The 72,089-nt window shown below is 42.5% G+C and overlaps 2 protein-coding genes across 5 annotated transcripts in view; one reads left to right on the plus strand and one right to left on the minus strand.

Moving 5' to 3' along the window:
* Positions 1-1,658, plus strand: part of pck1 (phosphoenolpyruvate carboxykinase 1 (soluble)) — a 4,291-nt gene extending 2,633 nt beyond the window's left edge. Inside the window, exons 8-10 of the mRNA XM_030421548.1 lie at positions 67-198; positions 306-401; positions 601-1,658. Coding sequence (XP_030277408.1) covers positions 67-198; positions 306-401; positions 601-1,058 — 686 coding nt within the window. The 3' untranslated portion in view covers positions 1,059-1,658. The remainder of the gene's footprint in view (positions 1-66; positions 199-305; positions 402-600) is intronic.
* A 9,547-nt stretch (positions 1,659-11,205) lies between these two features.
* Positions 11,206-54,828, minus strand: pmepa1 (prostate transmembrane protein, androgen induced 1). Of its 4 annotated transcripts, XR_003984364.1 has the most exons (6): positions 54,245-54,828; positions 22,647-22,801; positions 20,318-20,365; positions 19,846-20,213; positions 17,254-19,682; positions 11,206-17,214 (listed from the first exon to the last, which is right to left on the minus strand). XR_003984364.1 is itself a non-coding variant. In XM_030420263.1 (5 exons), the coding sequence occupies exons 1-5, from the start codon at positions 54,339-54,341 to the stop codon at positions 19,370-19,372; spliced, it is 981 nt and encodes a 326-aa protein (XP_030276123.1). In that variant the 5' UTR covers positions 54,342-54,828; the 3' UTR covers positions 11,206-19,369. The 4 variants fall into 4 exon arrangements, 3 of the variants coding, with proteins under 3 accessions (XP_030276123.1, XP_030276125.1, XP_030276124.1); XM_030420263.1 differs by having other exon boundaries at positions 11,206-19,682; XM_030420265.1 differs by lacking the exon at positions 54,245-54,828 and adding an exon at positions 33,573-33,617 and having other exon boundaries at positions 11,206-19,682.
* Positions 54,829-72,089: the final 17,261 nt, after the last annotated feature.

Below are 72,089 nucleotides of genomic sequence, written 5' to 3' on the forward strand. Positions count from 1 at the left end.
CTTTTTAGAAGTTCGGTCTGGATCTTGTGACGTGAAGCTTACTTTCCCGTCTTTCTCGCTCCCAAGGTGAACCCTGCGCTCATCCCAACTCTCGTTTCTGCACCCCGGCTGGACAGTGTCCCATCATCGACCCGCTGTGGGAATCCCCCGAGGGAGTCCCCATCGAGGCCATCATCTTCGGAGGCCGTAGACCAGAAGGTGCGCAGAGACTACAGGAAAAATAACCTGGAGACAACACCGGTAGAATACCAGACGAGGACAGAGACAGTATCAGATAAAACTAATCTAACTTGTGCTTCTTTCAGGCGTCCCTCTGGTGTACGAGGCTTTCAGCTGGCAGCACGGAGTGTTTGTCGGAGCGGCCATGAGGTCAGAGGCCACCGCTGCAGCGGAACACAAAGGTCCGTATCCAATCTTTCCTCACGATAAGATACTTAGAATTACTAGAATTTCCTCAGCCTCGTCAGGAGCATTGATTTCCTTTAACGACTCAGACAGTAGCACATTATCTTTAAAGTAAAGCTGCTTGTTTGGACATTGAGTAGACTTAAGAATAAAAATATATTTACCAGTTTTCTCTCCTCCTCTTCGTTTCTGCAGGCAAGATGATCATGCACGACCCCTTCGCCATGCGTCCCTTCTTCGGCTACAACTTTGGACAGTACCTCTCTCACTGGCTGAGCATGGCCGACCGCCCCGGCGCCAAACTCCCCAAGATCTTCCACGTCAACTGGTTCCGCAAGAGCCCCACCGCCGGATTCCTCTGGCCCGGTTTCGGCGACAACATCCGCGTGCTGGACTGGATGTTCAGGCGGGTGAACGGCGCGGCCGGCGCCATGCCCTCTGTCGTCGGCTACCTGCCCTGCGAAGACTCCCTGAACCTCCAGGGCCTGAAGGAGGAGGTGCACCTCGATGAGCTGTTCTCCCTGGATCAGGAGTTCTGGCAGAAGGAGGTGGAGGACGTGAGGAAGTACTTCGACACGCAGGTGAACGACGACCTGCCCAACGAGGTGGCCCGGCAACTGGATCTCCTGCAGCAGCGAGTGAAGCAGATGTAAACGATGATTAGCATGTTAGCATGTTAGCATGTTCTGAAGGAAAATGATGATTCTAGAAAATCTTGTTGGCAATTCCACAACTGAATCTTAGTAATTCTGTAACCAGATGTTGGAAATTCAAAGAACAGATTGAGAGTAATTCCAGAATATGTCGTTGTAGTTGTGCTGAGGAACAACTCTCCTCTGATGATTAGTTTTACGACTACATTTCTGCCTCTACTCGTTCTTTTCATCAGGTTATTATTCTGAAAATGCGTCGGGGGATGTCGAGAATAATTACATGAACATTTCTCATTGTTCATCGACTAGGGATCTTTGTTTTAAACTGATTTCGGCCTGTTTGTCCGAATTCTACTATTTAATAGTAACTTATTATGAACGCACATTATATTGTCACTGCCGTGTGGATCTATATGGCACAGAAGGAGTAAGTGAGTCCAGGTTAGCTCGGCTCCAGTGTTGTTTTGGGGTAAATGTATGTTTTCTGTTATTGTTAATTTATTTTTGTACACTGTCTCTTTGTAACTCTTGCTCCGTTTTGTTATAATCCCGAGTCCCCAAAAGAGGGGAAGACAACAATAAAGCTATTTAAAACGATAACAGTGACTGCATCTCATTGTTTATGCTTTCATCTGGGTTTTCTATCGTTCTTGTGTTTCTGATATTGAAAAAGGCAGCAAAACAAAGACTGTCTAAACCTTAAAGCGTCTTAAAGAGTTGATGCAACTTATCCTCCTCACATATCAGCAGCTGTCAAAACAAACAGTACAGATCAAAAGCACCGATGATAAAAGTAAGGAACAAACTACCATCTGTCCAAACAAACACACCGACAGCATCAAGACTAGAAAACAAACTTATAAAGTGTTTTTTGTTCTCGTAATGACCACATGAGTCGGAGAGATGTCGGGTAAAGAAAGCAGCCGAGCAGCTTCTCTTTGTGATTCAACACCCTGGAAGTATGAAGTAATATGCGTTTACTTTGCTAGCATATGAAAAAATAGGAAAGAATAGAGTCAGCTGCAGTTGGAAAGTTGTTTTCAGGTGAGTTAGCGACACAGCTTCACAGAACAACAAGCTGAAGAGACGTTCAGACTTTTTAAAATACGTTTTATCCCTCCTTTTTGGGAAATGGAGCTATTTAAACTTAAACAAGTGTCATGTTGTGTTTTTAACCAAAAGCACAAACAAACTAGCTAGTTTTCTGACCAACTACTGAACATAGTCAAGTGTTTATCTGCTGAACAGACACGAGCGCTAACGCAGAGCTTAAAGTGAAACTCTCGCCAAAAAGCAACCAAGGCTTTATTTGTGATTGAATATGAGTCCAACCTTCGTGTAAAAGCATAATTATGACGATAGAGGCACTTTTAAGATTTACTGAAGTTTTGATTTCGGGCAAGCTAATTTTCAATGGGAGTGCTACGGGCACTTTTACGATAGCATCAAAATCTCTATTTTTAAAACACTAAGAAGTCTCGACACAACATGAAACTTTGCTTGTAGTATCACCAGGGTTTCTACACATGAACACGAGCATTGAGAACATTGTTTGTGTACGCAGAGTTTACTAAAAAGAAGGTTTTTGAACCACTCGCCATAGGAGCTGGATCTCCTGCGCGTCGCCGTCATGGCAGACAAAAAGTGTCGATCCCCGAGTGCGACCCAACAGGTTGGAGGTCCACCGTTACTCTCCTGCCTGTTAGGTCGCACTCGGGGATCGACACTTTTTGTCTCCCTTGACGGCAGACACTGGTGACACTACGAGCAAAGTACGGTAAATGTTAAACGTGCCTCTTTCGTCGTAATTATTCATTTACACGAAGGTTTGACTTATGTACATTCACAGATAAAGCCTCGGTTGCTTTTTGGCGAGAGTTTCACTTTAAATGAGCCGGAAAACTAGCTGGAAACATGCTAACTCTGCTCCGTACCGCTGGAGGTGTACGAGCTACTGTTTGCTAACACGTTTGCTCAGCTTAATATTAGCATGAGCACCAGGACAAATAATGTAAAGGTACATTATGTAAGAGGACCTAATTACTGTTTAATGTGGCTTTTGAACAAAAAAGATAAATTAATAGCGCTTCAATCACCGGTGAACATTTTGGAACAGCTGTAACATTGTTACCTCGCTACGCTATCGATAAATGTAATTATAATTATTTTGTCAATTCACCTGGAATATTATTTTCAGGGATATTTAAAGATAATTTCACTAATATGTGTCAAAAGTTTAGTAAAGCCTACGAAATCGACCTTAAGTTGGATTAATTCTCAAATCATGACAATGTTTGTTTGTTGTCAAAGAATAATTAAAACCACCTGTGTGGGTTTAACACGCTTCAACAGAACAAGTCAATACTTCCACGAGTTATATAATATATCCTGTACCGTTTATCCAAACTCTTCTGTGAAAGCATTTTGCTTGCTGCAATATTTTAGGTTAAGCTTATTTTTTAGCACATACTGTAATTTCACACACACAGAAAACACCACATGTGTCAAAAAAACAAACAATCAGTCACTAAATGTACATTTCATGTCCATCAGCCGGTCTGCGTCCGTCTGAGACCGCATGTTTCTTGTTCCATGGTTCACGGCAGCGGTTGTGTAAGATGTGAAGATAATGACAGCGACAGAAGTTAATCATCACTGACTTGTTTTTGACACTATCTGTGATGTGTGTCCGTACGTCCCATGTTGCCTCTCAGAACAAGTGCAGACAAAAACACAAAACAACACGGTGAAACATTCACAGGCTGATCCTGATCGTGCAGGACGTCCAACACATGAACATATATGAAGAACTGGCATCACAGAAAGTCATTGGAAAGTCTTTGCTTGCTCATTTTACACAGTAGATGTGTCAGATTGTGGAGAGAAACACTAAACAGTGGAATTAAACATGCACAAACAAGTCAAGCTGCAACTTTGCAAAAAAGAAACCTGACAGCGCAAAAATCGACTCATCCACTGCAAAAACATCGGCATCCTATCAAGATATTTAACTGTTTTATTATATATAAAGAGTCTTATTCTCATCATGGAAACAAACTGTGGTTTCATCTGTTTCTAGATGTTACAATCTTCATCTTAAAATGAAGAGGAATAGAAATAAAATAAGAGTTTTCCTGTTTTCAGTAAACCGCATCGCTGTCTTTAAAAGTTGAGGAATATCAATAATTTATGAATGACGTTGATTTTAAGGGGTTTTCAGATGAAGAACGTTGTAAAAGTTTGATTTTAAGTGTAAATATGGGGAAAGAATGAAGGATGCGAAACATAATGTGAACTGGGAGCTAAACTGCACTGCTGCCTTTAAAAATGCAATTAATGTTTAATATTTTAAGGGTTGTTGAAAAGCAGATCCTTAACTTAATTGCAAGCTTTAATCTGGAGAAGCAGCTAAATGAGTGTTAGCAAAGTTAGTATGATTTGGATTTACGTACGAAGGATGTGGAACATAATGTGAGCTGGGAGCTAAACTGCATCGCTGACTTTAACTGTGTATGAGAAAAGACGCTGCAGCAGTAAAACAAAGCTGGAAATCGTACAAACCGGATTTAAAAGTTAACTAGAACTCATCGTGGAACATTTTAAAGTTTCTCGCTGAAAGTATGAATGAGTAGACGAGACTTGAATGATTAAGAAGTGAAAATCTGGAAGTCAAACTGCACTGATTACTAAATCTACAGCAGATGTGTCGTCTCAGCTGTAAACAAAGGTTGCGAAATATTAAAAATAAATAATCTTGTGCAGTAAAAAAGCAGATTTCTGTCGATCTGTGATGCAGTTTTAACACATATGGACTCGAACTCTTTCTACCATGAGACAGAAAGGTTCTGCGCTCATGAGAAAAGAAGTCCTCAGAGTTCAAACTCGTACATTACGTGTCGACGTGCAACTTCAAAAACCTCCGTCTATCACTCGCGACAGGATTTGTTTGTCTGATTGAGTGGCTGGAAATTCTTCTTTGAGACAATGATTGACTCTTCGTTGTCCGACCACGCGGCGTCTGAGTGTTCCTGTTTTTCTCTCTCAGCCGTCTTATCCGAGGGAATAATTACCTGACAGGCATGAAGAGCCACACCTGCACCGCGTGTGTCGCAGACTCAAACTGTGTTTGTGCACATTTTATAATCTAATCGCTCAAAAACTAAACTGTGCTGGTTGTTTGTTCATCCATACAGACATTGTGACCTTTACAATCCAGGTTTTTTAGGATTAAGTTGTATTAAAATGTGTATTTAAGAGCACAAAGTGATGTTTGATATATAAAGGTTGAGTTACAGCAGCGGGGAAAACGTGTTTACAAAAAATATTTAGCGTAAAAACTTTATTTTTGTGCACGTTTCTAATCCAACCCTTTAAACTGTGCCGACGTTCCGGTGTTGTATCTTATCCGTCATGTTCTTCAGGTTTATATGATCTTGTTTTATTGCGCGTATAAAGAATAATTAGGAACACGAGGTGAAGTGTAATAAAAAAATGTCACAGCAGGAAAACGTGATTTCAAAAATTCCTATTCGGACATTTTTCCACGCGTCCCGTAAAAACTTTACGTGCTGATTTTAAGTTTAGACTTCAATTCAAAGTGTTATTTTAATTCTTAATTCTGTTTGTGACTTATTAAGGCTGCAAACTTAAATTCAACGACTGTCTTCGTTCCCTGTTAGGAGTCCGCACTCAAAAAATGGGCGCCATCTTTAAACAAAATCTCCATCTTGTTCGTCAACAATCCAGCTGGAACTGAACTCCCTCATCGTTAATTAAATGAACTCAATCAGCGTCTCAGCTCTGTGGAGGCTGTTTGTCACCGTGAACATGAAGAACTTTATCTGAGGAGGTAACTGGAGTGCAACAGCGCTGAGTCTGTAGTATTTATCAGCTGCACTGATTAAACACCACAGCTGTTATCTCTGTGGAGGTGTCACTGGCTGTACTTTTCCAGTGGCTGCTAATTAAACAATAAAGAAATATAATCAATCACTAATAAATGAGTGAGGAGCGACAGTTCTGTACTGACTTTTTTGACTATTCCTTAGTTTTTCCCCTCTTTCTCTCACACTTCCTTCCTTTCCTGCCTCCTTGATCGCTCCCGCCTCGCTTCCTTCATTTCTAATCCTCCTCACGACCTTCGGATTCAGCTCGACGTTCGCGTGATCGACCTACTTTCTTTTTATTGCCTTGTGCGAACTTCAGATTTGAATTTTATCATCCAGTAAATCTTCTTAAATCTTTTGTGGGTCGTAAAACATCCAAGACTGACGGCGGTCCAGCAGGCGGACGGCCAACCGGAGACCGACTGAGCTGCTGATCTTCATGCCGCCATCTTGATTCATCCGAGACGTTGCTGCCTTTTCTGTATGAAGAAGAGATGGATGACGTTGTGTAATGAAGGTTTGACTGGCAGCAGCAGCAGCAGCAGCACTAACGTTGAGGCCTTATCAGCTGTGTGTGTTTGTTCTTGTGTGATCGGCGCTGCAGCTCCAGGTGACACAGTGACATCACTGAGGGTTCGTCGGGGACACTCACCCGCTGTTGGACGTCAGCGGTGACGCTGACCGGGGTCGGGCTGTGACCGGGCCGCTGACGACGGGGAGAATATCCTCACCGAGACATCATCTGTGTCTGAAATCACTCCCAGAATAAAAGATGGCTGCTTCCTCCCTCATCCTGACCTTCTCTCCTGTCTTTGTTTCCTCAAGTTTTTCACCTATTTGTCTTTCTTACAACCAAATCGCCAGAAGAAAACATTTTCATTGTACGTCCCTGCAAACCAGATACGTTGCGACTTTACGTGTCATTTTGAAATATATGTCGTGACAGCGCTTTGCTCATGGTCTGGTTTTTGTTTAAGCGCAAAAGCATTTTGTTACGATCAGTAACACATCATGTTTCGGCTTAAAATACCTGGTTTTGTCGCCATAAACACGGCTGGAAACGTTCTGATGCCATCTATAAATGTTTAAACACAGTCTTGAACAGTGGTCTCAGGCTTGGCGTCTCCTCCACCTCCCCCAACCTGAAAGTCAGCTCAGATACGTGTAATATGAATATCACATGAAATGTTATGGAGGATATAAATCTGATCGTATCCACGGTTTGCAGAAACATAACATTTATTCCACAAATCACACTCAGCTAAGTGCTAACATCCTCACAACAAGAAATGCTAACGTCACGCTGAAACAGAAGAAGGTGGAGGAAACATCAGGCCGACCAATCAGCTGTCAACTTGTTGTCAACTTCCACGCTGGAAATATTCTCCTCCAGCTCCGCACTTGTAATTGTAGTATGTTTTAACCTTTTCGTTTGTATCTCAGTTAAAGCGAAACTCTGCAAAATGCAACCTTCGTGTAAAAGCATAATTGCGACGAAAGAGACATGACGCGATGCAACATGGAGGACAGTTAAGGTGGAACGCTCCTAAAGCTTAGTTCCATATAAATGCAGGATAATTTGTTGTTTTGTCGTTAGTGAAAAACAATATTGACCTTGACGTTGAAAAAGGAGCCTCATATAAGAAACAATACTAAAATAAAAAGCCAGAAAAGTCACGTGAGATCTCGCGTGGATAGTTGTTGCTGGAAGACAGTAGTTCCACCTTAACTGTCCTCCAGGTTACGTCACATTCTGAGATCGACACTTCTCCACTGGCAGGACGGCGGCGAGCGGAACAAGCTACTGCTAACGTGAGTTGTTCAAAAAGCTTCTTTTTAGTAAACTCTGTGTACACAAACAATGTTCTCAATGCTCGTGTTCATGTGTAGAGACCCTGGTGATACTACCAGCAAAGTTTCATGTTGTGTCGAGACTTCTTACTGTTTTAAAAATAGAGATTTTGATGCTGTTGTAAAAGTGCCCGTAGCACTCCCATTGAAAATGAGATTGACCCAAAAACGGAAATACGGTAAATCTTAAAAGTGCCTCTTTCGTCATAATTATGCTTTGCATTTTGGCAAGATTTTCACTTAAAGCATCTTGCCAGCACAGTTTGAGTTCCGCTCATAACTAATCATGGACAACATACATGCAACTCGCATAAACGTGACATAACAGGTTGAAATTTTATTGTATTGTTTCAGATTTAGTGGGATTCCTACCACAGTTTGAGAGAAGTGGATGTGGGACAAAGGTCGAGCACGAAGCGAAGGGATGGAGGATGGCACCGGGATGACACAATCACGTAAATGATTCCTGAACGATCTTTGGAGCCTGTTTCTGTAATAGACCTACATTTTTTTCATCACCTCCATTCATCATCCCATCTTTAATTCATGACTCATCGGTAACTCTTTAAACCTTCTCTGCCAAGTGAGTCATTAAAACCGCCTGCACGGTGTTTGTCGGACAGGACGACTGCCAGCTGTGTGGCAAGACAGAGAGACAGCCAGATAGTAGAGAGACAGACAGTTCTGCAGCGGCGGTGACTCTGAGGTGAGAGCTGACGCAGAAACTTGGCAGGAGGAGAAAAGAGAGCAACGCAGTTTGAAAGTTGTGGAATCGGATCGATAACTGGATCAGATCCAGCTGGCTGGGAATCATCCAGCGATCAGGCAGCTGGCGGCTGACACACGCCGGTCAGACCCGGTGAGAACAGAGCCCAGTTCAAGTGTTTAAAGGAAGAACAGCAGACTGCATTTCAAGTTGACAATCTCAGATCAAGTCTTGAGTCTTTGAAGGCTCGTTCACGAAAAAAGTCGAGTCAAATCCAAGTCAAGTTGTTTCAGAGAAGCACAACACACGTCTGAAGTTATTGTCAGTGGAAGTAAAGTCTATAGTATATAGTCTGAGTCCGGTCTGAAAGTGAAACTCTCACCAAAATGCAACCTAGGGTTTTTTTGTGAATGTCTTGAGTCAAACCTTCGTGTAAAAGCATAATTACGATGAAAGAGGCACTTTTAAGATTTACCGTATTTTCGTTTTTGGCTTTTTTGACTCATTTTCAATGGGAGTGCTACGGGCAATTTTACGACAGCATCAAAATCTCTATTTTTAAAACAGTAAGAAGTCTCGACACAACATGAAACTTTGCTCGTAGTATCACCAGGGTCTCTACACATGAACACGAGCATTGAGAACATTGTTTGTGTACACAGAGTTTACTAAAAAGAAGGTTTTTGAACAACTCACGTTAGCAGTAGCTTGTTCCGCTCGCCGCCGTCCTGCCAGTGGAGAAGTGTCGATGTCAGAATGTGACGTAACCTGGAGGACAGTTAAGGTCAAATGAGTTTGAGTGGCTCTTTCGTCGTAATTTTGCTTTTACACGAAGGTTTGACTCGGGTACATTCACAAAAAAAGCCTTGGTTGCATTTTGGCGAGAGTTTCACTTTAAGTCATTTACAAGACAAATATCAATTCCTTTGGGGAAAGTTAAAGTTCAGGATCTGCTTCTTAAGTCTCAAGTCATTTCAGAGAAGTACAAGAAGTGTCTGAAGTTAGTGGAAGATTTGTTTTGTTTTGTTTTAAATCAAGTGTGCAGTCCAAGTCCAGGACAAGACAAATATCAAGCTATTGCAATTGTGAAACCAAGTCAAGTCTCAAGTCATTTCAGATACGTGCAGGTTTCCATCGAGGAAAAGTCCAAGACAAAGAACAAGTTATTTTAAGTCCAAGTTGGGTCTTTTTTCTAATCACATCTATGTTAAAAATTCCAAGGACGGTCTCAAATAATCTACGACAAGTCCTGCTATTCTGTCAAATACAAGTCAGGTCTCAGGTCGTTTCAGAGAAGCACAACACACGTCTGAAGTTATCGTAAGTGGAAGTAAAGTCTTTATTATCAAGTCTATAGTCAAAAGTCCAAGTCAGGCCTCGAGTCGTTTCAGAGACGAGCAGGTGAAAGAATCTTCTGTTAACTCATGAATCAACGAACACCTGAGATCTGACCTACACAGACGGTTTCTAACAGTGGAGATAAAGACTCCTGATCAGAGTAAAAACGTACTGAAAGTCCTCACAGTGTCTGTATCTACGCCGCTGCTGATATGTGCTGTATGTATGTGTTCAGTGTGGGAGGTTAGATGAGGTAACACAAAGGATCTCAGCTGATATCAGCTCTTATCCTTCCTGTTCCGCTCATTATCTAACTCCCTTTTCTTTCTCTTTCCCAATCGTAAATCTCTGTCTTCTCACTGAGCAGCAGTAAATGTGATCAAACCTGAGCAGAACGAGTCAAAGTCTGGAGTGAGACTTCACTTTGTTTCATCAGCATCAGTCTGTTCGCTGCAGACTATAAATGCAGTGCGCCATCTGCTGGATGCTGGCTGACATTACATATAATCACAAGTATAGTTTTTAAGACACGTGTTACCAACCCTCTCGTTCTTTGCACATCTGGACTTGGGGATTTTCTGACGTTCTTGTCTGCAGATCCTCTCAAACTCTGTCAGGCTGGATGGGGAACCGTCAGTAGACAGCTTTGAGTTTTCCATCAACCCTGAAGCAGTCGCACAGTCTTCACTGCTGGGATGATACTGTGCAGGTGATGGAAGTTTCTCTCATCTCCACACTGGATCTCTGGAGCGACCGTCAGGTTCTTGGTCACCTCTCTTACCAAGGACCCTCTCCTCTGATTGCTCAGTTCGCTTTAGGAAGAGTCGTGGTTGCTCCGAACTTCTTCCAGTTAAGAATCATGGAAGCCGCTTTGCTCTCGGTGACCTTCAATGCAGCAGAACTTTTTTTTTTTGTAGCCTTCCTCAGGATCCTGTCGCTGAGATGTGCAGGCAGTTCCTTCGACCTCATGGCCGGTAGATAGACAGATGTGTGTCTTTCCAAATCATGTCCAATCAACCGAATTAACCACAGGTGGACTCAAGTCAAGGTGGAGAAACATCTTAAGGATCATCGAGAGAAACAGGAGGCAGCTGAGCTACATATCGAGTGTAGATTGATGAGGGGAAAATTAATTTAAATCATTTTAGAGTCAGGCTGCAACACAACCAAATGTGCAAAAGTGAAAGTGTCTGAATACTTTTCTGAATGTTGATTCTGTTTTCTTGTAAACTGAACAAAACTAAATCTATAAATCAAAGATCCAACAGGAGAACATTTTGGATAAACAAGAAAAAGACAGATAAGTCACATCAGCCTTTTCTGTGGTAACAAACAGATGAATAAAGAACGAGAGCAGACGCAGACGTATTTATAAAACGTTTTTATTCATTTTTTAAATCGAAGGCTAACTGAAATGTGTCCGATTCATACCATGTTCTGTGACAACAACGATAAACCATTGTCTTCTGTTTGTCAGCAAACAGAGAGGAAAAAATAACAACGCAACAAACCTTTGCAACACGTAGACCATCCAATATAAATTAAAATAAACTGTTTTTAATACACAAATAAGCAATTATTATCATCGAGAATAAGTAGGCCTCTATATAAGTATGTGAGCCATGCTGTGACGGATAAAAAAAGAGTGGGTTTAAACCCTCAACACTTCGGCAGCGGGTTCGTCCGCCTCCCACTTCGACTGGAAGAATTCCGAGCCCGGTGCCGAAGTTGATTTCAGGGAAAACCCGAAGTTTTTTTTCTACAAACGGATCAGGATTCCCACACGTTTCGTCTGATGTCTGGAGAGATTTCACAGATCTCTCCAGAGCTGATGATTATTCATGTTCAGTGACACAATCACAGCCTGATTCTTTTAAAAAAAAACATCTGGACCAGCTGTGTGCAGGAATCCCGACCAGAACGAACGGCTCTATTGTACAAGTCCCACATTTTTTTTTTTAACATGCTTGCAGGATAAAACTGGAAAAACAGGTGGAAGACTTCTACAATAGTCGCTGCGGCGGACCAGCATCAGAGCACTGCTGCGTCCCTGTAAGATATCGAGGCTTGTTTGAATATGCACACATACAAACTGCAACCGAAAGAGAGTGTTTTTCTTCAACATTGTCGGAGGAAAAAGGCGCCATGCAGCGCTGATTCGAAGAGCAGAGAGAGCAGAACAGAACACAACGGTGCAGAATGAGCAAAAAACACAAAGAGGGGGAAACAGTTTCTCTCACAGGTCGACCTCCTCCAGTCTGAAGAAGTTCTTCAAGAGTTCTTCTTTTAAACCAGAACAAGTTTGTGTTGTCATGGATTTAAAACACTTGTCGTCATCAACAGAGTCACAAGAACCAGACGAAGGTGTTTGTAAAGAAAAACTGTTTGCCCAAAGAAAATAATAAAAAAAACAGAAAAGTTCAAGTCAGGTGTAACTCTTGTCTTTTTCAGAGACAAGAGTCTCATTTAGGATGATTCCTTCTTTGGAAATGTCTTTAACGATGCCGTGGACAGAAAAACTGGTTTGTACTGTGTGTTTACTTTGTTTTCACGGCCGCCATGTTGGCGCCATTTCTCACGTTGCGTTCAGTAAAATGTCAGAAAGTAAAACAAATATCCTGTTTTCTGGATCAGAGTGTATTGACGCCTTAAAGTCAACATGAAGAAGCAGAAGAAACGCGGCTCAAACACTAACTGTTCGCTATCCGACAGCTAACATTCACACTGGAAGTTAGCATCTGAACCGTTCAACTGTTAGCACTCTGCTAGTACGATGTGTTTAACGGTGCAATATGTGAGAATTTAAGTAAAAAAAAATGTGAAGAAATAGTAGTTTTGACATTATAATGTTTGTGATTTATGTTGTTAGCATGCTAACCGGCTAGCCCCGTCCCGACCCGATCAAAGCTCGTTGTAAACCCCAGCAATTCGGTAACGGTAGCTACAGTTAGCAGCAGTTAGCTATCTGGTGTATAATATTTTACATATTGCACCTTTAAGGCCACGCTTAAATCTAGATGTTGTCACAATGTCCGACTTTCTGACATCTCCGGAACGCAACATAAATAACCTGTGAGCTAAATCTTAAAACATTCAGCATCTTTTTGTATCAGTATGGAAGTCCACATTCGCCAGGAAAAAACAAAACAAAACATCCTTAAAAATGATCAGATAGTCAGTCAGGAATACGACTTTGTAAATCAGTATCATGACAGATAAAATAAATGCATTATTCTGTCTTACAAAGTCATAATTTTGTATATTTCAGCAGCTTTTATGGAGTTTTCAGCTGCATCCAAAACAGTTTTCCCAGATGTTATGTTCATTATAAGAACCTGTCGTCATCTTTTCTGGCATCAGTGGGCTTCCATACATGATGGCTATGGGTTTATTCAAATGTGTTGGTGTTGTCTGATGTCTCAGTGTCACAAGGCAACAGTTTTGGAGTATTTGTGGGGGTTCATTGCACTAAAATGCTTTAAACAGACGGATGAAGTCTCCGTTTGGGCCCGGAACACCAGAAGGCACACGTGTAGACGCTGGGCCGGGGCGAGGAGAGGTGATGATTAGAGAAGCAGGTGAACAAACTGGGTTTTTTTTTTTTTTTTCCAGGACACAAAAGAAGAATACTTGAACTTGTAAGTGCGCGAGCAAAAGGGCGCTTGTTACCGAAAATCGACCTCGGCGCTGAATGAAGTCGACGCGAGCCGTTCTCGGATGAAAAATCTCTCGCCGTTTGCTCTTTAAAACAGGAGAAGGGCACTTAAAAGCAGAAGTATCTGGTATTTACACGTCCTCCCAGTGATCTGCAGTGTTTGTGTGCGTGTGTTAGGTAGTTTTAAACTCTCGACGTCGGTTTCACAAATGGAAAAAACAAACAAAAAGGGTTTGTGTGATCGATGGATTGAAGTAAAATGACCTTTTTTTTGTTCTCAAGTGAATCAACAACAATAACAATAACAACAATAACAATAAAAAAACTTAACATTTAGCACGCTACGTTAAAATATGACTAATATTATCAAAAAGGCAAATAGTAGGTGTATTGCAACGCTCTCTGCGGCATCACTATCAAAAAACATCTTATCTTCATCATCCTCAATCTCATCATCATCATCATCATCACCCAATCATCATCATCATCATCTGAGACAGTAAGGAGGCGTGGCCCAGGATGATTGACAGCCCGAACTGGCCACTCACATTTCGCCCCGTCTCAGCGCAGGCAGGCACACTCGTACGACATAGCAAACGACAATAAACGGCGAACGTTTTCCTCGGGAGACCCAAAAAAAAAAAAAAAAAAGACAGCCAGCCAATGGCAGCGAGCGGCTGGTCTGAGAGGAGCTCTGTCATTGGACAGCAGGCATCTGTCAGGGGGCGGGAAGAGCTCGAGAAGAAGGAGGAGGAGGAGGAGGAGGGGGGAGGGCGACTCTCGAGGCAGGTGAGATAAATGTTTTTGCTCTCCTGTGTGGTCCACAGTAAGAATAAAGACGTGTAATGAAAGTGCACCTGTGTGTGTGTGTGTGTGTGTGTGTGTGGAAGGTCTGGTGTGTTTAGTCTGCTGTGTGTGTGTATGTGTGTGTGTGTTTAGTTTTTGTCTAGACAGCTGGAGGTCTTTCCCAGGGCAAGTCAGTGTACATTAACACGACACACACACACACACACACACACACACACACACACACACACACAACACACACTCTGCCCTGGGAAAGACACTGTCCGCTGACTTTACAATAACACTCTGCTGTAGCACTTCCTTCACGCTGGCTTAAAGCGAGGAGAATTGTGCGACCAGTTCAGACAGATCCTGATTATTTCTGGCGCGGCGCTGATTGGTTTCGTATGTGAGCCTCAGTTTAAGTCGATTCCGCTGAACTGACTCAACTTGAGCTGAACTTACGAGGAAATGTTACTGGTCGCTGTAATCGCACTGACTGTGAAGAATTAATGTGATTCGAGCCTCTCAGAGAGTTTTTGTCCCTCCTCTCCTCCCGTCTTATTTTTTTTTTTGTATCGTCAGCCAGCGCAGAGTTTCCCTGAAGCGAGAGATTGGTTCTACACTATTAAGCTTCTAGGTACATTACATTAAATCATTATTACCATCATTCGTTTCTACTATGACGCCCTGATCAGAGCCTGTCCAGCCTTCTCATACCCGCTGCGAACCCTCCAGAGCAGGGAACCAAACTCTTTTAGAAAGGAAACAGCCCAGTCCAAACACAAAGGAAAGGAAAGGAAAGGAAAGGAAAGGAAAGTATAATAAGTTATCTAAACTCACGCTGGGACTGGGTCAAAGATGATTTATACTTTGATTGATCGAGTCGACACTCCTTCAGCTGCTTTGGGTCATATCATGATTTTTCTTCTCTTCGAGTGCTTTTCAAGTAAATAAAAACAAATGGCGGGGCAGCACAGGAAACGAAGGAAAAGGAGAGGCAGTAAATGAATATGATGATTAACTTCTTTGTTTAAAGTTTAAGGCAGAATTCATTCAACAGCAGAGAAGTTACTCCTGCTGCGGATCTGAGGAGGAGTCTGATTTTATAAATACAGGTAATATTCTGATGTCCCTTTTAACACGGACACAAAGAAATCTAATTTCATGTTGGTTCACTTGGTGTTTAGAAAGACTTTCAATCAGTCTAATCATCTGTTTACTTGAGAGGTAACAACCTGTGTTTCCAAAATCCTCAAACTAATTTGTTCTAGATACAAATTACTCCACCTGCTGCACAATAAAAAAGATATTTAACTGTCATATCCGGTTTGTTTGGATTACGAAACAGAGTCGCAACTAGAGAAACAAATTAATAATCATTTTCTGTTGTACAGCGGATTGAATACATCTCCAGATCGTAAGAAGACTCCTGGAGGATTTTGGAAACAACCTCAAAAGTTTCAAGTGTTGTTAGAAAGATTTATCTCTCAGAAAAACAGATGTTTGACTTTGTAACTCTGACAGAACAAACTGGCCTGTGATTAATCTGAGAAATTGAGAAAAAATGAATAGTTTCAGAATATAAAATCTAATTTTTTTGGCCTTCTGACTCTCTCCTCTACATAGTTCGGCTGACTTAGCTTCAGGAGTTTTGGCTGCGGTTTGGTTCGGCCCCTGTGGAGGGCGCTGTTGCATAAAGACTGGACACGAAAAAGGGCGCTGGCGTCATTTGGACCTCTGTTCAGACCGACGGGGTCAGACAGAGGAAGTAACACTAAATGCTACGTACAAGCATAAAAAACAAAAAAGTATAAAAGCATCAATTTCTACTCGATTTGACTTTTACTTCCACACTTTCGAGGAGACGACAAAAGACGAGCTGCTAATAACACTCGTGTCACTTTTCAACACTTCAGCGTGTCTGGTTTTTAACAATCCATCTCGTGCTGCGTTCAGGGCACAAAGAGTTCTGCCACAAAACTATAACATCCACCAAGAGGGTAAAAAAATTAAATAAAAGATGACAAATAATCTACTAAAACTGGACACAAGATCACTTGTTCTTGGGTTCTGGCTGGGTATCGAACCTCTGTAGTTTGTTGGTGCTGACCCAGAGGTGGTTAACGTTTGGTCGCAATCAACGCTAACTTATATTTACTAAGATGGTTGCAAACTTTACATCCTTTTCATATCTATACTGCTTGTTAAATGAACATTAAACATTTAAGACATTTAAAAAAGTGTTTTGAGGAAAAACACAACTAAATTTCTTGAAGTGAAGTATTGAAAATGTCGATATTGAACATTTGACGTGACACCCAGCCATAACACTAGCACGGACTTCTGAATAATAAATCAATAATTCCCAGCAGTGAGGTTCTGATTTGTTTTCCACTTGGAGAATGTTTAAAGTTTTGAAACACAACTCTTTGCATCTCTTAAAAGTGTGGCTGTGAAGGTCAGTGGATCTAATTAAACTAATTCTACTGTAGGTTTTTTTATATAGGTTCATCGTCTGACGCTGGCTGACAGAAGATTGTTGTCTCGTTTCCTGCTGCAGTAAAGTGCTCAGAGCTGCCTGCGAGAGAGAGAGGCTCACCAGAGGGACGTGTGTGTGTGTGTGTGTGTGTGTGTGTGTGTGTGTGTGTTGAGAAGGCAGGAGATAAACCAACAGTAGCCATGTTTCCATAAAGCATTTTGAAGAATGTCGCAAAAATTTCGCAGAAAGTTTGTTTGCTCGCTTCAGGTGGTTTTTGTCATTAATCAGAGTTAATGTGCAAAATGTTTGATGGAAAACAGAGTTGCAGAATAAACTCTGACGTAGCGAACATTCAGCTCGTAATATAATCACTTCATTTCTTCGTCGTCTCCAGACGGCGTGCGCGGCTGACGTACAAGAACAATTACAACTCGCCCGATCGTAAGTAACTCCTGCAGACCTCTCTCCATTTTGCCTCCTGGTTTGTTTACCTCCAGCCCTCTTGTTTACTCCCACGCGACGTGACGTAGCCACGTAGGCTACGCCGCGCCGTCCTCTGATGGAACGACGCTCTACGTGGCCCAGGCCATTCGCTCAAAACAGTTTACGGAAATTGCTTGACATTTTATGGAAACATGGCTAGTGTTGGTCTGATGTGTGCACGTGTGTGTGTGTGTGTGGCCACAGCAGTGCACAGTCTCAGTATCACTCATTCGGGGCCTGTAGGGCGACCTGGCTTCCTCCCTCAGTAGTTCCCTACAGAGGGGACAGTCGGTGTCACTGGATCTGCAGCGTTTCTCTCTCTTTTCACCCAACGAACAAAAAAAAAATTCGGACATTCAAAATAAAATAAACACGCGGGAGGATTAAAGACTAACTACATCCTCTACTCTACTTCATCTCTGCTCTACTGTTACATTTCACACTGTCTTGATTAGTTCAGACGTCCGTCGGTGTGACACAGTCTGATTAACAAACTCGTATGTGCTTGACTTGTTTGGGCGAGGTAGTGACAGCCAGCTTTGGGATTGGCTAATGATTTCGGCCAATGGGGTGAAAGAGAGAGAGAGAGAGCTACGAGCAGAGTTTCTGATTGGGCCCCACAGGGTCGACTGCTGACTTGTGATTGGCTCACAGGACTCGGACATTTGCATAAATGTAGGATTTCTTTTCTTTTTTTTCAATCAATGGTACAGAAATGGATGATCCGAGTCTGTTGAACCAAAGTCAGAGTCTCTCTATGATATGTTACCGTGATACTGGACGCTGTGCACTGAGCTGGTTCCGACCCTCTGATTGGTCCCTCTCCCGGTTCTGTTAAACGCCTCAATGGACAGAGCTCCTTCACAATAAAAGTCTCTCTCACACGTTCAATCTGCGCATCCTAGAAAATAGTGCAATTCTTTTCAGCATTTATATAAATAACTCTAAATTCGTGCTTTTTAAGTTCGCTCTCGGTTTGCATACATGTGTGTATATATACTCAGTCTGTAACGTATATACATGCCAACATGTATGTAGCAAAATGTTCGATGTGAAAGTTGGCACCCCAACAGGTTTCTCGTGTTTGTTTCTTTTTCTAAAACTAGACAACATATAAAACAGAAAAAAAAACAACATCTTTTTTACTTTTAAGAATCTATCAAGTTTAGAAAAATACCCCTACTTTCTCTGTTTTCTCTCTTAGCGATCATATTGCGGATTTCTTTCTTTTTCTGCGGTGAACAGTCTTGAACTTTGTGCAAACCTTCTTTAGAAAACATAAAATAAACAACTAAAAAAGGATTTTTAGCGACAACTCCTGCATCAAGTTGGTCGACATAAGGCAGAACATTTTTTTTTAGCTCAAAGGACTTTCAGCACTGTGCTACAACTTGTAAGCTAGTTTAAGATCACGCTAACTAAATCTAAACTCTTTTTCTGGAAACATTTCTAATGTGCTCACGTGTCCCAGTGATGTAGCTAAAGCCCGGTGCAGGAGTCACTGCGAAACAGAACTAAATGGAGCCAAAGCAGCGAGAGCGATTATCACTAGAAAACAGAAAAAACAAGACCTGGAAGAACCAAGAGGATTGCAACATTTCGCCATTTGCCTGGATAGGAATTTTTCTGTAAGCGCAAAAAAAACAAAAAAAACAAAAAAAAAAAGACAAACAAAAAAGTTCTATAGAAACAAACAGGACAAGTAAATATTTATAATGAATGAAGACAAGATAGATCAGTCTATAGAGGAGGGACGAGGTGGAGCTGCACCTTCGGCCCTCTTCTCTGACATCATCATCGGTTCATGTGAAGAGCTCCTCAGACAGGAAGTAAGAAGCCGCGGAACAGGAAGTACCAGATTTTCTCCTGCGGTTGTGCTCGGCAGGAGCGATGTGGTTTCCGTTTGTTTTTACCTAAACGAGAAGCCAGCGAGTGCTGCTTCCCGGTCCTAGCCCGAACCATGAAGAGGGGGATCTGACCGCATGTCAGTTACAACTACGACTAACGTGAACCAATCAGAGTGGATGTTATCATCGACCAGGTTGTTCCTCATTTGCTGCTCCCAAGTGGCGAGCAGACACAGTCCTGGTTCTCCCGCAGGCTAGAGATAAGGAAGCAGTAATGTCAGACCTGCTGGGGCTTCTGGGATTTCTCCTTGGTATTCCGTGCGTTCCTGTTGTCCACGCTTCCTTGCTGCTGAGGTGGAGGTCGGAGCAGACCTTGTATGAACGAGGACGGCGGCGCCTGTGAGGACGATACAGTCCGATGGCTGTGGCTGGGCGTCAGGGACGTCGGGTGGTAGTAGTGTCCGATCACCTCGCTGTAGGTCGGGGGAGCTCCTTCCACTCGCGAGCCCTGCTTCTGCTGCCGGGACAAGGCCTCCTGGGCTTCTAGCACACTGATGCCCGGGTGGACGCTCGGAGGAGGCGCCTGCAGACTGGAAGCAAAATAACAAGGGACACAAATAAGACTGATGGAAGTGGGAACCCTTTAAAGAACTTGCGTTTTGACAATACATGGTATGTAATTTCTGCCACTTGTGTCTCTCAATCAATTCAAAACAGAAGATATAAGTAGTGTGGGATCATGGGAGTTGTTACCTGGCCTGCAGACAGGAGCCGGATGGGTCGAGGGGGTGGTGGGAGTCGAACACCGTTCGGTTGGGCGGCGCTCTGACCGACTCCCGGTTCAGCTCCATCTGTTGCTCCGGGTCTCGAAGCTGCAGCGTGCAGGGACCCTGGTACGGCGGGGGCTCCTCCCCGTCCGACAGGCAGATGGTGGGGGGCAGATCGATGAGGCTCTGGGGCAGGTAGGGGTACGTCGGCTGGAAGCGACTCGGGGCGTACGTGTGCTGGAAGCGCTGCGACTGGAGCGGAGGCTGCGACTGGGAATGGGAGTGCTGAGGCTCCCGCTGCAGGTAGGATGAGGGGACCGCTCTGTCTGGAGGCCGTGGGTTATACACCTGGTGCTGTGGAGGGAAACAACGTCAAATTACTACCGTGTCATAACACATTAAACCGAGTGTTATAAACTCCGTTTTTTTCTGACAAAATGAACAAAATGTTACATCACCTCACTGCTGTTTGTCCCCGTGCCCTCAGAGGACCACAGACTTCCCTCCTGACAGAAAGAGAGAGATGATCTATTAAAATAAAGTCACTTCAATTTATACACATTTACAAACATGTGTTTTTGTGTGTATGTTATCACTTTTAAAGTCCCGGTCTTCTTATATCTCCAGGCTGCTTTACCTTTATCAAAAATTGCAGCTCCTTTTGTGATCTGAGGGATATATTCATTGCCTCATCTTATTTTTGTTCTGTTTAATTATGATAGAAAGCATGTACAAAATTGTGCAGTTGGGCTTTTGTTGGTGTTTGATGACAGTCTTGTCCACTAGAGGGCTCTGCTGGCGCACATAAAAACCTCACTGCTGCAGGGCTTTTTTAAAATGTCCATATATTTGCATTAAGTGTCGACTTTACATCAGTAACTTCCGTAGTTGATCATATGAGCCCTGCTGTGACTGCACTATCTTTACATTTTGGTCGAAATTTCTCATATTTCACACATTTAGTTAATCGTTTTTTGAGCAATTCAGACCTTTAATTCTTGCAAATCGTATGTTCCTTTGCTGCAGTGATGACCACATATCCAGATAGACCAATAAGGTTTAATCTGGATAACAAATACATTAACAGCTGTCCGTCAGTCTGCATGAATCTATAACCAACTTGATAATATATTATGTAACAAACTTGGAAGGTTGAGCAAACAGTTTGAAATCTACGTTGCCATAAAGCCTCGTTGGTCGCAGCTCGCGGTGAGGAGAGGACGGAAGCGTCTCTTTCAGAACGGAACTTTTTAAAACTTTTTTGTTCTCTGGCGACAGTTTTCCTGTCTGTCTGTCTGTCTGTCTGCCTGTCTTGCATATGTGTCAGTGTGGCTGTCTGCTAATCCAAATTAACTAGGACAATGACTCCCCTGAGCTTATCAGGAGCTCTATATGTGTGTGTGTGTGTGTGTGTGTGAGTGTGTGTGCACGACTATGCTTCATCCTTTACTCATATATCTCCACGCGGAGACGGAAGACACATCAGTGATTCAGTAGCAGGTGATTCAGGGAGCGCAAGTGAAGTCATATGTTTGTAGAAGCCTCAGGTGTAAGTCAGCGCGCGCGTGTGTGTATGTGTGTGTGCGCGCGTCTTGAAATAGTCTTTGTGAGCCGCTGTGGCCGTTAATGAAGAACTGAGTCAGTGTGTTAGCTTTCGCCCGCGGCGCTGTTTAATCACTGTGATCACATGCTGTCACTCAAACTCTTGTTTGATTTCATTGAGGAACTGTTAATACTACGACTAAACTAGTGAAAACAGCTGTGAAATAACAATGACTACTGTTACCACGGTTACTGTTCTTCTCATAATATTATTATTTTTTTTTACATTTTAGGGCATTTATCAGACGCTTTTGTTTTTTAGAGCTAACAGAGTTGATGTGGTTGTATATAAAATATGACTTTATTGCGAGTCATTTAGTCTTTCTATAGTGATATTACTAATGTTTGACACTGACACAGGCGGAAACTCAGAATGTTCTGATTTCTCAGATCCAGGTCCTTTGTCTGCTGCAGAGCTGCCGACTATTAGTCGATGAAAAGAAAATGAATCGCCAACGGTTTTATTTTGGATCGATCTTTTCTCAGTGGTTCCAGCTCTTCAAACATGACGACTTGCTGCAGTTCTTTGTCAAATGTTTTGACATTCTATAGAGTGAACAATTAATTAATTAATTGCGAAGGTAAACTGCAGATCAATCAATAATGAGAGCAATCGTTGGTTGCAGCCATAGGGTTCATTTTAAAGATTTTGCGATGAAACAATTCATCAGTTCATTTTGAAAATAACTGGCAGACAAATGGATCATTAAAAGTAATCATAAGATGAATTGTCACGCTGCTGTCAGCGATTCCCTGCTCTCCATTTGCTCGTCGTGTTTTAACATCCTGCTTTGTTTTTGCGTGACAAATAAAAACTCTCACAATAAAAATGTGAAGCACTTTCTCCAGCTGGAATTCTCATATTTTCACCTTAATTTAGGAGCTTTTTTATCTTTGAGAAACAAAAAGCTTCTGGCTCTGAGTGCCGCCACATTTACACACTGGAAAAAATATGCATCTAAATAATCAAACGGCCATCTGGTCACACTTAGAAATCTCAGTTAATGTAGAGTTTGAGGCAGTAATTCAGTGCAACATGCTTCATTGAATGTTTTTTAACGATGTAATGGTAACACACAGCCACCTTTGATCAGATACGTAATAAAGTATTGTGGATAAATTACAAATGGATATAATTTATGAGACAAAAGTGAGACGTGAGTGTGAATGTAGTGTCGGACTCACGTTGGCCAGTGGCAGGTGTCTCCTGCGTGCGGGTGCGTGTCTGGAGAGGAGCGAGCGAGCTGATAGGCGGTAGTGGTTCAGCAGGCAGGTGATGACAACCACCATCACCATCATCACCACCACGATCACCAGGATCTGGACGAACTCCAGCTGGGCTGCAGACACAACACAGACACAAAGCTCCCGGTCAGTCTGCGCGTCATGTTTATGGTCTTCTGTGGCTCATTTGGTGTGCGTCTGAGAAACACAACGCTGATGATGTCACAGCGACGATGCTTTATAAACAGGAGCATGGTGTCGGCAAAACAGCCCGAGAGAGTCTAGTAAAAGGATTCTGTCCAGATGCATTGTGGGAACTGTAGTACAGTGTATTTAGCTTGGTTTTTGACTCAAACTACAGACTGAAGTCAGAATATCTTGGCCTCTGCTGCCTAAATTTTAAACATTTTTGTTAAATATATGTCATTTACATCCTCAAAATCATCAGAACATCCTTTGAATTCAACTCTGTCAAGGTCAAACACTCAAACTCATCGCTAATCATCATTACGAACAACATGACGCAGGAAAAGTCGCTCATACGTGAACAAAAAGGACGAGTTTTTAATTCAAATGGTGTCTCTGATTGTCAGTAAATGCTGATTAATCGCTAAACATTAACATCTGTAGTTAGTTAAAGCATTTCATTGTTACTTAATAGTGCATTAAATATTAACTGAAGTTTAATAAACTATAAATGTACCATTTATTAAAGATGATTATGATAAAGTGTCACCCAGCCGATTCAGTACATAGATATTCAATTAAAAACGATGTAAAACGGCAGTCAATATTTATCTTTACAATGCAGAAACACTCATTGACATTTTCATTAAATACATGAATGAATCATCTGCTGACCGCTGTGGATAAATAACCTTGTGGTTTCAGTTTGACAGATGAATTGATGGTTTGAGCTTTTAATGGACATGGTTTTATAAATATAATTCGATACACGGTGGCACGAATCAGCGGTTCACGTATACGATCGTCTCATTCGACATGCAGATGAAGTGTACAGTGTGTCCACACAACAGAGAGGTTTGTACTATTCTGTGTTGTGGGAGAGAGAAAAAAAAAAGGTTTTTCAGACACAGTCCAGACAGAGATGTAGTCCTTATGTGGGGGTCAGGGTGTCTGACACACGCACACACACACACACACACACACACACACACACACACACACACAGCCAGACCAGACCAGACCAGACAGACAGGGCTAGCTTTGTTTAGAGACAGTCTGCTCTTACACCCCCACCCCCCCCTGCATCCACCACCCCCACCGACACCACCTCCACCACCACCACCACCACACACACAAACGGAGCTTTTTTCTCACACGCTTTTTTCGCTGGGAGCAGGCGGAGGTCAGGGCCAAGTCAGACAGGAGAACATAAAGTAGCCTGCAGACACACACACACACACATACACACACACACACACACAGACACACACTCTAGTTCTCACAGTCTCGTTATGTTCGTCTGGTCAGCTAACCATTACACAACATGTAGCGACACAGAGACAGTCAGGTCAGGTGACCCTTATGACTCATTTATAACCTTTAATAAATAATCCATACCAGCCTGTATTTTAACCTGTTTAGTTCATCTGAGGCCCGAGCGGACCTCTGCCGACCAGGTCGCACGCTGCACGAGCACATGAGATCAATAAAACAATAAAGATGTTATTTACAGCTCACACAGGCCCAGCAGGGAAAAAAAAACACTAAAATACAGCAAACTGCTCACATGATCAACACGACCATAAAAAAAGGTTGTGTCAGAATGAAACCTGGGTACAAACCCACTCTGAGGTGATCTCACTCAGCTTCAACTGAGGTTCATTTGCAATCTTGCCAAAGTTTTAGGAGACCAGTGATTATTCACATGGTTAATTCATCTGTGGATTATTTTCTCAATTACCCGATTAGTTGTTTGGTCTTTAGAAAGTCAGAAAATAGTGAAAAAATATCAGTTTCACTCTGAACTGAGCAGCCAAAACATCCAGAGGTTATGTACTTTTAGAGCTGGACTAAGTCCTCCATCAGATAGAGAGTATCTTCTATAGCTGTTGTTGATTCTTGCAGCCCTCGTGTGAAACTAAACTAGACTGTTTCAGTGCCGTACTACCAGACTACATACAGCTTCTTTCCTCAGAAGATTAAATTTATGACTTATCCAACCAGGTGACGGCCATTAAGAACTATAATGACCGAATAGAAATAAACAATCATTTCACTGTTGGTCTAGTTTTCTTGTTTGCTGATGTCGATGATAGAAGCATTTTACATAATTAGATAAGATAAGTTGTGTATAAATGGTTATAGTTTCAATATTTGCCATTAATAAGCACATTTAGGTTTCCAGTTCTAACTTCTGGGAAAGGGCCGCAAAGAACGAGGTCCAACATCCATCTATTAACAACTTATTAAACATTTACAACTGCAGACTTGACGGCTTATTAGCGAGTGAGAAAAAAACCAGTGGGGATTGATTAATGATTACCAACATTTATGAGTTCATTAATGGCAAATAAAAAGCTTGAACACCAGTCACAGAGACTCTCATTGCCTGGCAACCCCTCAAAGCCTAAAAAGAACGTCCTCATATTGACACTTTTTGCCTGAACGACCTTTAAACCTCACTGCTGTTCAGTTTAAAGGATATAAATCACAGAAAAGCAGCAAAGAACAGCAAACCAGTCAGGATCTTTAGCTCAATAAATAACTTAATTCAAATAACTTGTTGGGGCATCATCTTTCCCAACTTCTGCAACCAAGTCAGCAACTTTTTCAGTCCTCAGAGTATAAAACACATCAACACGGAGCACAAACAGCCCAAAGCTCAAATCTGAGCGGAGAGATAAGCTTTTCTTCTCTGTGGGCGCGGATGAGAAACTCACCGCACAGTTGCGTCTGAACACAGTTGTCATGGTTGTGACTCCCCGACGAAGGCTGCATACTCTCTGCACAGAGCGAGATGTTTGCTCAGACTGAGACCTAAGACGTGGATGTTTGTATTCCAGTGATTATAACCCCCGACGATCTTTGAGAAATGGAACCAAAAAAAATAATAAAACAAACTAAAAACAAAATGTTCTCCTCGCTGCTGCTCAACTCCCAAGCTACATGTCCCGCTGATGCTCCGACACCCTGTGTGTCCTCACCGCCTGACACACACACTCTGAGGCTCCGCTGAGCTTTGTCTGCAACTTTTTCTCACACACATTCCCACACTGTCCAGACACACACACACACACACACACAGACTGAGGAAACAGCTGACCAGACCCCCACCGCCACCGCCATAGCTTGCGAACAAAAGGGGGTCAACGTGAGGGGAGGAGGGGAGGCAGAGACTGAGGGGAGAGGGGGAGAGAAAGAGAGGGGGAGTGGTGGGAGCGTCTGGGAGACACAGATGGGTCAGAGGGATGGACAGAATAATGATGAGAGAGGGGGAGAGAGAGAGACGGGGGAGGGAGGGAGAGAGGGAGAGTGTGAGGCTTGAACTTCTCCACTCATTAGGACATGTGGAAAATCAAGGATTTTAAGACAAACAATTAATCTGTTGACGTGGTTTTATGTACAAAAAAGGTCACATTTTTCAAGAAGTGTGATTTAAATTCATTAAAGGGATATTCCACCTTTCTGCCCTTTAAACACTTTGTCAGTAGGTCGCTATTAAAGCCCATAAGAGCTGTATATCCAGCATGACGTGTAGAAACTATGAGATATGAGAAACTACTGAACATATGATCAGGAGTAGAATGAGAAGTTATTTTAATGTGTTTACATGAGCAACAACTACTTTTACTGTTTCTATGTCAGCATCCAAGCCAAATAATTAATGTGTTGGAGCAATCTAACTAACTTGACACTGTTAGCAAGTTTAGTCTTTAAGCTGTTGGGGTGTTAATTTATTTTCTGTTCGAGCTTTACCGACTTGGTGATAACAATGATCCAAAATCACGTGAAATTATATATTTGTGGAGGCGGGAGGACATTTAAATCCACACGTACTGCTTTAGGTTGTAATAAGCAAATCTTCTGCAACTATCTCGGAGACTTCTGTCCCCTTTTTAGTTTAAAAACTCCGGGGTTTCTGTGCGAAGCGCTGACGCAAGCCACTACACGTCCTTCCCCGATTTGCACGCCCATATAATATCATCCTTTTTCCAGAAGACAACGCGCTACATCGGCCTGTATTTATCTATAATCCCCGACTACCTGTGGTTAATTCAACATGGATCACAAATTGAAGGCTTTGTTGACCTTTTGTTGGTGTGTTTTAACATGCTACTACTGCCCACACCCTTTCCAAAGAGGCAAGCCTTTACTTAGACGCTAATCTGGACGGAGGTCACTATTGTTTTATATGAAACATATAAGAGTGGATGCAGCCTAAGTCTTCCAGAAACCGAAGGGAATGAGGTTATATGGGATAGTATCAGGATGAGTAGCGTGTTGCTGAACCAATCACTCGATAATGTGTTTTGAACAATTTGCAGCACCTAAAAAAAGTCGAAAAAATAACTTCCTGCTGGCATTTGGGACACTCAAGTGTTTTTTATCAGACATGTTTGAATGTTTGATTTGCGCGAGTGGAAATGATTGTATCAGTACGGGTACAGCAGCGGCTCCTGAACACGGGTTTAAAGTGCGGCTATGTATAGACTGGTCATGGGTAAATACTTGCCGGTCTGGTCCACAATGCTGCTTCTGTCAACATCCGTCTCAAACCAAAGAACCCAAAGAACCCCCGATTCAACGTGCTCCACTAAATCCTGTGTAACCTGATTTCTCCTTCATTATATTTACTGTCGTAAGAAACTCGTGAAAGGACGGACTGAAAGGAGGGAACAAGGAAAGAGCACAAACGCACACAAACACACACGGAGGAACACAAACACAGTCACATTCCTATGCTTATTAAAGACTGTTGTCATTGTAAAAGGCAAAAAAGAAACAGACACTCACACACACTGTGATGCCAGCCTCGCCATCTGTGTGAAACCACCCAGACCTCCACCACTCGTTCGTTCGTGTGTGTGTACGGTGTGTGTGTGTGTGTGTGTGTGTGTGTGGGCACTCTGCCTGCTGACAGCTTGTCTGTCTCTCTATCCTGTCAGCTGGTGCTGAACTCCGTCTTTCAGCCAAAACACTCCCACAACTCCTCTCTCCTCTCCTTTCCTTTCCTTTCTGTCTGCAGCTCTTGTTCGTCTCTGTTCTGAAACGTTACACAAGATCTCTACTGTTCATTACTTTGCGTCACCGATGCAACAGTTTGATCGGTCGTCATTACATTAAAAGACTGGCCTCGCTGAATGATCTTTGTGATCGTTCCCAAGAGTCTGTCTGTTTGTCGATATGCTCTTTGTTACTTTTCGTTCGTTCAAAGCGTTTCTCTCTTGTGTTTTAAGCTGAATTGCTCCACTAATTGCAAAAGGACACTTTAGTTTTTGTCAAATTGAATCAAATAAAAGACTTATTGAATTTGCCCACAATGCCAGCAAACACACGACTCCTACTGCCTCGTCTTCATATTTTGGTTTTGGCAGAGGCGTCTGTCTGACGTGAATCCCCCCACTGCTTCTTTCTCTCCCTGTGAAGGATCCGTTCACCTTCTGCTTTCTGTCACGCACATTTTGCTAAACTTGAAACGTGATGAGTCCTGTTTGACTCGTTTCTTTATGGTAATTCATAAATGTCTTTCACAACAGATATTTCTGGCATGTCATGGCAGGAAAAGCGCAGGTGGAACTGATGAGAACTGATGGCTCAATAATGATCACCATCAATAACGCGACCGACGGCAACGGTGATCGATGAGAAAAAAAAACTTTTCCACTTTAGTTTAATTCCAGTTTTTTTTTTTTTTTATGAACGATAATATTACTTCATTATACGTTATAAAATGAAATCTTTCTATTTCATTTTTCCTACAGTTTAAGAGTCACATATATTTTCTACACTTTCATTTAATTATTATTTTTTTCTAGTTATTGGATCATTAATCACAGACTGACACAGGGTTTTTTTTTTTGCAGTATTGAGGAAATGTAATGAAAAAGTGCTGTTTCTGTTCAGCTTCTCTGATCTGATGAGTCATAATTCATACGAAAACTCTTTCTGACGCTGTGTGTGTGTGTGTGTGTGTGTGTGTCTGCGTGCGCGAGTGTGTGTCAGCCTGCAGTAAAACTCGTCAGCTCCCAAATGGGGAGGTCAGCAGGTCAGTCAGCCGACCTCCTCCCTCCTCCCTCCTCTGTCGTCCCTTCTCATTTCTTCTCTCTCTTTTTGCCTCTTCTCTTTCATTTCCTGTCGTCTCTTATCCCTCCTTTACCTCACTCCTTCCACTCTGCATGCTAACAAGGAAATCATTTTCTCATGTTTCCGTCCAGATGTTCTGCACACCGTGAGCGAGTTTCCAACAGAAGGTGCAACGCGATTACGTAACAATATCGCTACACACATTTTTCCACTTCAGCAAAGCAGAAAAATATTTTTCGTGCAACATGTAGCTCCGTTTTCAACTCTTTTCAAGGTTTTTGCAATGTGCACATCTTAAATACAAATACAAAGATATGAAGATGTACTTTCTTTTCTCCCTCTCTTCCTCTCTCTACCTATTCTGTATCCGCACGTCTCCTTCCTTTCTATTTCAGAAGCTTTTTTTTTGGCACGACAAAATCGTTTTTTAAGCAAATGCGTTGTGCAGATGCACCGGTGAAAAAGCATCCTCGAGGCCAAAACATGCTTCAGTGATGATCCACAATAACACTGCTTCTTTAATATTGAGCCAAACAGCATTCAGGGTTTCCAGCCTTTGATTTCTGTCACATTTTTACACCGAAAAAATATATCTGCATGAGTTGTTTGTGCCAAAGCCAAATAAAACTACTGATCTCATAACTTAGTTAAGCTTCTGTCACAAACTGCTCCTGCACCTGCTCCATTTTTTTAATGATTTTTTTATGAGTGCATCCAGAAAAGCTGGGGTTATACGTAGGTCAGAGCAGTCGCTCATCCTCAGATCTTCTTTCTTAAGACCTGGAAGTGCTGTAAAAGTTTCTGCTTATTCGAACACATTCATTCAGCTGTTCTCCAGTCCAGTTTTCTACATTATGGTCAAAAAGCTTTCTCTATCTTCTCTTTCTCTACCAGAACATGGATGCAGGAAAGACGGGTCCTGATGGGTACACGGAGGTACCCGACAGACTGGGCCAGGTTTGGATGATAATCGGGATCGGGTCGGTAACATATTGTGTTATATTTAGAGTAAAAATAGGCAAAATTGACGTGGTGCGTTCAGGGTCTTTAAGTAAAAATACAGTTAAAATGAGTGCTAATTGATATTAAGTGATAAGTGATCATAAGTGATGGAACTTCTGTCTGTGTTGGTGCTATAGTTTCAGTGAAGTGCAGGAGTTTGTTTTGTAACGGATGTGATTTGAATGCAACACGGGTTAAAACTTTATTAACTGTGTCGGGTCTGAAAGGGAAAAAAACAGAACAGCCTTCGAGGTCGGGTCGGGCTGGGTTACTGCTCTCTCAGACTTCAGTCTGTCTGAGCTGCACTTAAACTTGTAATTCTAACCTGTACATATATTCTCAATATATTCTCGACTAACTGCCTCGCAGTGGTCTTTATGGCGTGTGACCGGGCCAATTTAAATTTTCCGCTTTGTTTCAAATTTCCCCCAAACAACAGCGACTTGTTGTTTTCACTGAGGAGGACATCTCTGCACCACGAGGACCATCTGGATCTTTTATTTTCCTCTGCTAACTGAGGCGCTGTGGAGGTTCGCCATTACATTCTGTTGCTGGTTTGGTCACTGGCAGGAAAAAGAGACCGATCCAAAGTCAGAACTGGTATCTCTCTGTTGCACCATCCCGAGAGAGCTGAGTCACCAGCTTTAAATATTCTCCTCTCTGGTTATTGCAAAACTGACTTACTGAGAATTTACTGACCGGCCAAGTTAAACTCAGTTTGGGAGACAACAATATATGACAAACGGCTGCGTTATCAACTGGAAGTCTGAAGTCGGAAAGACGTAAAAGCGCTGATGAAGACATTTAAAGGTTGAACTGTTGGAAAAAATACGCATTTCTGGATTTTGATAGCAAATAAAAGTCAGGATATTTTAGCCTTTGCTGCACCTTTTTCTTTTAAAAGTCTGTCTCTGTTGAATCCCAGAACTTTATGAGAGTTAAATACTAAATCGCCTTTAATACACACGCTCCTGCTGGGCATAAAACTAACCTCATCTGACAGGATTTATCTGATTCTGCACTTACGATGCAGTTCTTTTGCCTTGTGCAACTTGGAAGAAAACAACAAAAAAAAAGCCATTAAAACATTTTTCACTTCTTCTCAGTCATGTTGCATGAGAGAGACTGCTGATCTCTTCCCTCCCTCTGGGGTGTTGTCTAGACAGGAGGAGGCTGTAAGCCTGGCAGGCAGGCAGACACTCCATGGTTAATCTGAAGCAATTAGCTCATTTGTCATCCGCTGCCTGCTCTCCGTCTATCTGCCTCCTCCTCCTCCTCCACCACCTCCTCCTGCATTCAGCTAAAGGTCACAGCCGGTCATTGCCGAGTCAGATGGCTCAGAGAGAGCAGACAGACACAGAGAGGGAGGGGGTCAGGAGGAAGGAGGGAGGGGTGGAAAAGAGGATGATGTGAGGGTAGGAGAGGAAGGAACAGAGAAAGACAGGGAAGAAGAAAATATGGTGGGAGGGAGGGAGGGAGGGAGGGAGTGGAGGAGGAAGATGGAAAGATGCAAGGGTGGGAAGGAGGAAGAGGGAAGGATATAGAATACAGACCGGCCTGGATAATGGATGTCTAAAATTGTACTACTATTTCAGATTATTTTACAGCCAAGAGCAAATTTAAACACCGACATATGTCAGAGAAGCCACCGCAGCAACACAGACAACGCTGAAGTCAAACATTAAAACCTTTCAAGGAGATGATGAGGGAGTGAGACAGGATGCTCATGTGGCCAGAAGACGTGTCCAGTGATTAGTTCATTATACAGAAGTGTGTAATGCAGTGGCGATACAGCCAGCTCATACAGGAGACAAGCGCACATGCAGATCTGTGTTCAATGCGTGTCACTTCTCAAGCAAAAATGTCAACTCTTTTCTGGCTGCAGCTTCTTAAAAGTGTCGCCCCGCTGCTTTTCTTTGTCCTTCGTGACAGGCCGAGTACATGAGAGCTGAAACTCCATTTTGAGGGCAGATACAAATATTAGGGACTTTACAAATGCACTTTTTCTGTAATGATCCCTCAAATCAAACACTTGTGACAAAGATATGTAACGAAGGCGGGCTATTTTGGACAAAACTGTTAATATATTGGAAACAATTCTGTTAGAAAGTAATCAACAGATTAATGGATGATGAAATTATCTCCACAAAACACTTCCATATTTTCACAAGCAGTAGGAGAGCTTGGACCTGCCATCACTTGGCAGTACATACTGTAATATGTCTCCTAACTGGGAAGTATAGATGTGTAACTGACATTATGTCATTATGCCTGTTTTTGAGGAAGTGCTGCAGCTCCCTAACAACCCCTAACCACACTCCAGGAAAGGGCGAAGAAAAGGAAGGTAGGACAGAAATTATAATAGAGAAGAGAGAAAATAAGTTTAAGGACTCCTGATGGAAAGAAGTTTAAAGAAAGGAAAAGACACAGGAACAAGACGTGTGTATTGAAGCAACAGAAAGAAAGAGGAAAGAAAGAGACGAGGAAGGAGAAACAAGTTTTTAAAAAAAAAAATCAATGATGAAAGGAGAAGAAAGGGAGAAGGGGAAGGAGAAAAGGGCAGGAAGAGAGAGAGAAGCTTGCTAATTCCTCCCTCCCCCCTTCGTTCTCAGTCCTCGGATGACTCGACAGTCTGGGGTAGTCAGAAATAGCACAGACAGCTGTGTGTGTGTGTGTGTGTGTGTGTGTGTGTGTGTGTGAGAGAGAGAGAGAGAGAGAGAGAGAGAGAGAGCATGTGTGAGTGTGAGAGAGAGTGTGTGTTTGTGTGTGAGAGAGAGAGTTATAGGTCATAGGTGCACACAATTTGCTTGCTTGCCAATTTCCATGAGAAAGGCTATAGGGGTTGGAAGCAGGGGGGCACACACAAACACACACACACACACACAAACACGGACATACACACACACACTCCATTGACTTTGGAAGCCATGGTCATGGTGCAGCCAACAAGTGTGGGAACTTTAGTCCACAAAACTCCCACTGCTGGTTTCAACAGTGGGAAATAAGAGGGAGGTGTGTATTTTTGTGTTGGTGTGTGTGCATGTGTGTGTGTGTGTGGATGTGTGTGTGTGTGTGTGTGCGGTCTAGGAAGTCAATTATCATCATCCCTGCTCATCTTAATGTACATCTCCTTTATGATTCTTGCCTTTTTGTTTTTTAATTCTGAAAAAGGAAAAGTAATTTTCTTTTTTGTTTCATTTTGGGACAACACAGTCATGATAAGATGGAAAGACACAACGCTGCAGACGTGTGAGAATCACAGTAAATCATATTTTATATTAAGATATTGAAATACAGTATATCATGCTAAAGTAATAGATCATGATGAACTGACAGGGAAGAATAAATAAAGTAGATCAGAAAAGAGGGAAGGAGAGCGGAGCATTAGTCTAAATTTAGCGTGCTAATCCAGGGAACTCCCATGTTAAACTGTGAGTCCCATCTGGAATGCTAACTATGCTAACGCTATCAGTGAGTAGGTCACAGACACTCTTGCAAGCTGCTGCTCATCCAATCAGTGAGAAATGGATATTATATTTCTGTGGGGCTGGTATGTCGATCGTTTTAGCAATTTAGGAAGCTAATTAGCTACAGATTAGCTTGTTGACAACACACCTGCACAGCACGGCATCTTCATTGACAAATCCACCTTCCTGAGCAAAGATGCGTCTGTGGTTGTTCATGTTAGTAGTAACAAAAAAAAAAAGACAGCACATTATGAGTGTACAAATACATAATAACAACATGATTAACTGTGAGCTGAAAAGTCTGCTTTCAAACGACTATTTGATTAGCTTCCTAGCTTGGTATGCTAGCACACCAGAATGATGAAACGTTGTGAAACAGAATGTCAAAGAAACAAAAAATACATTATTTGCACTTTTATAGATCAGCGTTTCTCCTTGATGTACTTATTTATTTATCTATTTGCTGAGCTGCACTATGGTTGGTTTTGAAGTTGCAATAAATACAAAATATCTCCAGACTGTTGATGTCGGTTGGCACGCTCTTCACCAGCGTGTGGGCTGTAATAACCTGAGCTACGATTTTCCGTTTCAACACCGAGGACATAAAAATAATGTAGACTTGAGACAAATTACATAACATCTGACCAAAATGAGTCACACTTCATACGGGATGTTTCTTCTTCAAATTAGTTTCTGCTTTCATTATTTCACTTCCTTTGAGAGCGTGACTATGGCAAATTTGGACGCGGCGGCCATTTTCCTCGGAAGAGACCTCAAATGCTGGAATGCAAGTTGAAGAAAAGTATGAAATCTAACAAACTGTTTTCATTCGACTGCTTCCTGATTGATCAGAAACTGAAAAGATGGCAAGGCAAAACTCCATATTTGATTACCCATTAGCTAATGTTAGCATGCAAACACTTTTTTTTTTAGCTCATTACCATTTGATTACATCCAGTATGTTTCCTTTCCTTTGGTAATGTTAGTTGGAAAGTGGATGAATGCTAGTGTGAGCAAATACGTTGTTTTACCTTGAAATATAGCTCAATGTCCCTCCAGATTTTCAGTTTCTACAGTTGCTACAACTTTTCGAATTTTCTTGCTAACAGCATTTGGGCTTCCCACCCCAAGCATGACATGACCGATGTGTGAATAAGGTCTATTTCAACATCTTAAGATGTACTAGAATAGAAAAACAATGTTACCTTATGGAAAGCAATACCAAAGCAATATAGAAATGCATAATGTTAAGCTTCTGGTTCTGCCCTGTCATAACAAAATGACACATTCAATACCCAGTTGTGTTTTTAAATGAATGTTTGTCTCACTTCTGGGTTTGTAATGTAACCACAAACAGCAGTCTGGCTGCTCTTTAATAGATAAATAAAATAAATACAAAATTAAATGGAAGTCTGGCTGAGCTGAGATCAGAAACATCAGCGAGCCCGAGACAAAACACAGACAAAAGCAAATGACACACCTCGTGCTGTAATGGACACACACGGTCATTAATGTTAACAACGGAAAAAGTGAGAATATGCAAAGTCCAACGAGACCAGAAATCACACGCGCACACACATGCACACACACACACACACACACACACACACACACACACTGCTCCTCTGTGTACTAGCTGACCTGCAGAGCATTCTGTCTGAAACATATGAAAATCAAACCTCATTATCAGCTGCTTGTCTGGCTCTGTGAGTGTGCGTGTGTGTGTGCGTGCGTGTGTCTGGATTGTTTGAGTGTGTGGTTTGTGGTGTGTGTGTGTGTGTGTGTGTGTGTCTGAGGCTCATTAGAATTCTAGCCAGAAGGAGCTAGACTACCCCTGTCGTCTCGCACCCCCGCACACACAGATACACGCACTCAGTCCTACGTGCGCGCACACACACACACACACACACACACACATTTAGACCTTCGTACACAAACACACACTGTTCATTTGAATCTGAAAGAGAGAGGGAAGTCAGACAGAGTCGCTGTGGGCAGGTCACATGCAGAGGGGTGTGTGTGTGTGTATGTGTGTGTGTGTGTGTGTGTGTGTGTGTGTGTGTGTGTGTGTTTGATGGCTCTGATCCAATGTGATGCTAGACATAATAGTAATCATTAACAGTCTGCAGTGTGTGTGTGTGTGTGTGTACACATGCACACAGTGCATCAGGTAAGTGATGGTCCAATCCAATGTGTCTAAAACTAAAGTCTTTATCACAAGTTTTACATTATAGTGCGTCACAGATTGTTTTCATTATCAATTAATCTGACGATTGTTTCCCTAATTATCAACTGACTCTAAGCTACAACAATTAATCAATTGATCGATAAGGTGTCAACTATTTCATTAATCGAAAACTGCTTTTTATTAATCGAGTGACTACTTAAGAAGAAAAAGCCAACATTTCCTCTTAAATGTGAGTGTTCCTGTTTTATTTCCTCCTCTGTGCCCTCAAACTGAATATCTTTGTGGACAACACAAGACATTTGCGCCCTCATCTTGGGCTCTGGGAAACACTTATTGACATTTCATAGGCGATTAATCAAGCAAATAATCAACAGATTAATCGACAATCTAAAAAATTGTTAGTTGCAGCCCTAATTTATAATAATATTTACAGTGTTCACTGGATTTATTGAGTTGAGAGCTGCAGCTGTTAGCACTAAATAAGATGACACAATAAAGCAGCAGATCATCACATCTGAACAGCCTGAACCAAGAAATCTTGTCAGTTTCACAGACCAAACAACTAATCGTCTATAAAATATCAGAAAAGGTGTCAGAAGATTTCTCACACATTTCGAGTGCTCAAGGTGATGTGACTGAATGTCTCATTGTGTCTGATCCAACAGTCCACAAACCTAAAGCCAGTAAACTCACTATGGCTAAACGTTTTTCTGATCAAAATAATTGCTGGTTACTTTTATGTCGACTGACTAATCAATGAATCGATTCATCCTCCTCGCTCCTCACTTTCCTTTCATGATGCTGACTTTTTGTTTGTGTCTGCCTCATTAAGATTCAGGACGTCTGCTTGGACGTGAATCATGTGCGATCCAGACTTTTTATGTTGGATTAAAAAGTGTGATCACGGTAAATTAAGGCTGTAACAAAATTCGTCGTGACTCAATGAAGGTCGGTGACCTTTTTTCACGTCAACATTTTTAAAATCTGCAGTCGCTGCGAGGACAAATCAAACTGCATTAACTTTCCTCTGTGGAGCCACGCTGACGGTTACATTCTGTGCCGTGAATCCATTTCTGCCCTAACAGCCAATATTTTAATAACAAAAACATCATTTGCAGCTGAAGGTTAGTTTGACTGATAACCTTCACAAAAAGCCAGAAAAGTGTTCTAATAACACATCGTTTTCTTAAAAGTAAAGAGGTTTTTCCCTTTTAGCTTCAGAAAAGAGAAGTTTTGTTACTCATGAGAACGCTGTGTGTCTGTTTCAGTGACGAGAGGGGAAGAGGAGCATTGAGGCGGCAAAAATTGAGTCTAAAAAATATTCAAGGGCAAACCTGTTATGTTGAAACTGCAGGTGTGTGTGTTAGATAAAGTGAATGCAGTTGTGCGAGACAGTGTGAGATCAAGCCTGCAAAGGAGGGGGAGGCTGCGGGTAAACGCGCGTGTGTGTGTGTGTGTGTGCGCGGATGTGTGTGTGGATGTGTGTGCGGATGTGTGTGTGGATGTGTGCGCGGATGTGTGTGTGGATGTGTGCGCGGATGTGTGTGTGGATGTGTGCGCGGATGTGTGTGTATGAGCCAGACATGCTGTCCTGTCCAAACAGTGTGTTGCTGCCAAAGCAAAACCAGCTCAGCCAGTCCTTACACACACATACACACACACACCCACCCCCCACACAAACACATACACACACACACACACACACACACACACACACACACACACACACACACACACACCTGGCTAGACACAACAATGTCTGAATGTTCTGAATGTCTGACCCTCTGTGTGTGTGTACGTGTGTTTCTGTGTGTGTGTGTGTGTGTGTGTGTTCTGGGAAAATCAATTCCACATTAATAAGCAACAGTAATGAACTGAAAGAACATCTAGCTGCAGCTTCAGTTTATGTGAATGTGTGTGGAAAACAGGTCAACATCATGAATAATGCTTTAGTATGTGTGTCCAATCGGTGTGTGTGTGTGTGTGTGTGTGTGTCATGTGATTCAACAGGCTGTCTTACCCCCAGCTATATACGCAGCCTTGCTGAAAGCCCTACTAATCAATACTTCATATTAACAATGAATCGTATAATGTCAAAGGGTTTTAAGTTCATTTCAGTTACATGAAATTCATTCTCAAACTCTTGAATGTGAAGTCATAACAGGCCAGTGATTTCCACTGGCACCCTCCAGGGGGTCTTAACATAAAACTGTGAAGTCCTGAAGTGAAGAAAAGGAAAAGACAGAAAAAAACCCAATATTTCCATTACACAAGATTGTGTTTATATATAACTGTTCTTCTCGTGAGATCTTGCATAATTCTGTGACTGACACGGTCACATGTGATGAGTTGCAGGTGAGAAGGCCGTCAAACCAGTGACCACAGTCCAAGACCGCATTTCCGCATTTGTAAGTGCGAAACTACTGCATGTTTTTAGCCTTTGGGACATTCCAGCCATGTTTGTGATATTTTTTTGTAAAAGGTCTGGATAGCTCTACAGTTTATGGTGAGAAAACATGGTGTTTTCGTTTGTGCCTTAAACCTCAGATCAGAAGCACAGCGTTTTATGACATCGCCACAACATCAAATTCAAAACTGAAGCTCTTCTAACAGTTGGGTTGTTCTTTGACAAAAATTCAACAAGGGTCGCAACCAACAACTATTTTCACAACGGATACATCTGCTCTATCTAGCTAGTCATTTAATCAATTATTTGTGTACAGGGTTCTCCCCAGACGGTGAAACAACGGCGCTGCGCCGCTATACGGCTAGGTCAGCGCCGCTATACTCAACAATGTTAGCTGCTTTATAGCGGGTGTTTGTGGGCTGCCGCGGTTGACGGTGACGAGCGTCCGTCCGTCCCCCGGTTGACGGCGACGAGCCCCCGGCTGACGGCGAGGATCGATTGAGCGTCCCCCCCCCCGGACTGACAGTGACGAACGTCCCCCCCCAACTGACGGTGCGCCGCTATACTAAAAATTTCTGGGGAGAACCCTGGTGTAATTTCCAAAATGTCAGAAAACGTCTCGTCAGAAGCTCGTCAGAATTTCCCTGAGACCAAAAGTGACATTTTTAAATTGTCTTCTTTTATCCAATTCAAACATTTACTACGAAAAATAACGAAGAAAAGCAGTAAATCCTCACATTTAAGAAGCTGGGACAAACAACTGTTTGACATTTTTGCTTGAAAAATGACCGAAACAATACATTGATTATGAAAACACATTTGACAATTAATTTGACTTCAATCAACTAATTACATTTCATCGACTAATTGTTGCAGCTCCAAATGAACAAAATAACTTCTGCTGCTCACATTTTCCAAGATCCCCATCAATAAACAGCAATATTAAAGTCTAAGGGCTCATGATAATGAGGTTCGTTAGCACACCGCATTAAATTAATACTGAAATCTTTTGTGATTTAATTTGTTCATAACCTCATCACCAAGCCTGTCCACCACTGAGAAACAGCACAAGCATGTGAACGCCTGAACGCTCCCTGTCTGACCAGACTGAAGCCTCGCCTGCCTCACCAGGGCGGCTCAGTTGCCGACAGTAGAAACAGTATAAACACCTGGCTTTGAAAAGATCTTTTCTTCCTCAGAGACTCTGCTCAAATGATCCTCCACATGAAACAACTCGCCCTCTCCTTTGTGTCTGAGAGACAGATAACCTCTGCTTTAGACAAAACAAATCTCTGCAGGAACCCAAACAGCATCTCTCTGACAAAGACATTCAAATGAAGCGTAGCAAAGGAAAAGTTTCAAAAAGGAAAAGACAGAGCGAGGGAGGTGTAGTGACGCATATATTTAACTGTCTGGGAATTTAACAAAAACAGAATTTCTGAAGGTCGGAAGAATTCTCGCGTCAACGTTTATCGAATGTGACATCTGGAAAATATCCAACACACACCTGGAAACTCTTATTCGGCCTCTGTGTGTGAGGAGGCAGAGCAAATCTCCCGTCTAGTCCAGCTCCCTGCTGACAGTGACTTATGTTGTCAACATTTCTCTGCAGCATCAGTGTCAGAAATGTTTACCATGAGTGGATCTGTGGTTGAGTAATGAAGGCTTAATGGATGGACGGATGGCAAACAAGCTGGGAAACTGGCTCTGTGCCTACGGAGCACAAAACGATATGGGCCTCATATATATGTGTGTTTGTTTGTGTGCCAGCTGGCAAGGCCGACCCTCTCTTCACTGAACGAGACGTGGGAGGTTGGTGGACCCAGTTGCTTCTGATGTTGCCAATAATCTGTCAACTCAGGTGTGATGGGAAACTTTCTGTTGGCTCGCAGTTTACTTCCTGCAACAAGACTCGCCTCTCACCGTCCCATTTGTAGGACGCAGCAATTTGACTTTTTTAAAGCAAGTTCCTCACAAAACTTTTCTCTTTCTAAGGCCTTGTGACTGAACCAGACGGAGACACTCAACTCATAGCAACATGAAGGTGAGGTGGAGTCGGATGTGATAACAGCCTGTTGTCTCGCGGCTTGAGACAGAACATTGTTTGAAGTGCAAACCTTGATCAGACATCTGAATCTAATCAAGGCTGTGATACTAAACCTTATGTTTTGTGCTTTAAAATTTCAGATTTTTGGCCTTGGAAGAGTGTCGCTTATTCCCGTCATTATTATTTCTTGTGGTTACCAAACTTGCACTTTCAAAGTCAAACACCGAAACTTTTAAGTGGTCAGAAGTTGTGTTTATGTCCACCTGCTTGATTAAAGTCTGTTAATCACTCTGCTTTTAATATCATGATTCAATCAATTAAAAGTGCTCAAGGAGCTTCCTTTACTAGACTTTCCTTGAACTAGAGATGAGAACCTGTTTCACACCCAATTGAGTATTTTGTCTATACAGTGTCATACAGTTATAATTAAGAAGCTACAAGAGTCCAAGGTGAGGTCATCAAATTGCTTGTTTTGTCTAACCGACCGTTCAAAACAAAGATACATATATTCCATTGTGGGCAGGCTTACGTAATAATAAAGTAAGTAATAGTATTACCCATCAACTCGAAATTGTCAGTCTGCCATTTTTTTTTATTCTGCCATTTTTTTTTTGTGCTTTGAAAAACACTATCTTATTGTGGACTAAAAGCCAGGATGGAGATGAAAAAGATGTGCTTTCGGATTTAGCCAATTTAGACACAGCTCAATAGACGTGACTATTCAGAATGGTTACTTCAACATTTTATTCTGATGTGTTCGTGGGCTTTTATGTTCTCTCCTTTGGCCCCTAAAACCATTAAAATCACATCATTAGTGCGCAAATAAAGTTGCGTCTGCTCTGGTTGTCTAGACACACTGTAGTGCAGCCTCTGTGGGGGTTGTTGTCGTTGAGGTGGAGCTTGGTTTGTGTCAGGATGTGTGCTTATAATAAGAGCTGCCTGTTTGTTTGAATAGTTGAACGTATAATGATCATTTTAGGTAATATAAACAGAGAGGCGGGGTCACAGTGTCGTCTCTGTGTGTGTGTGTGTGTGTGTGTGTGTGATTGTGTTTGTGGATGCAAATGATGTGGTCCCAGCTGTTTCCTATGGGCCAGAGGGCAAAGTGAGGCAGACACAGTCCTCCCTACAAGTCTGCCTGTGTGTGTGTGTGTGTGTGTGTGTGTGTGGAGGTCAAGCCCACGGTCATGAATGTCTATGTCATGTGTGTTGGGGGGTTGAGACTGCGTGCGCGGCGATTGTCTAGACTCGGTCTCGGTGTCAGGAGCAGCTGACGGCTGAGTGACGGCTCTGCTCTACTGTATATGTTGCAATTTATTAAAAGGACACCATAGTACATCACCGTGTCAGGGACAAGTCAGCGATACTCTGTGAGCACAGTTTATATTGTAGGGAATAATACGGAACTTCAATTTTAAAGCAGATTCAATAACATTTTGTTTATGTCAGTTATCTTTAACACTCCTAGGAAGACGTATTTGAAGATATTTTATATAAATGCAACTTGATTTTAACATTATCTCCATTAATTATCTGTTTACACATGAGCCTCCACTTCTAAGTGCCACAGAAGGTGTTAATGTTAAAAAAATAATGCTTATATCCGCTTACAACTACATCTAAGTGTGTTATAAACCCATGTATGAATAGTTTATATGCTGCGTATGCTACATGAAAGTGTTCAAGTCAACAATAACCCTCAGTAATGTGGACATAAGTGGGTTAAAGAATAGTCTGAGTCTGCATTAATGATTTACTCAGACGGTAAACAGCCTCACATCAAGACAACCATATATATCAAACATGTTTGCTATCAAAACGTAAAGTCAATGTGCATGTTTTGCTTATTTGGAACCTTTGCAACTGTTCCGACACTTCATCTGAGACTTAGTTGGCTTAACAACGACAGAACATCCAGTCAGATATCAATCTGTCAGTCTGCTGTCAGTTGTTTTATTACATATTTACTGGCAGCATTGTGACCAGATAATACTTGATGATTTTGAAGTGACGAATCAATCAGCTCACCTCATCAAAGGCCTCATACACACACCTAAACATATCCACACCCTATAAAACAATCTAATTAAACTGAACTCATCAATGCAATCAATAAACTCATGCAGGGTCACATTTTGGTAACTTAAAAGGGTGTGTTTAACTGTAAACACCAATGATGAGTAATAATGAGAGTGTCGTAATGCACGGAGATGTAAACTGTTAAGAAATATTACATAAAATGACAAAGACGCGCTTCCTAAACCAGCCTCCTCTGTCGTGACAATGAACCTTTCACCCCTCCCCCTCGCTGCCTTCTCCTGACCTGACCCTCGACCTCTGCCCTCCCAGACACCCAGACTGCCTCTCTTCACCCCCTCTCCCTGCAGATGCTGAGCAACATTGGTTTCATATGCAAAAAAAAATCCCCCATCAACACAAATAGAATTTGCATGCACGCATCTGAATATCTGAATTTGTAATGGCAATTATGCGCTGAACAAATGTGTTGAAGCTGAATCACTTAAGTAGGTCGGCACAGAGATGTAGGCATGATGTTTCTTATTTCTGGGCCTGTCACGCACATATAACAGCATCAAAATAGATTTGTATTTGTTGAGAGGCCACATTTCTTTCCATGTCATCCAAAACGCTGCTTTGAACGTTAATATCCGTTCACTGAGCAGATGCTCGTTTCAGCGGCTACAGAGAGTCACCAACAGCAAAACAAATACATCTTGAACAAGCTTCATCGTCTTGAAGGTCTGTTTATATTGTCATACTACAAATCTATAAAGCAGCAGTGTTTATTTTCCATGTCACACACTGCAGTGACCTAATCTATACTCATTAATTAAACACACTTCAAAACCACGTCTTGCGGATCTGCGTAATTACAGAGACCCAAGCAACAAATAACACCAAATGACAGGAAGCTATCGAGAAACCAGACAGCCAAACAGAACTTTAACTGGCTCTGACTAAATAATGAAACACAGGCCGCAATCTGACCGTGTCATCGGCTGACGTTTAAGAAATCTTAGAACAGGTTATGCTCACTCTTTCTTACAAAGTATAACCACTTTTAGACCCAAAAGTAAGACAGATTAAGCTTGTTAGACAGCTCAACAGACATTTTTGTCCATTTAGAAGAGTTTATAATAGCTCAAAATCAATTTAAAGATATAAATATAACTCCTTTTAAAAGAGGGCAGCATTACATCCACGATCTATTCCACATTAGCAGCCGACATTAATAACTTCCAGACCAGACCAGACTAATTAACAAAAGCCAAGACACTTTTCAATTTCTGCTTAACACGTAATCAGATGTTAATTTGAACATTTAGAAACTAGACAATCCTACATCAACTTTCCCTGGCACAGACTAATTAAAGAAAGACAAGACTGGTTGTTTTGAGCTTCTTCAACAGACGACAGTTGAAGTATTTAGAGAACCAGACAGCCATACAGCCTATTTTTTTCTACTTCAGACTAATTAATGAAAAACAAGAGACGATCTTTTCCACATTGTCGTCTGACACTCTATGAATATATAAGGCAGACAGTCATTGGCTTTATTTATAGCGCAGCCTCTTGGTCCTCAGACAGTCTCAGTATGGATTTATTCACACAGTGAGACAGACATATAGGGCCGACTCCGACTTCAGACTAATTAATGGGACAATATGGGTCCAACAGACTACATGGGCCTCAGCTGAGCGCTGCCTTGTATGCAGATTATATGCAGAAAGCGCACACACACACACACACAAACACACACAACCCCCAATGAGACGATGACCTTGGCCCGTCGACCCACACTCTGCATGCATCTACATATATGCATGATGAGAGCATGATGATGACTTTTTTTTTTCTGGTTTCTGTGGGTGCGTGTGTTTATTGGCGTCTAGACCGAGAAACAATGAACAGCTGAGAGTTTGAATGAAAGGCACGAAGGGAGAGGAGAAGAAAGGAAGGAAGTACGGAAGAAGGATGTGAGCTAAAGAGGAAGGAGATCATGAAGGTGGGGAAGGTGATTGTTGAGAAAGATAGTTTGATTGTTGAGTCTCGTTCCTTGGGTTCAAACTTGGGCCAAATTCCAACCCTCCCTACCTTTTAAAAGGAGGAGAAAGAAGGTGGAAAGAATTCAAGTCGCTGCACAGTCGGACGAGCTGCTGGTGACCATTTCCCACCATTTCACCCCAACCTAAAGAGGCCATATTATGCTTTTTAGGTTTTTGCCTTAACTTTCAGGGTTTTGTTCACATAGAAACACTACGCTTCTGAGAAATCGGCTGTTTTCCATCACTTTGTCAGTCTGGGCAGCTCAAAAATACAACAATACCTGTGTGCCTCTGCCAACAACGCCAAGGACAAGGAAGCAGTGCAAATGAGATCGGTTACACATTCAAAACATTCAGAACTAGCCATGGTGCCATTGTTGGTGAATGAATCCAGTTGATTCAGAGCTTAAAACCGCTTGAACTGATTTGGAACAGAAATAGAGTTGTTTTGTATTAATGTATCATGATGCACGATGCAGTTTTGTCATCAAAATCCAACAGGAAATCGAACGCTAGCCGGCGATCCAGTCAGGCTGGCGCTATTTCATTCGCTTTCATGTCTCCGTTACAAGTCGTAATGAATGAATAGACTCACATTCGGATCCTGTGTTGTTGGCAGTTGCAACTCAGAGGAAAAAGGAAACAATCGAGGTATCTTTGTGAGAGGTACAACAACAGCAATACCACCTGGGAACACTAGAGGTGAACGTTTTCTGCACGTTTAATTTCTTTAAGTTTGTCCAATACCCATGTGTCTCCTGAAACACCAATGCCAAACAGAAGAGAGGCGCCATTGCTGATGATTTGAATCCAAAGTTGACCCCAACTAAAAATTAATCAGTTTACGCAGCTGATAGTCTTTTCAATATTGTCAACAAGGCTCTACCTTTGACTATTTATTAGAAGTTTGTGACTAGGTTTTCAGCATTATACTGTTTTCAAGGCATGCTATGGTATGAGAGCTGACGATTATCATCCCATGCACATTTCAATGATCTAATGAAAATGATTCTAATAGGCATCATTGTAACTGATAATTCACATAATACATGATACCTTCTGAGATGGTAATCGTACAGTGTTGCAACAATATTTGTAACACAGTTTTTGATCAACTGAACCAGGAGGATTTCATGTCCATCCAGGCTGTAGAGGTTCTTAAGCTACGACTAATGTGACTTCAATCAATAAGAGGATGGAAATGAACAAGGCGGAAATGAAAGTTGGCAAGAAAAACGCTATAGGACGCACCGACAGAAGGTCTACTGGAATCAGAGTCAACAGGAAATGCTCCTCCCTACAGCGACTGACGTGCTCCTGAGCAGCTGCTCGACTGAGACTGTGGTTTTACTGGGCAGCTCCCAGTATCATGTCTTAATTGAAAAGACACTGCAGCTGAGTCGACTTTCGGTGGCTTAATCATTTCTTCCGAGACAAATTACTGTCTGTTTATCTTACGCGAGGATTAAAGTGATTCTGGTGCTGGGAGGATGCCAGCTGTCAGTCAAAGAAGAAGAGACACAAAAGGCAGAGTTTGATCCACACAGGCTTCTGTAAACACGCATGATATCAGCCGCTCTTCTTTACTGCGAGAAAAGGGCAAATGTAGAACAAAATGTTTTATATTTTTACATTCCTCCCTCAACTGGCTGTCACAACATCACGTACACGAGAAATACACAGTAGCGCAGACAGGAAATTAATAGACAAACGCCGACTAACACATGTGCGCACGCACTCACACACTCTCTCACACAGAGTACTGAGACAGCCAGACAGAGAGGTTTACATAATAAGTCTAGGAGGCCAGCCAGAACAGACTCAATCATTTAATTTCCATGATTCACTGAGTGAGAGAGAAAAAGAGACAGAACGAGAGACGGAAAGAAGGAAAGGAAGAAAACCAATCAATGAAAATCTAAAAGACAGTGACAAGAAAGATAAACACTGCATTAAAATGGCTGGCAATGTTTGAAAAATATGACAGATCTGAACTCTTATTTCACTCTTTCGATTTGGCCGTTGGAGCACTTGGTTTCTCTTGGATTTGTTCAAACATGTCTCCAACAGGCTGCACTCACACCTGCAACCACCACTCATATCTGATTATTCTGGATGACTGGTATTCTACTATCCATAGATCCCAAACATTACACCTATACAAACTGACAACCGTGTCAAAAAGAGCAGCATGAACAGACAAAGCCTCTGAAACGGTTCAGCTGCAGCCTGTGCCTTTATCTATTTGTCTTCTTTAAAGCTGATGAAGACAACTCTTTGTCTTTCTACCCATTGTTGTGTCTCCTTGCTCGAGCTACAGTGACAGCACATTTATCACAGTTATTTCAGCTAAAATGCCGTAGAAGTCGCTTCTTGTACGGCTATTACAGTGTTGAGCCGTCAAAGACAAACTTGCATGCGGGCTGCCTGAGGATGTAGTTTTGCATCACAAATATGCCGTCAAAAGTGGAAGCGAAATTTTGAACACTGATTTGTAGACATCATCTGTTTGTCACATGGGAGCTGCAGCCTGAACGGGATGTGGAGAGTGATGTCTTGCGGAGATTGACACATGACTGTGACAGAATGACACATGACGGATTTGACTTTTTTTTCAAGCTAAAAATACAGTAAATATTGTTGACGGCTGCTGCTTCTGCACACAGATTTCATATAAACAACAAGCGGATGATACAAGAGACGTTAGCTGTTCATCCATCATATCATCAAGCAACTTGAGGCAAACTTTTGAAATGTCACAAAAAAAGAAAAACAAAAGGAAATGCAAATACTAACTTGTTTCGAGCTAACAAACTAAGTTAGGCTATGCTATGCTATGCTAGGCTATGTAAGCAGGGCTGTACAAGGTGTGGTGGTTGCAAAACAGAAAACAAAACCAGTTGTTTGTTGACCGCCAATAGACGTCAATAGACTTTCCACCGTCTCCTGTTTTGTCTGGTTTCATTTCTTTTGTAAAGCACTTTGTTTTAAAGAAAAAGTGCTTAAATAAAGTTTATCATTATAATATTATACCTTAAAAAAAAAAAAAGGAGAAAGAGAAACCAGAAAAAAAGTCGCCTTGGCCATTTATTGGGAGGAAATGTGGAAATTAGTCTCGGAATTCTTCTTGAGCTGAAATGGTCAGCTGATCAGTCATGTGAGAGAAGTGTTTTTCTACAGCAGACCTTATTCAGAAATAGTTTCCATCTCCCTTTCGGCGCATTAACTCGTTTTCAAAAAAGGCAAATACCACTTCAAGTGAGCGTATAAACCTTTTGCGATATATGAGTCAACTTTTTACGGATTTCAATCACAGTGTCAATCAACCTTTTAAAAAAAACAGTTAAAGGAAGTAGAGACAGACATTTGCAGTTCACGTCACCAACAGTGGCCTTTACTGTGTATGTTTAGAAAATAATGTCATGCAGCTCTGATGTTCCCTAAGCTTACACATTATTCATGTCTCTTGATCACAATAACCAGATAATAACCTAAAACCGCTGTACAGATGTTTGCTATTAGATGTTTTTTTTAGAAATGTTGGAAACATTCAGGTAAGCAGGCTTCTCATTTAAAAGCCGGTGCTGACTTTCTCCGGTGTTACATAAGCTGTAATTAATTAACATTAATGCCCTGTGTCACCTGCCAAAAAGGCCACAGCGAGACTTGGCTGTTGTCTGGTCGAGGGAAGCGCTGTCTGCAAGCCGGCGTCTGTGCTCAGCCAAAGACTGCGAGCAGCAATCTGTGAGATCTCCAAGTGGACAGTGTGTCCAATAAATATCAAATCAACATTCAATATCTGCGGCTGCTCATCTCATTTTCAGGTTGTACTTGTGAGCTGTTAATTATGTTTCTGCCCACTCAGCAAATAAGAAGAACTGAGTTGAGTCTTTGGGCTTATTAAAGTTTTAAATGTTTAACGCTGAACTGCAATGGATACTTAAAGGGACTAAAAAGGCATCAGTATTCAATAATAGAGGAATGAATGTAGTCAAATATCAGATAAATCACCAATACAGTTTATCCCTAATTATTTGTTTTGATGGTTTTGAAGGACAGTAAAATCAAATTCTACTGAGACCTTCTTCTTAAAGGTTTCTGGTTTCTTCACTCCTCTCTGACAGTAACTGAACATCTGAGTTGTGGACATCTCAACTCATTGATCAATCAAGAAAATGATCGACCGATAATTGACAATGACAATAATCGCTAGTTGCAGTTTGCGGATTCTGATACTGATTTCAGATCCGATGTAATACAAACGGCCACCGACCGTGAATCAACATATTTTTCAACTACTGGAACAACGATACAAACCTACAATGATGAAGTCAGGGAGCGTCAGCTACAGCTTCAGCGTCTTGCTCATGGGCTAATGTCGCAAGCTTGCATTAAACAGTTACAGGAATGTGTCACAGCGTGTCCTTCCTGTGGTTACTGCTGCAGTCACCTCTTTTCCATGGAGGAACATTCCGACTCTTTTCCTCGAATTCAATAACCAAAATAAATACCACTACCCTCCAGCTGAACTCACAGACATACACGCACACACGCACACACACACACACACTGAGACCAACGCTGTGGGTAACATTTATGTTGGCTGTAGAGGCAGACTGTGGAGGTGTTGGTGTCAAGAAGGCCAGACATGTAGTAACAAATGCACAGGGAAACCAAGCTGCTGGTAGGAAATGAATCTTACAAGCTGATACCAGAAATGACTTCACCACACATACACACACACATACACACGCGCGCACACACACACACATGGCTAGCCTGTGAGTAATGCTGATGTCATGTGCTTTGACTAGCGATGTCTGACTGCCGCTCAGAACAGATGTGTTTTGCATATTAGTGTGTGTATGCGCGTGCTCTTATATGTCGGAGGGTGTAACAGGTATATGTAACCCTGCAATTACAACTTCACAGATCCATATGAGGAACAACGTGCGGGAGGGACAGAGAGACAGACGAATGGCAGTTGGACGTGAGTCAAGGTCTCTGTAGCTCCTTTACAAGTCTGGGAAGTTTGAGCCGACCAAGTCAGCCACTTGAAAGTATTTAAACGGTTTAAAGCAGCTGTTGCAGGTGGGTCGTAATATATAACAGCAGTAGTGAACTGGCCTTTGTGTTGTATTAGCGATAAAGCAGCCACAGCTAGCTACCCAATCACCAGAATAAATAGTCTATGATGAACTTTTACATTTCTTTAAGTTGCAACTTTACGTTCAATTCTCAATTTAAGTTAGTTGTGACAACACATGCTGTGATTATGATCTGGTTCGGTCGCCACAAACACAGCAAGAAATGGCCCGGAGGTCTTGTTAGAAACACCAGGTTTTGGTGGCACAAACACAGCAGGCGATGTCCTGTTTGCTCCTCAAAAATATCTGGTTTTTGCAGGAAATAGTCCCGAGGTCTTCTTAAAAATATCCAGTGGTTAAACACTAACAAACGCAGTCTTGAACTGGTCACTCGCTTGGCAGCCTCGTCGCCTAGCGTAACTCCACCACTATGCCGTCCATTTCCCAATATGAGAGCCAGGTCATAAACATGTAATGCGAACGTTAAACAACACGTATATTAGAAATGTACAAATGTGAGGGTATCAGTGGATTCTGTAAAGGTTAACTGTCAACATTCAATCCTGGGGACTGGGCTGTAGCGAGGAATCTTGCCTTGGATTCCTTGATTACGAATGCGTATTACAAATAATTCTTATCTGAAAAGACACGTTGTTGAGTTTTGTATAATGATCAAGACGTGAATAAAGTGAAGGAAAAAACACACAAAAGTTGTTTTTTTCTTTCATTTGGATGACCTTTTAAAATGAAAGATGTTTTATGCATCTAGAGATCTTCTGAAGTACAAATCTAGGAAGCTCCAGCTTTTTCTATCATGTCTGCACTGTCCTTTGATCACCGCATCTCAAGTGTATAACGTGGATTATCCTCTGTTATACTTTCTTCACTGTGTCTTTCATCTCTCCTGTCACCCCGCTGCATAATGTCCAGTAAAGCTGAAACACCTTGAACAAAATCCTGTTTTTCTTTAATATAGGCCAAAACATTCAACCCCTCACCAGAATCTCTCTCTTGTTTTGCTTTTCGCTCTCCTTCAGTTTATCTACCTTTCTCTTCTGACTTTCAACTTGTGATATATTCTTCTCCCTCCCTTCTTTCTCTTCTGTCTCCACAGTCTTTCCTCTCCTTCTTTGGTTTACGTTTCCCTCCCTCTGTCGTCCAGACTAAACATCATGTCTGTTCTCAGACAGAGGAATTGTGTGTGTGTGTGTGTGTGTTTGTCTGTGCCTGTCTGCCTGCACTCTTATCTTTACTTTCTGTTACAAGTCCAGGCACTGATCTGTATTTAACTAACAGATAACTATTTCTGCCGTAGACATTACGATTGTTTAATGATCTCTGTAGAAATCTCGCTACTAATCATACTGTGATATTTCAGACAATGCTGTACTTTGACCTTTACTGAAGGCTGTTTCTGGTTTCGACATGACAATGCCCCCATATGTAGGTCAAAAAGGAAGTGGTTCTCCCTATTTGGTGTGGGAGAAAATGTGGAGACTCTTTGGAATGACTCTCATAAATGGATGCAATGCTCGACTGTACACATACTTTTGACCATATCATGTATATTGCTATTACTGCTAATACTAGTAATAGTATAGTAATACTGCAATAGTACTTAATGAAGTAGTAGGACCGTTTCAATGCTGCAACCATTCCTCAATGAATAGTTGATTGGAAAGAAAATTAGTTGCCAAGTTATTTTTAAAGCAAATGGTCAAACATTTGTTGCTTTTCTTTGTCATTAGAAGACAAAGAAGATGTTTGATGACCTTTTTATACATATTTCTGATTTTTTTTTTTAAACTTAATGTCAATCAGTCATGAAAATAATTGGCAGATTAATCAATGATGAAAATAAACATTATTTGCAGCCCAAGAGGCCACTACTTCTAATACTCCTGCAGCTTTGACAGTACAGTTCCTACTGCTGTTACTGATACTAGTGCTGGTATTCGTTCCATTGCCGCTACTTATGTTACCATTAAGCCTACTAAAAATACTACCCTTACAGATATAATTACATTATTACACTGATAAAATTGCTATTAAGATGATAGATTAATATGCTAAGACTATCATGTATAATATATTACTAGTGTTTAGATTGGTCTGACAAAGCTAACTAAGCATCCACGTACAACAAATGACATTTTGAGCATGCTGCCTGGCAAACAGACGAGTGGTGACACCAGCGCGAACCCGTCCTTGATTATGTGAACACATTACTCACTGGCTTCTCAATTATTTTTTCTTCCAAATTTAAAACCTGGAAAGCCATAATAGGCCTGTCAAAATCTCCTCAACCATCCAAAAAATCCGTTTCTAAATTAATCACAGGTGGAAAAAGGCCAAGGAGTCACTGAATCATGCTTCTTTTGAGGTCTATAATTGTTACTCACAAGGTTTACAGTCCTCAAGGCTGAATCCATCTCTGCGCATGTTTTTCCTGTTTTGATTCATGTGTGCAAACTGAACTCATGAAGCGTGGTCCGGCTTTGTGAGTCTAAATGCTGGCTTCCATTCCTTTATGAGTAACTTCAAATGTGTGTTATTACATGTATTATTCACTGGATCAAGCTGCAACGATTAGCAGGAAATAATGGAGCGGCAAAAAAAACAGCAAATCTTTAGAAATAGAACATACCGGTATACCTAAACACAATTGTTTTGCAATGATCCCAAAAACGCTGTTATTGAACACCTGTGACTAAGGTACTTACATAATGGATACATGATACTTCATCATTTACAAATAAACCGTGTCGTCCAAAATGACATCAGTGAGCTGAAAGGAATTTAATAATTACATTAGACCAAGCTAAAATAAACACATTTACACAGTGTCACACAGTGTCACATCTTCGACTCTATTGGATCGGTAACACGTCACAATCAATAACCTATAAACTAGGGTTGCGCCGATGAACGATGCCATTGTCCATCGCCGATGGCAGACAGCCATCGACTACTAATCCCTGACCATCGTGATTTAAAAGGCTTCCACCAGAGAGCACAATTAAGTGGCGTGTCCACTCAGAGCCGCCACAGGGCAAGAGTTGCTGTTGTTGGTGACGTGTGGGGAGAGGAAATGAAAAGAAGTGTGTTGCTGCTCAGCGCCCGAACATCACGTCTCCATGTCCCGTTTATTATTTTCTTCTTAAACCAGCACATTTAGGCGATCCCAGGACGCTCGGTTCAATTTGTGGCAGCAGTGTTTCTCCTCCCGCAGGCTGCTGTTTCTCTCAGTTTTCTTAACTTAGCTTCTTTGGCACGTTGGCCATAGTTGTTTTATGCACATGAGGCTAAACAAATCTAAGTTAAGGACATGTGGTGTGGACACGAGGACGCTTTTAAACCTGGCACGGAGCTGTATGTCGGCGGTAACGGGAGATAGTTTCCTCTGCAGGGTGAGACAGTTGGAGATTCTTGTCAGAGCAACGGTGGGAAACAGCGGCGGCTTCAGCGCTGAGCTAATACGCGACTGCTGCCTTACGACAACACTGAGGGGACACGCTGCAACAAAACTCATAAACAACGATGTCATCGTCCATCACGATGTTTCACTGTAGACATCCTCATATGCGAGTTCAGCTGACATCGCCCAACACCAAATATAAACTCGGAATAATCTGAATCTGCAGAGTATCTGCATTTAACAAATATCAGTACTTGATTGACGATCAGTTTTATTCCGTCACATGCTGTTCGACTCTTTGACGCGAGAAGATTTGAATTTTCACTGCACATGAATATCGGCCCCCACGTGTATCGGCTTTCAGTCTACGTGATAGATCTTTCGATCCTTAGCATGCATTGTCCGGTTCAAACCGTTGAATCCGGGCTGCTTCACCTGTGAAGGTGTGTGAGTCAGCCCTGCTAGTGACTTCAGCTGGACACACACACACACACACACACACACACACACACACAGAGCTCTCAGTATTGTCACAGTATACATTACCAGCCCGGGTGGGACTAGAACCCGGGGGAAAGGTTTAGTGCCTTGCTTCACCAAACAACACACATAAAAAAAGCAGACTCGTATATAAACACACACACACTCTCACACACACACATATACAAACAGGGATTTCCCGGATACGACCACACACATGAACACGCACGCGCACATTCACGCGCAGGCAGGCAGACGTCTGTCTCGCCGTCTGGCTCTGCCCGAATGACGAAGCGGCGACAAAACTTCCCAACTCTCCCCGGTTTCTTTACACCGAGCAAACACACCTATTCCCCCGATACCACGCTTCCAATGTCCACCACGGTGACTTTCCCGGTTAGTTTAAACACACTTTTACGTCCTCCCTCCCCCCGTTTTTTGCTCCAAAATGAAGCGACGGTTGAGATCAAAAGCAGACACAAACGGCCAACGGCTCAGGAACGTCAACGGCTAAACAGAAGGAAAAAAAAAATCACACTATCTGTCAAACTTCGCGTCCATTAGCGGACAAAACAGCTGAAATACACACTGAAAATCACATACACGGATCAAGACGGGAGGTTTGCTGGTATCGGCTCTGTGGAAAAGAGACGGGAAGCTTGCGGTTTTTGGTTCAAGTTCAAAATCGAGCCCCTGGTAAGTCACAAAATGAGGAGGAGAAAAACTTAATTAAGCTAGCGATTTAAACTTAGCTACTAGCTTAGTTGCTATAGTTCTCTTACGAGCTGTTACGTTAACGGTTAACGTTAATGTTATGAAGCTCAACTTAACACACATTAGGGGACGTTTAACAGATTCAAAATGAAGGAGTGAGCAGATTTTGTGAGGTAGAAAAAGACACAGAAACACAGGCAAACGTCAGTAATGCCAAATAGTGACTGTTAGGACTCCACAAACTGTAACATCACCTTTCTTGTACTTGTTAGGAGGTGTACAGCTGAGCCGATGAGACACAAACTACCTCCTTTGACTAATTAATCCAAAATACAGTGCGTGTCACTCCGCAGTCACCATTTAAACGTGTGGCAACTTTAAAAAAGTGCTTTAAAATTCAAGTTGTACTCACTGATTTCCATGCTCTGGAGGGAGGTGTAGCGCTTGCAGTTACAAGTACAGGAGACATTGGCGGCGGTGGCGTTTAAAACACCCATCAAGTTCAACATTTAAGGGCTCCTAGAATCAGACATGAATGCTCCAGAAGAGGAAGACTGTGGAGGGGAGAAAGCGATCGGAAGAAGAAGAAGAAGAGGGAGAAGAAGAAGGAGAAGAAGACGAAGAAGGAGAGGAGGGAGACCGAGAAGAAAAAAAACTCCCCCCTTAAAAAAAAAAAAATCCTCCCTTCTCTGTTTTCTCTCCAGCCTCCTCTCCTTCCCCTCCGGTCCGTCCGCCCGTCCTCCTCTCTCTCTCTCTCGCTCTCTCTCTCCGGTTTCTCCTCCTCCTCTTCCTCGGATCTAGAGAGCTATCTGTCTAATGGTGCACCGGCAGAAGTGTCGGTACGGCCGCTGAATGGAGTTGAACCGACTTTAAATGTCCGGTTCCGTCCGTAATGGTTCCGTGTTTTCAGCCGAGTGACCGGCGACTAAACTGCTAACGGACGTCTGTCTGGTCCTCTCTCTCTCTCTCTCTTTCTCTCTCTCTCTGTCTCCAGGGATTTCTCAGTGACTCCCTCCCTCCCTCCCTCCTCCTCCCCCTCCTCCCCCCTGTCTCTCTCCCTCTCGGTGACACTGTCTGTGTCTGTCTGTCTCTCCCATTTCCATTTTCCACTTGCTTTTTTGGCACATCACAGGCACAGACAGACAAACAGACAGACAGACAGCAGATAAAAGGCGATGACATGTGAGTCTGCTAATTTATTTATTTATGTATTTATTTATTTATTTGAGCACCCCTAAAAAAAAAGCACCAAATAACTATAAAACACACAAGACCTTGAGCAGAAAGGATTTTTTTTTCTTCATAATGGCTCATAAATTATTAACACTTCTTAACATTACAAACAAACAAACAGTGATCTGTGGTTGTTGTGATGCAGCCTCTCTCTATACGCAGATGCTTTGTTGTAATTATCTCCCCGCACCTTGTATTTCTGAAATCGTGTGTAAAACTGATACGTCTATAAACCGTCGGTGAGTATGACAAATTCACGCTTAATTTGTGCACGCACGGAACTTAATTTGAGCTTGTGAATGAATAAATGACAAATTCATGCTACAAATTATGCTACTAGAAAGTGTGCACACAGGCAAATTATAGTCCTGAATTAGCAGAATGTGCTCAAATAATTACTAATTACTCACGCAAACCAGTTACTTTGATTGTTGCTTGTGAGAAAGTAAACGTTAAAGCAACACGCAAGGATTCATATTTTAAAGCGATTTGGCGCCCCCACAGTTTCTGAGCAAAACAACAACCACCGTGAATACAAACAAAGGTTCTTTAACAGTTGAACGATATATATGGAAAAGATCAATAACCAGCACAATAAAGGAACATTTACATTATCAGTTATTGGAAGATAATGGACTGATGGTTGATAATAATGGCTGTGCTTTTGTTGACTAACAAGTGCAGCATCCACACATAGTAGGTGGTGGTATGCACCTTTATTGCGGGATCAGACTACATGAAATCAGTAGTAGTAGTAATTGATTTTCACACAATTTGGCAATGGCCGACAAATTTCCAGCATCGGGCCCAATTATGAACCATGGTGACGTATGTGTTGTGTCACATAACTGAAGAGCAGTGATGTTGCATCTGGGACGCTCCAAGACAACCCAACGAAAAGTCGTACATGTCAGGATTTTTTTGTATCTTCCTGCGTAGTTTGACATCGCCTACGACGTGTTCCTTGATGTTGACCAATAGGACGACAGAGTGTTCTGACACGTATACGTATGCACGTCGAAAAGGGACGGTTCGTCGAGCAGTGCCAGCAACAGTTTCCTCGACGGACTAGCATGACAGAGTCAATGAAGGAAAATTGTTGGCTAAAATATAGTCAGTAACTTGGTTGTTAGCTATGCTAGCTTCGGTAGCCATGATTGACAATTCCCTGTCCCGCCTCCCCGACGACCGATGAGCTTACAGAGGGTTGTGAACGTCGTGTTGCCTGACAAATCTCCTGACCAAGACACAGCAAGAATGTATGCTGCTCTGATTGCTTAATTTGACCATGATATAAATATTTTTTTGTTTCGTGAGCAGCCAATTAAAAGAGAACAACAACAACATGTCGCCACTGTGGATGTTTTGTTACAACAATGTCTATTTTGACTTCTCTCTTGTGTTGTTTTTTGCAGATTCAGCTGTTAATGATTTAGCTGTACTGAATCTAGACGTAGACAGCTTATAAAAGCAACGAGTTAGCCTTCAGCGGCTAACAGTTAGCCTTCAGCGGCTAACTCCTGAGGCTCAAAACCAGCAGTCGTTGCAGCAGCTTAACAATGAAAACCTTCAACTGGTGTGTTGTTGCTGTAGTCGCCCTTATTTTGTGGCCTTCGCTAATGCATGGCCCACATCGGGGTGGAATGAACGTGAAGCGACAAAAACATAGAAACGCAGCGCATTTTATTGTTGCTGTTGCCAAAATACAAGCCCCCATTCTCATTACAACTCAACACGTTTAACTGACATGCAGGCAAAACGCATTAACACCGCAGTCCAACAGTTTTACAACAGTGGACACGAGTATCCAGACATCCATGTGACATTTAAAGTATTTATAAACCCAAAAGTGCTGTAAAAACACACTCAAAACGTTGATTATTTGTGTGTATGTGTGTGTGTGTGTGTGGATCGACAGAGCCAGACAGCATTACGTCACCTCCCTATGATTGACAGGCCCCGGGGACCAATAGGGGCGAGACTGTAACAGCATGTCTCATCTGAGGCAACTTTCAATTTAGGTCTGCTTGAGTTTATAGCTGCATGTTTAAGTGCTTTTACTGCCCGGCTGGACTCGCCAAAGCCCATAATCATGTAGGAAGGGAAAAATATATACCACTCGAATTTATTGTTTCGGTGTCTACAGAAAATAGAACATTATGAAAAAGTTAAACTTTCGCAAGGAAAACGTTACAATCTGCTGTAAAGAAACTGACCTGGAGGCAGTGATACAGCTGCTGAGGGGATCAAACCTGTGAGCTTTGAGACACAGAGGTCATTTTTCTAGATGTTTATGACATAAAACCAGTTATTACAGCTGTTTCTGTGTTTGCTTTTTGGTTGGTAAATGTAACTGTTGTGAGTCAAAGTTAAGATGCGGTGGTAAAATATACTTTGGTGAAAGTGAAAGTCACCAATACGAACAATACTCGCATAAACAAGCTGTTCTCAGAGGAAAATAAGGTCCCCAGAACACTGTTTGAAGCTGGAAAGGTGGCAGGGTCCACCACATATAAACAAAGTGAAACAGTATGAAACTGTGTTGTCCTTTAAGGTTTGTTATTCAGTTCATTCAGTCATGAAAATAAAGAGAGTTTGATTATTCGGTTTGTTTTGGCATACAAAAATCTGCCAGTGAGGATTTTTTTCTTCTGATCAAAATGTCCTCCCCAAAACTACGTACTGCTCCTTTAAAATGTCTGAACTTATGTATTATATAATATCAAAATTACAAGGAACAGGATATTATACAAAATGTTTAATGTTTTTCATCTGATGGATGATATAAAGTAAAAGAAAATGTGCTTCTTAGTTATCAAATTAAATGTGGTGGAGTAAAAACACTTGGAAGTATAAAGTAGCAGAAAATGTAAAGTACTCGAGTCATGTACCTATATTGCACTTGAGCAGAGTAATTGAGTAAATGTACTTTGTTATATTCCATCTCTTGGGATTCCAACTAACTTATTAAAGCGTCAGTTTTAGGATTTAGTACTTCCTAAGTTCCATCAGTTGTCATTAAAAGCCTTAAAAAGCGCAGTAAAGTAATATCATAACTTCACCAGATAAACTTGAGTGTACTTTTGTGTATTTTGTGTTGATTGACCCGTTCATCGTGCTTATTTCAGCGCTCTATAAATCCAGATTGAATTATTCGACAGAATCCGGGAGCTCAGCCGTGTGACGACTCCTTCACCCCGACTGCCCCTGATTTAAACAGAGAAGTACGGCAACACCTTTCAGCCAAACTTAAATCAGATTGTAAAGTTAAACGAGGTCTGCCTATCAGCCTGTTAACTACTCATTTCAATACACAAGGTGTTGAACAGAGTGCAGAGCCTCTGCTGACCCCTGCTGGACTCCAGCAGCACTGACACGAGTGAAACCATGGCTGGACAAAATAATAGCAACACACTTAATCCTAATAACTGTTTGAGGCGTTGGTTTATTTTACGAGAGATAAAGGTCGGACATCTTTGATTATACTGCTTAAGGCACCAGTGTGGACTCTAGAGTTAAAGCTCTTGTGATTGCAGAGAGCTTCAGGCTTAAATCTGATTTCACCAAACTAACAAGTTGATGCTCAGCACGCAGAGTTCATCTTCTTTTAGCATATTAGCATGCTAACATTTCTCATTAGTACAACAAGTCAGAGTCTGTATTTGTGTGTGGGCACGTAGAGATAAACATGTCACCCGGTGCTGTGTGTTCTGACAGATGTGGGTGATGCTACATAAAATACTAGCATGCTAAAGTGCATTAGCATAATGAATTAGCATGTGCAGCTCCTTCAGAATTCAAATGCTCGTTTCTGATTTCCATCACATTACATGAATTTACACATATTACCATGTTGATGTTTGTTGGTTCATAAAAATAGTCCTAAGAAAAATGTTTTTGGCAGGTTCACAAAGATTAACACATTTTTTAAAATAGTAGCATGCAAACGTGAAAAAAAAAGGTCTCGGGATTAATTTTGGGTCCCATTTTTAAAAACAAAAGATGGTTCGTACTGGAGAAGTCGCTGCAATCGTTTGCTTCTGGGGGATTTATAATGAAAATTAAGTTTTAATGCACTTTGGTGAGCAGACTCCAGGTGTTTCAACACTTTTTGTTTCCTGAGAATCTCACTCATGCAGTTTTTAACACAGTAAAAACCAAACAGCTCCTGTGCTCATCTGTGTTATCTGTGAGGGGCCTTGGCACAGACGGCAGGCTCAGACAATGATAGTCGAGCTGGCAGTGAGTCAGTTTACCGTCTAAAGGGGCTGAGTCACCAGCGCGGACACCCAGGTGTGGTCATTCTTTGTCTCCGTCTTTCCCTCTTTAATGCAGCCTGTCTTTGAAGACTGAATTGGGTGAATCATTGGGTTCAAGACTCGCTCTTTACTCTGCCCGTCTGACTCTCATTGAGGATGAGTGTATCTATTTATCATCGTCTTTGAGGTGTTGTGGTACTAGATTACAAGAAGGGGCTCTGCTGCCGGGGAGGGGAAAGGGGGGAGTGTTGTTTCAGGGAACTGGTGAGAAGATGAAATACAATCCAGGAACGCCAGCTTTGAGTAATCCCTGAGTTTGGAGGCTTATCAGACGCCAAGACAATGCACAGCTGTTCTCACATGAGATCTTAAAACCGTGGAAATTTATCAAGGTAGCGATCGTTCTATCCGTCATCTCGACGATTGCGAGATAAGCTGCAGAACGACGGCGCACACATTACAAAGCTGCTTTAGCAAATACGTATTCTGATTGTCCCCTGAACGTTACATTTGTATGCAAATGCAGGGTGTTCCCAAATACATTTAGGAGGAAACAGACTGGCAAGTCACGCTGGATGGCGGCCGGACAAAGCGCCAGAATTTTCACCAGATTCCGATGTTCCACTCCCGCATTTGTAAAGGCTTAAGCTGCTAATACACCATGGTTGAGGTTAGGTCAGGGAAAGATCATTGGTAAAAAAAAAAAAGTTTAAAGGTAAACACCACCTGTTTTATGCTTCAAGTCAGTTCGTGTGCCCACAGTCGTGTCCAAACCTTCAGCAAGTTACGTACTTACGTAGTCATAAAAACACAAACCTTGGTTAAATTGGCAGAGGGATCAAATATGTGGTTATTGGATGTTTCACAGACACAATGGCGGACTTCTTATTGGATATCCTGAACGGTATTGGGCCAAGAGGCTTGAAAGGGTACTAAATTCATAATTGGGGTCAAAAGGGAAGCTGATTTTGAAAGTTGTCGGGGGGCGCTATCGAGCCAAATCCCCATACCTGCGCCCAAGATTTACACTGGTTTTGACGACTTTCAACAAAGCTTCATGAGTTTTCAAGCACTGGAAAATATGTTTGAGTTTTAAAAAATATATATTAATAGTGATAAAGTTGTTACTCGGGCCCTATTTATTCTAATTTATTGAAATTAATATGTAACAGTAATTTTTAGGAGACGTTGTAGACTGTATGATGTCGGCTAAGCACCTGAAATCTTGCATTTTCACCGTCTTTATATCAAATACCAATGAAGGCCTTTTTTTTTTTCAGCAAACTTTTCTCCTTGTAAGGCGATCATAACAACACCTACAATGGCTCTGTTCTTTTCAGGTGTTTCAGACATTTGCACTGGATACGGTTACATCCAACCCTGAATGGAAACACTGCAAATGTGCAAAAAGAAGTCAAAATATGGCAACAAGGCGAGGTTGAAAACCTGCATCCGTAAAAGCAAAATGAAAGAAAGCACGTTGTAAACAGAAGATATCAAATGTGACTTTAGAAAGATGAAATCAACAGATCTGTGTGGAGCGATACGAGAGCTGTAACAATCCTCAGGTAAGATATGAAACAAATCTAAGTTTTCTGCATTTTCCACATTGTTGTTGTCAGTTTGAGGTGTAAGTGATGCTCTTTAATTAGCTGTGTAGTGTTTTTTACTCTTCTTCTGTGGTGGTTTAATGGCACTTGACGAATTAATTGGAGCAACTCTCAACGCACTTAACGGCAGTGGATAATGTGCATTCACTCGCACTTTCCTTTGCCGATGTTGTGGAAACTCGTTAAACACGCTTTGTACCAGTATCCTTGTTTGTGCAAGACCCTGAAACCAAAACAGCCAAATTAAAGTCTTCCATCATTCATCGGATCATTTAAACTCGTGCTTTTCCTGCTCTGACATGTCATCATGTCTTTTGTTTTAACTATATTGCTCTATTCTCGACGCTTGAGATGCTCATTATTGGATTTTACACACAGATGTCTCCTGTAGTTGAATTAACACATTATTATGTCATCTCTTATTGTGAAAGCCCACTCACAGATGCAGTAATACAATGCTTTTCCAAATGTACACATTCACCTGGCAAAGTAAAAAAACTATGTGTTCAATGGTTTACATCGTGTGCCAATAATTAAAGCGTCATCAGCTGATCAGTAAACCCTCCTACTCAGAAAAACGACTGTATGGATAAACTGTGAAAGCAGCATAATGCAGCTTTTCAACCAAAATCAGCAGGTCTACACAGGTTTTTTAAAATGCACGTTCTACATAACTGATGTCACGAATGCACTGGAGACAATTGTAACAAAAGAGAAAAATACATTTGGAAAGTGTAGAAGAGACGCAGGATTAAATGATTTTAACTCCCCTTCAAGTTAGCCAGGAGCTTAACCGGAAACAAGCCGGCTCGGTCGGTGATCCGGATGTTTTCATATACAGGAAGTCGAGCTTTTTTGTCTTCACGCGGCGGAGCAGCTTTCATCTTCCATCTCCAACACCGCGTCCGGAAATAAAACCTCCTTGAATAGACGACATCCCAAACTCCTTCTTTATTTACGAGCCACCCCCGGAGTTGGATAACACGTCATCACTTCGCATGGCAGAATTTAGCATGTTCACCCCGGTCTTACGTTTGGATCAAAGCCGAGCCGAGGTGATTAAAACCTGCAGAGTCAACTGACCCGGGTGTAAATGCAGAGTTTACACATTTACATAGTCCTAGAAACAGTCTGTCTCAAACAATATGATCATGTATCCATTCTTGAGGACATCGTTTTAACACGTGTTTCTTATCTTTGTCGTCTTATTTTACACCCCCCCCTTTTGTCTTTTCTTATTTCATCTTGTATGTTTTTCAGCGTCGGTACGGTTTCATTCCGTGCTTTTTCTACGTATCTCCCGGTTCTGACGTTCTCTCTTCATCTTTTCCTTCAACTCTCTCTTTCTTTACCGTGTCTCCGTCCTCGTCCAAATCCCTCTCGCTGTAATTTTTTTCCCCCTCTCCCCACTGATCCTCTTGCTTCTCTCCTTCTTTTTCAATTCAATTCAATTCGACATACGTTATTAGTGAGCGAGCCAAACGCAGAATTGCCAAAACAAATAGAATCTTTTCTCTTTTTTTTTTTACATCCCTCTCCCCCCATGCGTTCGTCTCTCGGTCCAGGTGTGTGGTAGTCTGTGTCTAATGCCTGCATTCGGGGTAATAGCCATCGGAGTCTTAGGCGGTGGCCAATCCCGTTGCAGGTGGGATTAAACAGGGATTAAGCATGTTTCTCCGTGAAAGCAGACAGACAGACTAGCACTAATCTGACTTTAGCCCTGTACTGAAAAACGGCAGGCTTGAGCAATCCCGCTCTTCCGCGACTGCATTTTATGTACAGTACGTGGGTGTGTGTGTTCGCGGGTGTGTGTACATGGGAACCTAACGCCGTTTGAAGTGCGGAGAGGTGAGCAAAGAGAAAGAAACAAATTGTTACATCGGTCCCGACGTCGACGAGGGGTTAGTCGGGGATCAGGGTTCAGGTGAGGTTTTTTTGCGGTTTGCCTCCGCAGCTGTCTCTCGGATGACGACGGGGATTCTGCAAACAAACCATCAAAGAAGAGGATTCAGTTCATTCCCCGTGGAAAACTACATTATCAAAACACACAGTGCCTTTTTTTTTTTTGCGACTACAACTTGCGCTTGATTAAATATCGCAGCTCCCTTATCGTGCACTGAACTGAAACTACTGAACTCATTTACAGCTTAAATGTCGGCAACGTACGTTCCTGCAAACTACGGATTTAGATTTTATCTTGTGACGACACTGTGCTTATTTCTTTGTTAGGTTAAGGTACAAAAAACACTTGTCAGGGTTTGGAATAGATGATGTTTTAGTTTTGAATACCTGGTTTAGTTGCCACAAACACTGAGCAGATGTCCTGACTTCTCATGTGATAGTACACAGCCGGAAACTTTCCCAATGTTTCCTTGAAAAGGTCGTGTGGCATCAGGTCATAAAAGGTGTAACGTGAACCTGATGTGACACGTACGTACCAACACGTACCGCGTTCTGGTTTGCAGAAACGTGAGCTGCCAGCATTTTATTTTGGCGACTGCGCTGGTCTGATGGCCTTCAGATGACGTGAGAGGATAAAAAGCTCTTTGTGAGAAGTTCCTCTTGTTGCTGTCTGAATGACGACTGTTGTCTCGCAAAAGAAAAGCCCAGAAGGTCTCATAGATGTTTGGACGTACAAAGTCAACAGTCAACGCTTTTCAACCAGCTTTGCATCACAAAAATTTTGTTTTAAGCAAATGAACAATGTTAAACTTTCTTTGTCGGCAAAAGTCGTGCTTTTATTTTACTTCAGTGTTGTCAGAGTTGCTCTGCAGAGGCGGGGCGTGGCTTTCCTGCTGGCTGGAGCTCCTCCCTCTCACACACCTGCAGCATCTGATCACCAGCTGGAACACACCTGGTCTCCTCTCCACCTGCTGCCCCATTGATTCGACCCTTGGACGTGGTATATGGTTACTCTGCGTTTCTACCTCCTTCATCCCTGCCTCCAGCCTTTTCCCTCCACTGCGGATCCTCCGTGTCTCACTCATCAGAGCCTCAGCAAACGCCATTGTGAGCCTGCTACACCTGCTGAGCCACCTGCCTGAGCCTGAGCTGCCTCCCTCTGCCTGCTACGAGACAAATTCAAACACATCCCTTCAACCCTCCTCCCTGTCTTGGTGTCTGCTTTTGAGTCCAGCATACAACCTCCCACAAATTCTTACAACGGCGATGCAATTTTAGATTTTTCTATAATCATCGTTCTTTTTTCTGGGGTTGTGCAGCGTCACTGAGCCGTGCTTCATAGAAGAAATCAGACGATACTCTCCGTGCTTCGACCTTAAACTCACACCAGACGTTACACATCGGTGGTGCATGAGCACGACTGACACATCCATCCACCCTGCTGCTGCTGCTGCTGCTGCTACCGTCCTCAGTCTTAGCTGTCCTCTTCCAAACTGCTGCCGGCCGCTGTTTATTCACCAGGATGAGTAATGTCAGCAAGCGGGCAGGCAAACAAACAGCTTTTAAACAAACCCCCCCCCCCCCCAGTTTAACTCAACCCGAAACACAAAGGCAAACAATAAAATCTTTCCTTCGAGCGTGCTCACTTTCAGCTTTTCACCAGCTTGCTCTCTTTTTTTTTTTTTACAACCTGTCTGATCGTCTCGGTGTCAAATTTGATTGATAACCTGAGAGAAACAATTACCGAAAGCTCCCAAAAAATGCGACTTGATGTAAAAAGCTGAGTCTCTGCTCTCCGAGGAAACGCTTTCTGATAGAAGCTTGACATTTGTGCTTTAGGATATTACAAACAGGTTTACGCCTGGCTGCATGCACACACACACACACACACACACACTCACACACACACGCTGTCACCCTCTCCTCTCACTGCAGCAGCTGTGTGAGGTAATGTCTGTCTGCGTCTGTGTCTGTGCAACACCCTGCAAGAATAACAAATCCACCTCTCTCCCTCTCATCCCTTTTCTATCTCATTATCTCACCCTCTGCCTGTCTTTCTGTCTGCCCCCCACCTTTACCTCCCTCACTCTCTCTCTCTCTCTCTCTCTCTCTCTCTCTCTCTCTCTCTTCTGTCTGCACTCGTCTTTTCCTCGCTCGCCCGCCCCCTACTCCCCCGCTTCTGTTTGAGGCTAGACGCAGTAGACTATTAAAAATGTCCTCTGTCGAGAAGAGATTGCGTTGTAAACAAAGAGAGGATGAGGGGAAACAGAGAGGCAGGGAGGCTGGAGAGGGATCACGTGAAAAAAGAAGAGAGAGAGACAAATAAAAAAGAATAATAGAAAAAAAAAACACACACACACACACACACACAAATAAACAGATGAAAGGAAGCCTGAGGGAGAACCACACACCAACTCGCCACGTTCGTATTACCATATTGCTCCGACTTGTCGGGTTTACTTCGACATCGCCTTCATCTGAAGTATCAAACATGTTTTCTCCAGGCGGCGTCTGAGAGAATGTGCATCGGTGTCGTTCAGAAGCATTCACGCCGACGTTTTCTTCTCGAGCCCTCAAGTCAAGTGTCCAAGCAGAGGGTCAGGACAGAGTCGAGGACTCGAGATTATCTCAAGTCTGCGTCCAAAAATACAAAACTGTGCCCGTGTTATTTTCTTCACACTGTGTCATGGATGAAATGTGGCTTTTTATGTGTCTGCAAACCACGAAAATCATTCAGACTCGTGTCTTTCACATGTACCATGTCGACATTTCTACGATATGTGTCACACCATGCCCGTTATCCACCACATTTCGGCAAACAAAGCGTTTTTTTTGATAACATCAATCGTGCATGTCTGTGATCTCGGGTTGCATTTCTTTTCAAACGCTTGTTTTCTGAACAGTTTTCGAAATACGGTTCATTAAATGTTGAACGGCAGTCAACAGCTGCGTTGTGAGATCAGACAGATAGAGATTTAAAAGATGACGTTAGAAGTTTGAAGAGACGAAAGGGTGTTATAGTCAAGTACGGCGGCAAAGCATCTGTTATTGATCTAAACGAGCTGTAAATACGTATGAATATTTATAAGAGGTTTGCTTTTCCATCACAGCGGGCCTGCCTGCCTTAAAACAGTGACACGCTTGTCTCGATCCCTGCAGCGCTATCCAAGAAGCGCTAATTCAGTTACGAACATGTTTCATTTCCTATAACTCTTTCACAATAAAAGCCCCTCGTTATTAAGTCGTTTTCAAAGCTTTTATTGTGACGCAGCATGACAGGAAATGTTGCGTTTTCAGCAGCAGTAGCTGAAGACGACTCCTGAAGCCGCTGAAAGTGAACACGATGAAACACAGCAGATGTTTGAAAGAACAAACAGGACAAGAGAAACTAAAGAGATTCAGTAAGATGCAAAAGTACTCAGAGCTTTAAAAATGTCTTTCTCTCAGGTTTCCTGCACAGACACGAGCTGAGTATCGATTGCTCGGGGGCTCAGCTCGACTCGGCACTTTAAAACTGGTGATGGAGAAGCAAATCAGCGCGGCTCGGTTTGAGGCTAGTGGGAAAACGGCATTAGCACGTTAGCATCCTCGCACAGCTGCTGGCTCTCTGCCTTGTTTTGCGGTGTCGGCCGGCACGACACTGACAGTAAACTGTGTCATGTTGTTCTTGTGGATGTGAACAAGAAATAAAGAAAACAGTTGATTCCAAAATGAAGTGGACAAAAGTTGAAAAACAGGCATGCTGCGTTTTTAATTTCTATTAATGTCCGCGTGAAGAAAATCACTCGTCGCTAAATGTTTAAGCTTCACAATTCGTTTCAGACGACACTGCACGTTAATTCTATGTTGGAGGTCACAGTGTGTGTGTGTGTGTGTGTGTCTTCATGTGGGTGTATGTTGTGTGTCATATGAATATTTGTAAAGATGGCCTTTTTTTATGGGATTTCCCTTTAACGGCAAAAAAAAAAAAAAAAAAAAAAAAACCCAACAAAAAACAGAGTAAGCCGAGAGAAAGCAGGCGAGACAAATTAAAATGATGAAAAGAGGAGTCGGGCCTGCCCACGCACACACGCACACACACACACACACACACACACACTCACCTACACACATTATGCATGCCTTCTTTCAATCCAGAAAATTAAAAACAGCAGGCAAGCTGTTAAAATACACACTCGCATTTAGATGCACGCACAAGCACAGACACGGTGTTTAAGACAACCACACACGCATAAACACAGTTCTTTGGTGAGACTTATTACACAGTTGCACACACACACACACAGACACACACACACACAAAGTCTGGTAGATTATTTTCACCTCGGTGCAGGACTAATTTCAGTGTGTGTGTGTGTGTGTGTGTGTGCAGTGGATTTAATGATGTCATTGTATGATCACACTAATCTGATTACAGTGTAACAGGTTTGATGCCTCTCTCCGTTTCTTATCGGTCTGCTCGTCTTCCTGTCTTGCCAACGCGCAGCCCTTACCCGTCTGTCTGCCCGTCTGTCTGCTCGTCTGTCTGCGTGTCTTTGTGTCTTCTCGTGCCTCGAAACAGAACTGGGTTACATGACGTGCTGTCCGACCACATCGGAAGGCAGAAGTGTTTATTGCCGTTTCCAGACAGCCGCACTCGCAGGCAGAGTGAAAAGCCTGTTATCATAGAGACGGGAGAGAGACGCCATAATTGTTTAAATATGGGGGATAAAGATGCACATTTTCAGACAGTCTCCCCTGGAGGACATTTATAGCGTTGTACTCGTTTGTAAGCACAAAGCAGGGACAGAAGTAGTTGTTTAAAGAAGAAAAAAGAGGGCTCGAGGGAGAGGTTTAAACCCCGCCCGCTCGCTCAGCCTGGCACACCTGGCTAATCGCTGTGTGAAGTGGGTGTGAATGGTGGATTGTCATTTTTTGGGAAAAGCTCCAGAAATGGTTGGACGCAGCTGCCCCAGATTCTGGTATCAGAAAGGAGCTGTTTGACCACCGACAAGCACTCGATGTTAAAGTATACCGTCTCCCCTCAATCGTTCAATTCCTGCTTGCAGGCGTCTCTCTGAATACAATGGACTAAAAGCTGCGACAGTCTGCGTTGGTGTGGTTGTGTTGTTTCAATCCAGGAAGTCCACTTAAAGATTAGTAAATCCAGGAGGTTACGGTGACAAAAGTTCACTTCCTGGAGACAGTTTGGGCTCGGCAGCTTTGTGACCTCCCGTGGTGTTCAGAGTTCAGAGATGCACTGAACGACTCTGTTGTAACTAGACTTTTTGTCAGGTTCAGAAACCCCAGAATCATGTTTTTGCTTTTTGCAGATGTCGTAGTTCTGATGGCTTCTCCCAGCTCTTTCCCCAAGCGGAGAAGTTCAAGTATCTTGAGGTCTTGGACCAATTGTTGGAAAACGCGCGCTTAAATGCCTTCTTTGGAGCCAAAAAAGCGTCCCAAAGTGCCCTCTTGGTTGGCAAAACACACTAAACTGCCCCCTTGGCTGGTTAAAACATAATAAACTGCCCTCTTGGGAGCCAAAATGAACGCTAAGGTGCTCTCTTGGGAGCCGAAACACGTGCTAAAGTGCCCTCCTGGGAGCCGAAACACGTGCTAAAGTGCCCTCTTGGGAGCCAAAATACGTGCTAAAGTGCCCTCTTGGGAGCCGAAACACACGCTAAAGTGCCCTCTTGGGAGCAGAAACACGTGCTAAAGTGCCCTCTTGGGAGCCGAAACACGTGCTAAAGTGCCCTCTTGGGAGCCGAAACATGTGCTAAAGTGCCCTCTTGGGAGCCAAAACACACGCTAAAGTGCCCTCTTGGGAGCCAAAGCGCGCGCTAAAGTGCCCTTCTTTTCGCCCCTGCCCTTCAAAAAGTCTGTGCACGCCACTGGTCATACGTAACGCATGGAACTTTCGGAAAGGGCGTTCACCTTTTGGCCGACGGAAGCAGCAACTTAGTTTCCTCTGTAGGGTGGCTGGGCTCAGCCTTAGAGAGGGTGAGGAGCTCCACTCAGCAGATCAAGACGATCCAGCTGAGGTTGTTCGGGCACCTGATCCCTCCTGGGCGCCTCCCTTTGGAGGTTTTCAGGGCAAAACCAACTGGAAGGAGATGCCGAGACAGACCCAGATCTTGCCAAAGGGATCAGATAGCTCATCTGGCCCGAGAACGGGGTGGATGGACATTTGTCATTCGTCAAGGTGTCCAGTTGATGCCAATCTAGAGCAGCGAGACAGTCTGTCTGCCTGTCTCGCTGCAGGGTTTGTCTGCCTGACCGTCTGTCTTTTGGCCGCCTGTCTCACTTACATCACATTCCCTGTTTAAACTCTGTGCGCCCCTCAAAAGTCGGCCTTCCTCTGTGCTCACACTGACTTCCTCACTGCCAGACCGTCTGTCTTGCTTACATCATCCTTTTATGTTTCACTAACCTGCCTGTCTGTCTGTCTGCCTGTCTGCCTGTCTCACCGTCTCTTACCTGCTCGCTCACATCTCACTTCTCCTGGTTTCAATTATGACTACAGACACACGCGTTCTTAAGAAGTCGATATTGTTTCAGCAGAATCTGCTTTCATCCCGAACAGCGGCGAGAAAAAAAGTCCCAGTTTTAAGGCTGAAACTGCAGCGCTGGATAAGCCTATTACAGTGTGTGTGTGTGTGTGTGTGTGTGTGTGTGTGTGTCTGGGAGGTTTTTTGGATTCGTTGATCACTCATCACCGAGCTGACACACACACGCACACACACACGCACACATGCACACACACACACACACACACAGTTAGTAAAGCCTGTGTGACTGATAGGGTTTCCTAACACAGCAGATCAGACTGTGTCTCTGTTCTGGCTCTGTGTTACGTCTGTGTGTGTGTGTGTGTGTGTGTGTTTCGTCTGTGTGTATGTGTGTGTGTGTGTGTGCGTATGTGTGTGACATGCTGGTTCCCTTTCGTCCTTTCTGCTCATTTATTCATTAGATTTTCTTTCTTTCTTTCTTTCTTTCTTTCTTTCTTTCTTCCTTTGTTCATCTTTCATCTGCCTTCTTGTCTTCATGCTTGTTCATTTCACCTCTTTCTCTCCTCTTTTGTTTTCCCCTCTTTTGTTTCCTTTCCATCTCCTTCTTCTCTCCTCTCATTCTTTTCCTTTCCTTCATCTCTTTTCATTCCATGTTTCCTTTCCCTCCCTTTCTCCCCTCGTCTCTAATCCCTTTGCTTATTGCATTTCCTCCTGTTTTTCCTCCTCTCTGCCTCCCATTCCTTCCTCTCTCTCTCTCTCTCTCTCTTTCTCTCTCTGTCTGACGCTACACCTCTTCTTTCCTCCGCATCACATCCTCCGCCCTCTCTCTCTCTCTCTCTCTCTCTCTCCTCCCTGACTTCATGCTCCGTCTATCCCCCCCTCCACCCGCCCGCCTCCCCCTCCTTCTCCCCTCATTATTCGGTATAATCGGTTGTCTAGACAGAAACTCCCCACACAGATCACACCTGAGAGGGAGAGTGATGGAGGGAGCAGAGGAAGAGAGAGACGAAGGAGGAAATGAGACAGAAGAGAGGGAGGAAAAGAGGCGATAAAATGATTTGCTTTTTTTTTATTCCTCCCCTTTAAATCCTCCAAGTGTTTGAGAGAGGGGGGGGGAGGAAGAAGCCGTCTGAGACATGAAACACACTGATTGAAGGAGAGAGAGAAGAGAGGGAGGGAGGGCAGACTGACACACACACACGCACACACACACACACACACACACACACACGGGCCCTTGGAGAAACTGCAGCTTGACAATATAAAATACGTTCATTAATTTTGTTCACTTCAGTCTAGACGGGCTCATTTTCGGATGAGTGTGTGTGTGTGTGTGTGTGTGTGTGTGTGTGTGTGTGTGTGTGTGTGTGCTCTTGGTCTTTGATCTCGGCGAGGACCACTTTCCTGGACCTTCAGAGCGAGGACGTTTTTTTCGGAAAGTCGAGACATTTTTTTTTTTAACACTTTTACTCCTGACGTTTCAGGCAGGAGGGACTTTGTGAAGAGTGGAAAAGTATTTTATCGACACGTGCGAGAAAATATGAGAAAAATCTCAAACTGTCTTTGGCGAACAGACCCTGCAATGACATCATAACATTTCTGCATCATCACGGGAGAGAGTCAGAGTGAAAACAACCCACTGTGACTCAAATTTCTTCCAGAATCACATCGATAAATTGTCTTTGGCCACAGTTGTTATTTGAACAATAAATAGAGCCTCTCCCATGATCCCAGGATACTTAGTCCCTTGTTTTGTTTTCACTGAGAGACCTCTAGTGACAGAAATGACATCCTGCTTGTTTAAGAGGTTGGTGAAACTGTGAGTTGTCGGGGCCTATAGTTATTTTTCTGAATATTCATTTGAGTTATTGTAGAGGCGAAGTGTGTGGAGGAACAACAAACGAAAATGACCTTGGACCTTACTCTACTGGCAGCAACACATTTCGAGTAAAATATGTAAAATTGCATATTTGAAAAGACAATTATTGCTTTGTTACTGAGCACGGTTACCGCAGCACACGATGGAGAACAACACAGAGAATGTGACTTTACTGACATTTTAGTGTCTTTTCTGTGTTGTTTTAGTCATAGACGGCCCTCTCACATACCTGGATTTCTTGATTATGCAAAGCGACGTAATACGCATGGTACACTGTGCTCACATAAGTTAAACAGCACAGGAAATAGTTCCTTCCTGGTGCCATCAGACTTTATAACGCTCACTCCATAACACACAAATAATCCTCTTACCGTAAATACTGCACCTTATGTTCTATCTATCTATCTATCTATCTATCTATCTATCTATCTATCTATCTTTCTATCTATCTATTAAACAAACTGGACTTCGGGGATCAAACGTGCAAATGAAACAGTACAGATTGCTTATTGTGAATGCCCCCTTAGACAGTTGTATTTCCTGTTTTAGTACAACGTTTAATATAATAAATTAAATCAATTGTATTCATATCGTCCAAAATCACAATCACATCACCTCAGGAGGAGCCACAGAGGAGGGACCCGTCTCCCAGGATAGACAGAATGTACATGTACAGAAACAGAAAAACAAAATAATTTCACAATTGCATTAACATAAAAAAAAAAAAAGTTTTTTCATTAAAACCACATAATTTCATTTTACACGTGTAAAAATCAACACAATAACAGAGTTTCTATCAGTTTTTGCCTGCAGTACTTCATTCTCACCACATGACGTCACTAAAAACGTGTGCGTGTGCGTCTGCAGTTTCGGTGCCTCCTTCATA

Source organism: Sparus aurata, chromosome 6, assembly GCF_900880675.1.
Source record: "Sparus aurata chromosome 6, fSpaAur1.1, whole genome shotgun sequence".
NCBI classification, from domain to species: Eukaryota; Metazoa; Chordata; class Actinopteri; order Spariformes; family Sparidae; genus Sparus; species Sparus aurata.

Coding starts and splice junctions, on each gene's coding strand:
- pmepa1 (XM_030420263.1), bottom strand. CDS start 54,341: ATGTTGAACTTGATGGGTGTTTTAAACGCCACCGCCGCCAATGTCTCC. Junction 20,366..22,646: donor GACACCTGCCACTGGCCAAC/GTGAGTCCGACA, acceptor TCTTTCTGTCAG/GAGGGAAGTCTGTGGTCCTC. Junction 19,683..19,845: donor GGCTCCTGTCTGCAGGCCAG/GTAACAACTCCC, acceptor TTTTGCTTCCAG/TCTGCAGGCGCCTCCTCCGA.